The sequence below is a fragment of the Lactuca sativa genome, chromosome 6, assembly GCF_002870075.4.
Source record: "Lactuca sativa cultivar Salinas chromosome 6, Lsat_Salinas_v11, whole genome shotgun sequence".
Lineage (NCBI taxonomy): Eukaryota > Viridiplantae > Streptophyta > Magnoliopsida > Asterales > Asteraceae > Lactuca > Lactuca sativa.
In genome coordinates, this window is record NC_056628.2 from 52,737,493 (window position 1) to 52,809,581 (window position 72,089).

Genomic DNA, 72,089 nt, shown 5'->3' on the forward strand with positions numbered 1-72,089 from the left:
TTGAACACATACGATGATCCTATTTAGCATATAAAGACATATATATATATATATATATATATATATATATATATATATATATATATGTATCTAATTAGTGATTATAAAAACCAATTAACCAAGTATAAACACCCTAAAACATGGAAAACACCTTGCTCTAAGTGTTAGGGGTCATAGGGTTGCATCAAAGGAGTGTAAGGCCTTGCTTTAGAGTTTACGGCCCAAGGAACAAACCCCATGGAGTTTACGGCCTAGGGTTTACGGCCCTAGTGGGTTTACGGCCGTAAACCCATGGTAACTCCCACCATTTTGTAGCTTAAGGTCATAAGCTCAAGTAGGAAGGGTTCTAGTCCAATATCCAAGCTCTAGGAGGTAATGGTGGCACATATGCACCACCTTATGGTGTTTACGGCCCAAGGAGATTGCCTTGACCGTAAACCCATGTGTTCTTGATCATTCTTGGTGTTTTTCAAGGGTTTAACAACTAATCTAAGCATATAACTAGTTAAGAGGAGTGTACTTACTTATAGGAAGCTTGTAAGAGTGTTTAAGGTCCAAGAACACTAGTGTGTGTTCTTGGTGTTTTGAAGAACACTTGAAGATCTATGAAAAAGAGAAGATTTCATGGATGAAATCATGTATAACTACTAGATGAAGTGATATAACAATAAATCAAGAGAAGAAACACTTACATTTTTGGAAGATTGGAAGAAAGATGTTATGATACTTGAGAGAGAAATGTGGGTGTTCTTGAGCTTGGAAGTGAGAAGTGGGAAAATGGGGAGTAAAATCATGCCTTAAGCATGAGTTCACGGCCAAGAGGATTTTACGGCCCAAACTCCCAAAGTTTGGCCGTAAACACCTTGTTATGGTGTTAAATGTTTAATTGTTACACATTAATCCTAGAAGATACTTCCTTTCATTAGTTCTCTTGATGAAATAAGATTTAAAACACCCATACGGACTTTAAACCGAGCTAAAAGTTAGCAGAAATGAGTTTGAATTTTATTTGAAGTGCTTGACTGAAGGGTTTGTACAAATAGAAATTCCGGGTTGTCACAAAATGGGAGGATATTACCATGGATTTCATTACAAAGTTGCCTCGAACTACACCCAGAGTGGATTCGATCTAGGTCAACATGGATTGATTGACCAAGTGTGTGAATTTTATTCCAATTCAAGAGAGTATCTCTATGGAGAAGCTAGCCGATATATAAATCAAGGAGGTCGTGGCACGACATGGGGTGCTGGTTTCAATGGTTTTAGACACGGATGTCCGGTTTACTTCCAGGTTTTTGAAGAGGTTCCATGACGAATGGAGTACTTGTCTGCATTTCAACATAACTTTCCACCGCAAACTGACGGTCAGAGCGAGCGGACTATTCAGTCCTCGGAGTGTATTCTTCAGGCGTGTTTTTTGAATTTCGGTGGGAGTTGTTATACGTATCCCAACAGTTATCACGCCAAGAATGATCTACCTCCTTTTGAAATGCTCTATGGGAGGAAATACAGGATACTAATCTGCTAGGGTGAGGTTGGTCAGTGATTCATGGGGAGTACCGAAGTGGTATTCAAGACTACCAAGTTGATTCAACAGGTTCTGAGTAGACTCCAGATAGCTAAGAGTCGGCAGAAGAGCTATGCTGACAAGCACCGCTCAGATCTAGATTTCCAGGATGGGGATATGGTTCTCCTGAAGGTATCACCTTGGAAAGGTGTCGTCCGTTTCAAGAAGAGGGGCAAGTTGGGCCCCAGGTACAGCTGTCCTTTCGAGGTTTTGGCCTGGTTAGGTCGGGTTGCTTATCGTTTGGATCTTCCTGAGGGCTTAGTCAGATCTATAGCACGTTTCATGTCTCTCGGTTGTGGAAATTTTTAGTGGATGATTATGTGATGGTTCCATTGGAGGACATTTAGGTGGATGACCGCCTAAATTATATTGAGAGATTGGTGGTGTTTCTTGACCGAAAGACGAAAACCTTGAGGAACAAGGTTGTTAAGTTGGTAAAAGTTCAGTGACAATATCGCGAGGGTTTAGAATGGACGTGGGAGCTGGATGACGAGATGAGGGAGCACTACCTAGAGTTGTTTAGGGCAGCGGACTTCAAGTACGATGTCTGAGTCAAGCAGTGGAGAACTGTCACACTGGAATATTTGGTATGTTTCCTTTATTCCTTAATGCAAAAATCATTACATTCTAGTACCTAGTTAGTACGCGGGGTGTACTCTGAGTACGCTTAACGTACTAGCTCGTATCCAGATTGCAGGATTCATCCACATACACTGGGCGTACATGGTGCAGGAGAAAACCCTAATTTTTAGGCTCGTATTAGATTTCTCAAGTTCTTTTGTTTTTTAGAATCTTTGGGAATAGACTTATCACAATTTTTCTTAGTTTTTCCTTCGACATTTAGCTTAACAGTTTTTACAATCCAAACTCCATTTGTATTCTTTTTTTTCTTTGGAAAATGATTTTGACCCTTTTGACTTTCAAAAGCTTTGGACCTTTGATTCAAACCATTTTCAATAACATTTTGGTAAGAATAAAATACTTCATCAGTCACTTTTGAATTATCTTCTTTTAACAACTCATTTATTTTTGGATCGACATTGTCCCCATTACCAGTCGTCACGAACACTTGGTTGGGAAGTCCTTTAACGCAAGTAGGATAAAGAACCGAACTTTGTTCTGATAAATGTTTTCCTTTTTCTTTTAAAATCTTTGTGAATTCCTTAGTGTCCTCAAATACTTGATCTTCACCAACTCGTGACATTTCCTTTTCACAAGAATCATCGTCACTATCACTTTCATTGTTTGTTATGTCCTTGATAGTAACATACACCTTTTAAGAATCACAAGTCTTGGTTTTCGATGATGAATCATTTTTTAGCTTCTTAGTTGATTCAACATTTTCTTTTCGTTTAGCTAACGAAGTTACATTAATGACATATATTTTTAAGCAATCAACACATTCCTCTTCCTCAATTTAACTGATATTGTCAGAATCATCTTCGATATCAGCACAATTTTGTTGAGTACTTTGTGTCGAACTCTCAGTCCTTTTTAAAATTTTGCTTTGTTCATTTACGGTCAAAGCCTCATTCACAATATTAAAAAGTTCATCAACATCCAAACAATGATTAAAATTTCAGCACCAAATGCATACGAATCATTTGGCATAGTATCATAATCAACTACTTTACTTTCACAATTAAATGTAGTCTCGTCCACTAGTTTTCTTTTGAAAGTAATAAACGGGAGTATGTTCCTATGTTGTTCTTTACATATATCTGAAGAATGTTAAAGGTTTGTCAATTTTCCATATAGATACTTAGCTATATTACAGTCAATGTTTCTCTGTTTTACGAACATGCAATTGTCCATACGAATCGAATCCCTATCAGTCATAATGTTCGTAATTTTAAACTCTAAGCCTTCTATTTCACTATTCTTCTCCTCCAACTTATTGTCAACTTCATAAAGTAAGGACTTAGATTTCTCCGCCTCGCTACTCCTAGAGATCAATATATCATTCAGGTAAGAGCAAGTTTCATTAAAATGAGATAAAATAGCATGATAATAATTTAAAGGAACGTTAAGAGAAACAAGGAGATCACGTATCTTTGTAGTCAATGGAGACTTTGGTGTAGTCGTAACGAAACACTTTCCAGTTAGCTCCTCATCCTCTTCTTCACTCTCTTCTCCTTTCTCTTTCTCCATATATTCCCAATGAATATCTTCCTCATCATCACCAGCCAAACTTTTCCTTTCAGATTCACCCTCTTCATATTTTACAAACAAGACTCCATGTGTTGGATGATGCATATCGTCATCATCGGACCCATAGGACCATATTTGATATGTCCCTTTATTATCATCAACACCCTTCACCATCAATGAAAGATTCTTGGACTTTGTATGAAATTCTTCTAGTTTCATCGAGTAGTAAGCCTCATACTTTACTTTCTCTTTCTTCTCCTCCTTCTTCCTTAACATGTAGTCCTGCACATGATGATTGTATCCATTGCAGTAATTACAGTTGTAACCAGAATCACCTTTCAACTTCTTCTCAATCTTATTCTCTTCTTCCTTCTTCTCCACTTTCTCAACACCTTTTTATCCAACACTTTTGTTTGTTATTGGCTTATTCTCTGAACTATTGTTGAAATTCCCAATAATTGGCTTCTTGTAGAACTTCTTCACTATATTATTGGAATAATAGCATACATCTTTATCATTAGAGCTGAGTAGAAAACCTTGTTGGGGTTGCAAAGTTATTCATTCATGACTTTGTAAATGTTTGACTTTTGTAAAACCCACTTGCATGTGGAGTATTTGCCTTTAGACCCATTTATTAGAGAGTGAGAGAGAGACATGTAAACACCTCTATAAATAGTGGGTTCATACCACTTGTAGAGGTGTGCTTGAGAGATGTAAAAGTGAGTGTGTAAGTGTGTGTTAATTATGTAGTCTAGATCTAGATCCTTTTTGTGTAACACCATATACATTCAATATATCTCTTAAACACCCAAATCACCATGTTCAATTGTGCAAGCTTTAATTCCGCATGCTAAACCATGTTCTTTGTCACTACAATTGGTATCAGAGCTTGGTTTTCACGATCAACGTGACTTTTGAAGAACGATTCTCGGTTTGGCAATTTTTGTCACAATTTTGAGCAATTTTGGTGAGTCTCTCTCTATGATCTCTCGTAATATTTGGATTCGTGCTTAACGTTCTTGATTCATGATCGTTTGACTCGTTGGATCAAATTTTTCTTGAAAAAACCCCATTGATTGATCCAATAATTGTTTTTAGATCAAGTCCAAAAATAAATCTTGTTACTATTCATATTATTCGATTTCTAAGCCCAAACGTCAAAAATGTTTTGATTAATTCTTTGAGCCCAAAACAAATTTGATGTTACTGTTCATCGATGGTGTCTAAAATGCTATTGGACTTTATTCGAATGTTTGAGCCCAAGTCACGAATTTGTAACTGTTCATGAAGATCTTTTGAGTCCAAATTATGATAGTATTATTCACGGTTGATTTGTAAGCCCAATATTTGAGATATTACTGTTCATGATCAATTTGTGAGCCCAGATTCATTTACAACATATGATTTATTCAACTCATTCCTGATATAGTAGACGCTTCAGATGGTTGTACGATCGTATGATCGTAACTCGTATTTTGTTTTCAAGTTCTTGAGTCTCGTTTTCTTCTCATCATTCTTAACAACCGACGAGTTTTGATTGTTGAAATAAAACTTGTGAATCGATTTTGTTCTCCCCATCTTCAATCACTAAATCGATAAGGATCAAGTTATTGTCTAAGAAATTGAACTGTGAATCTTTAATTTTGGTGAAATTGGTGATCAAGAACAATTGAAGATGGTGAAGAACAGTTGAAAAACACCTTTTGATCTGAAATCGGAACTCAAAATCATCTATTTTGTGTTTTTAGATCGTTGACTCTAAAAGTCAAACATGACTTCTATGGGTTGATTTGATGAAATTGAGGCTGAAATGTGTTAATACAAGTTGTATTTGGGATGAAAATGTCGAAATCAAGTTCAATTTAGAGATTGATTTCGCATTTGAATAAGTTGTATTTGTGATAAATGAATAGTGTGACAAACGAATGAAACGAGAAAGAACAGACAAGAACGAACAGATGATTGTCAATAGTCGATTGTTTCTGAGAAGTCGATCAATGTTTGAAATTTTGATTTTGAATGGATTCGCATTTGGTGAAACTTGCGAATTTGAGGATAGACTGGTTGTTGTTTGAACGAATGAAGACGAACAGGAGCGAACTGGAAAAGATTGATTTTGGAATTGAGTATAGTTCGCATTTTGGATGACTGGAATCGATGATCTGTAAAAGAAAATTGATTTTGATTCGCAATTGGAGGGACGAGTCGTGAAGAAAAACGCGAAGTAAAGGACTGTAAAATTGATGTTTGCAAGAGTTTTAAAAACATGATTTTGGAACTGTGAAATGCGAAGAGAATTTCATGTTAATTTTGGTTCGCATTTTGGAAGTAAGACAAGATGATAATTCGCACTTTGTTTTGAAACGATGAATTCGCATCAAGAAATGTTTGCATATGTGTGACTCAGTTGATTTCTCATTTGCAATTCTTAGCCAAGTTCGCATTTGTCTAATGCGAAGGGATGCGAAGAAACAATTGTAGAAAATGCGAAGTAAAGAATGCGAAGTCTGTGATTTGGGAAAGCTCTTACAGTAAAATGCGAATTGGGGAAGAAACACACGTATTTCGCATTTGGTCCCTACTCTTTTCAAGAAATAACAAAAGCTGACCAACTTCGCAAATTTGAACAATATGCAGAAATTATCAAAACAAATGTCTGTAGTTTCGCATTTTTGACAGTTTGTACCCAACTTCGCAAATGGGGTCATAAAATGCTGAAATTGCAGAATTTTCAAATATGGTCCCTGCAGTTTGTGCAAATTGACGCTTTCTACCCAACTTTGGAAAAGGGGGAGAGTTTTGCATATTTTGCTGTTTTTGGCGCAACGGGTCACTGCAGAATTTTGAAATTGACGATTTCTACCCATTTTTGAGAAATTTTGTCAAAGGCAATCCGTGAACGAAGCTAAAAATTCATTATTTTTTGGATTTTTCGGATTGAAGCATAATGTTTATGCCACATGTTAAGGGGGAGTTTTGGCATGAAAAATTCCGAATAGAGCACGTTCTTTTTCCATGGAGTTTTATAATCAAATTTCGATTATAAAAAGGGGGAGAAGTTTTATATGGAAATTCGAACTTGAATTTTTCATATTACGCGGATTTGAAGACCGAAGTGATCTTGAATTTTTAAAGCTCACGAGATGATGCAATTGGAAGTTCGGAAGTGATATATTCGAAATGGGTTTGGAATTATTGAAGATTTTTGGGGTGTGTTTTTATGCGCAACTTTGGGGTGATTATTTGAAGTTAATCATTCGTTGCTGCTTGGTTTGTATGGTCTCACATCCTAGAGCCCAAATTGAAGAGTCATGGAAGAATTGAAGATTGAAGTTCGTTTCGACATGTGTCACCTTTGAGGCTCGAACTGCGTAGTGCTTATTTTGGAAGATTTGAAGTGGGTCATTCATTCCTAACTTTGAGGGGGAGAATGTTGGGGTTGCAAAGTTATTCATTCATGACTTTGTAAATGTTTGACTTTTGTAAAACCCACTTGCATGTGGAGTATTTGCCTTTAGACCCATTTATTAGAGAGTGAGAGAGAGACATGTAAACACCTCTATAAATAGTGGGTTCATACCACTTGTAGAGGTGTGCTTGAGAGATGTAAAAGTGAGTGTGTAAGTGTGTGTTAATTATGTAGTCTAGATCTAGATCCTTTTTGTGTAACACCATATACATTCAATATATCTCTTAAACACCCAAATCACCATGTTCAATTGTGCAAGCTTTAATTCCGCATGCTAAACCATGTTCTTTGTCACTACAAACCTTTTTCACCTTCTTTTGCTTGTTCATCAGACTCCTCTTTTGCAATTTTCTTGGAGACTATAGCCATTGGACATCCAAAATTTATTTTGTTATCTTTAGCTATCCCTTCACTTCTCGACTCATGCGATTTCAGAATTTTATAGAGATTCGACAAAGAGTAGGTGTCGAAATTATCTTAGGTCTTGATCATGAGATAAATATTTGTCCATTCCTTTCTCATCCCCAAAACGAAGGTAAGATTTCCAAGGTTGTACGAACAACTCCATATCCATTGGATTTGAAGATAAGCTCATTCAACCTATCGTAATATGCTTCAATAGTCTCATTCTCCATTTTGTTAAAATCGGTGAATTCCGACAAGCATTGCGTCACAAAGCTCTTTTTGGTTCTTTCATTCCCTTGATACTTTTCCTTTAAAGTACCCTAAATCTCTTTCGATATCTTGCAAACTCGTACATACTTATAAACAACATGTGGAAGAGCTTGTCGCGGTTCACCCTCTTCAGCAGCACGAGCTTTACCAACCGCTTGAACCAAATCAACACGATAAGGTCCAGTTTCGATAGATCTCCAAAGATATTCATCGATTTCATTAAGATACTATTCCATATGATCTGCCCATTGATCATTGTACTCAGGAATAAAGATTGGAACCTTGGTAGCAGCTCCAAGCAAGTTCGCAAAATTCATCATGGTTTGACGTTAAGATTTTCCATCAAATTGACTTAAATCAAGGTTTGAAAAAGAAGATAAAATTGAGAAAATTGAAATTAGGAGCTGAGCGATTGACAAAACAAACACAAAATCGATCATCACAGTGATTAATCATAGAATTATGCATCTACTTTGTAGAAATATTGAATCGGAACAATCGAATCAATCAAGTAAAAACACAAATGAAATTCTTTAATCAATATGTTGATTTCTGCTCTATTACCAAATTGAAAACATCTTTTGACTTATGTTTTAATCAATCGATTGTAAATCAGAGTAACGAACACGAAGATCTAAATATGATCTTGTTTTAGTTCACATATATTCTAGAAAAAGTTTAAGTGCAGGTCTACTCAAGAAGTTACAACTCTCTACAGTACTTACCCTATTTATAGGGTACTAATAAAAAAAATACTAGGACTGAACATTACATTATGAATCAACAACGTGCCTAGTAAATACATTACATAACGAGGACTTGTGAACACTCGTTATTATAGACTATTCGATATTGAGATACCTACCTATTCGACATATCACAACAAAACATAACTCAACAGTATTTATTTCTATATTTTTATAATATAATTTATATAAAATATAATTTTGAAATAAAAAAAGGCATTAGTGGTGGCCTGGACAACATATCATTATTGATAAATCTTTGAACACCGGAACGTTCAAGATGATTAATTTGTGGTGGTGTACCTAATTACTCCGTAGCGACAACATAAAATTGTGATAGCATAGTTTATTAAAACGATGTCTAATAGTGGCGCCCTTTGAGTATCAGTCAAGCCTGTCCTAAATGTGGGAAACCCATACGACCGCCCAGGGCCCATGTCTTTATGTGCCCTAAATTTTATGTGTTATATAAGTATATAAAAAAAATTAATTTAGTTTTATGTTTCTTAAGGTATCAAACCAAAACAACTCAATCTCAAATCATCCAAATAATCTAATTCCAAGGATTCTAAGAAGGTATCTAGGAATTAAACACAATATCCCATAAATTAGGGTCATGAATTGACACTTGCACATACATCAAGCGCAAATCGATACCTCATTAGTTGTATTAATCAATTATTCCAGATCATGCCATGCCGCGTCGTGTAAATAGACATCACGAGATGCATTCATCATCACGACATCGCTCTCTCTACCCCGTGATTCTCTTGCCTTCCACTTCAATTGATTTTTTATTCGACACGCCATACCCAAATTTTTGAATTGATTTTTGATTTTTGGTACTGTACAAACTTCTTAATAAAGCTTCTGACGTCTGATTTCTGCTCTTTCTGCCTAAAACATATATGTTCTTTCAGCCTAAAACATTTTGGATTTTGGATTCAATCAAGTAATATGTTTTTATAATTTTGTTATAATCAATAGTTTTATATTCTATATTTTTTATGTTTGTTTATGACATGTTTTTTATTATTGATTATATTTTGCACCTTGTTAATAAAGATTGTTGTTGAAAATTTGGATTAGAGTGAAATATTTTTTCTAGTTGTTTTTTGTAAATGGTTGTGGCTATATTTGTATTTAAGATAATACTATTAATTCAGTTCTTCCAAAAAAAATATATGAAAGATTTTTTTTTGTTGTTGTAAATGGTGTATCTATTTCAAAATTTTATTATCTTCATCATTTTTTTGGGGGGGAGGGGGTCCTTTTTTTTCTTGCTCTAGGCATAAAATATGTTTGCACTGGCCTTGGTATTAGCCACAAAACAATAGCGGCTACACATAGCAACGACCGAACGCCCTAAATGACATTAGAAGAGGAATTGTTTTTCTTTTTGTGGTACACTTGTTGGCGTTAATGCTAATATTCTAGTATTCGTTAAGACAAAATATATAAATTTAAGAGGAAGATATGTAGTGGCGGACGCAAGATTTCGTAGTAAGTGTTGTCGGTGGCATATTTATTTTACGTAGTGGTACAATAGTAAAAATTCAAAAAATATTACACTGCCTGAAAAAATAGGGCTTAGTACTATGGGCACCACAGGTATTATCGAATAATACACTCATCCAATCATTCATCGTAAATTTCATTAAAACCGAACTAGCATTCAAACAAAACAGCGGTAAATTCATATCTACAAGGTTAAAATCAACACATTGTCATCGACAGTTTATATGTCATGATTACTACTGAAACCCGATAACATTAAAATTTTGTTTATGTATCAGAAATTTAAAAAAAAAAAAAAAAAAAAAAAAAAAAAAAAAAAAAAAAAAAAAGAAAGAAAGAAGAGAAAGGGAATATCGCAGTGTTATTATTATCCATTAATCAATTCGTGTGTGGATGAGAGGAGATGCACCAATAGTGGTGTTATTGACATGAGATAATTTGCCACTTTAAATGTGTATATGCAAATACAAGTGGTGGCAGTTTAAATGAGTGAGTGATCTCCATATTGGTCCCCTTGTCTCCCTTTTTCACTCTCAATAATGACCATTTTTAATGGCAAAAATCATCAAATTTTCATAACCTTTTTTTGAAATAGTTACAAAAACACAGAAAAAGTACTAACAATCTATCAATAGGATCTTTACTTATAAGATATCAAAAGTTTGATAAAAATTGATAAATGACCGCTTAACCCAGTTATGTTCATTGCAAAAATTTATTGGTCTTGATTCATTACCTAATCTGCCAATTTTACAATTTTCAATGATCGTTGTTTCAAAAACTACACGTTGCTTTTTATTTATTTTAAAGTTCGAAACATTCAATTAAGTATAATTACAATTATGATTACCATATTTATTAAAAAAGGTTTATAATGATGGCAATAATTCATGCACGTAATTGATAATTTTTATGAGATATTATAGGGAGGAGAAAGACTCAGTGAAGTTCTGCCGAGTTCCCATTCCGCCTCACTCTTGCCATTTGCCAAGCCTTTCTTCTTCCCATTCCGCCCAAACTTGTAGATTGGGGTCCATACTTTCAGAAGGTACAATCACAATTCATGATTTAAAGGTCTTGTGGGGGTTACTTCTATTAAAACAAAACCTACATATCACTAACTTCACTCTCTCCTGTCACCACCTATAGAACCTCAAGAAAAAGACTGGACTTGGTAAAGAGAGATACCTTAACTAGTTTGTAAATGATCAGTAATTTAATATATAAACATGAATATAATGATACAAATTATGAATTGATTAATAAGAAATGAGAGTGATATGACGGATGTTGAGCAAACACATATAAGAAAGCAGCAATTACCGCGAAAGTGAATATATATATATATATATATATATATATATATATATATATATATATATATATATATATATATATATATATATATATATATATATAGAGAGAGAGAGAGAGAGAGAGAGAGAGAGAGAGAAATAGGATCAAATAAGAACACCTAAAATGTTGAGACCGTGAGAATAGATCTAGACCACCTAATTTTTAAGATGTGTGGCTATAATTAATTGTTATTTTTCTAATTATTAATACATTTAAAATATAAATTTCAAATTAAAGAAAATTATAAAGGGTATTCAGGTAAATAAATATTACCCTAATTTTGTAAACTCCTATAATTACTCCCTGCCTCTCTATTCCGTTGACCTAATTTCATACAACATACATTCGACATCTTCATCACACAGTCGAATGACACAACCGATCCCAGCTACTTCCGTTTTCCTTTTGCCTTGCTCGACAGATGAACCATCCACATCGAAGATGATGCTTCCTGATTTCACCCCAAATGTCGATTTTTTGTTGTTTGCTCTTTCCCCCCATTTGTGCGCTGCCGATAACGACGATTAAGTCACAAGGGTCGTCGGATAATCGACGCCCTTCCTTCCCCTCTTCCCTCTGTCTCTTCAACCTCTTCGAAGCAATGAAACATAATCAGGTGAGTGGATTATCGCCTACAGTCCTTTCATTCCAAGTGAGAGTTTCACAAATTGATTTTTTTTTTCATGTCATTATTTGGGTTTTTTTTTTTACTTTTGTGATCTATTATGGAAATCTGTATCAATTCAATGGGAATATCTTAATTTCGCTCAGCACATGTTCAATGAAATGCCCAAAGGTATCGATCCCATGTTCAATATCTGAGAGTAACAGTAACAGTAAAAGTGTCGATCTTTATTCCACTTCAGGGACAATGGATTGGCAGAAAGATTTGGTTAAATCTATTCATGAGTTGCTTTCATTTTACGAATTAAGGTTCAGTCATGTTATAAAATTGGAAGATAATCTATTCAAAAGCAAGAAAACAGCTCAGATTTTTTTTTCTTCAACAAGATCGAAAAGAAAGGCTCTGTATGATCCAAGATATTATAGCAGTGGACATAACTGCTAATAAGCAATAGGAGGGGCAATTATGGTAATCCTAGGTTTTCTCTTTCTTTTTCTAATTTCATGTTCCAGTTTTTTGAATGTTCTTGTTTAGGTAATCATCATCATCATATATGAATTCAATGTCAAGAAACCTAAGCTTTGATTCATCTGAATCTGCAAACCGTTCCTATGTTGACACGGATCAACTGATCCCACAAACTCAGATCAATAAATTACAAAAGATTTTATGTGCAGACTGGCTTAGCCTAGAAGAGTTTCATGGACATAATGGTTTGGCGTTCAATGGTGGGGCTAGCAACGGCTCAAATTACCAAGATACCCCTATGAATGAACTGCTATCAAATGAAGCTTCCACAGACAACAATGAAGAAACCCAAACACCCCCTGTTGTTGTAAAAGAGTGGGAGAAAACAGAGGGGGCTGCTGCCCTTGGCTCGCCGGAAACCACCAACAAACACCTCTGGTGGGGGTGTTTTTGTTGCAGCTCGAAGACAAGCGAAGAAAAAGGGAGTGTGAGAGGAAATGGAAGAATGAAAATTTGTATTTATCTATGAATAGTAGTGTATTCATTTGTGAATAGCAGTGCATTCATGTGTGAATAACAGTGAATGAACACCAGTGCATTCATGTGTGAACAGTAGTGTATTCATTTGTGAATAACAGTGAATGAATGTATTTATTTATGATTATAGGTATTCATTTATTCAATTCCGAATAACAGGGTACTTATTTCTTAATAGTACTGTATTCATTTGTGAATAACAGTGTAAGCATGTGTTAATGAACATATTTATTTATTATTAGAGGTATTCTTTTTATGAAGAAATGATAATTTTTACACTATTTTTGTTTTCAATTGATTAAAAAAAGAAATTGGATTACTTGTAAATTGATGTGTATTTATTTGTGATCGGAGTAGTATCAGGTTTTTTGAAAAAAAAAAATCATTTATGAATACAAATGTACTAATTTGGTGTTCGATTTCTATTAATTTTTCTGGAAAAAAAAACCGTGAAATAGGAGAAAAAAATTGATTATTGTAAGAATTGTTTTTCAGTTTTAAAATAAATTTTGATAAAAATGTTTTTTATATTCCATTAATAAGAAAAATAAAAAAATTGAATATTTATTCCTTTTTTGGTAACTGATCCTAAATTTAAGGGAATTTGATTAAATTTTAGTTTATTTTAATTTAATTAAAATATACAATTACTAGTATGCCCTTATACATTCATTGGTCCAGAATTGTTCTCGCATTCTCAACCTTTTAGGTGTTCTCATTTGATCCTCTCCCTACGAGAGATTTTAAGCACACCCTATGATAAACCTATAAGAAGCCTAATAGTCAAAGTCAAGATGATAAGGTGACCTTGCATAAATTCAAACGCTTTCAATTGCATGAAATCACAATTGTTTTGTTTGTTTACGAAATAGCCCCTGAAATATATTATACTTGTGATTTAAACCTTTAAATTTTATAATATATATTATTAAACCTTATAGTTATTTATTTTGTTATAAGCTTAATAATATGGTTTTTTCAAAAATTTCTATTTAATTTATATTATATTAAAATAAAATATATTGAAATATATCATAATTGTGATTTAAACCTTTAAATTTTATAATATATATTATTAAACCTTATAGTTAATTATTTTGTTATAAGCTTTAATAATATGGTTTTTTTCAAAGATTTCTATTTAATTTATATTATATTAAAATAAATATATTGTAATATTTTAAATAAATTTATTTAATATGTCATTTAACATTTTTTTATTTAAATTTAAAGTTATTATTAAAATATAAGGATAACATACTGAACATATATTCAAAGTTCATAATAATGAATTTAAACATGATTTTTGCTCTTTTTACAAAGCAAACAAACAAAGCAGTGGTTTTTTCGTTCAGTCGAGACGATGATTATTTATATTTGTTCGTTTTGTATCCCATTAAACAAATACAAAATATAATATACGTATAGTTGGCGATGTATCTTGTTTACTTAAGAAATGGACGATTACGTTAAACATGTTAACGATGAGAAAACCAGTGTTTCGGCATATATATATATATATATATATATATATATATATATATATATATATATATATATATATATATATATATATATATATATGAGTAAATTACACAAATCGTCCGTCATGCAAGTACCAAAACACACTTTTACTCCATATTTTAAAATCTTAACTCGGATCATCCCTCTTTTGTTTAAAACTTGCACTCCCTACCAAACATAAAATTACTAAAATGCCCTTTTCGGAACCCATCCCTTCTCCAAGACTCCAACCATCTCCTTCCCATCCTCCTGTCTTCTTCGACCAGCCGACTGGATGGCCGTCATATCCTACTCTCCGACCAGTCAACCACGCCGCCTCCATCTCCTCTTCTCTATATCTTCTTCTTTGACTGATAAACCAGCCTCCATCTCATCTTCTATGCTATCTCATATTCTCCGATCATCTTCTACGCCATCCCATCTTCTCCTATCATCTTCTATGCCGTCTCATCTTCTCTGATAAATGTGTTTTCCATCAAAAGGGTTTAAAAATGAGAAAAAGGGAGTCAGGTATGAGCGAAGGGTAGGGCGGGCCTCTTTTATTTTTCTATGTTATAAATAATAAATAAATAAATAAATAATATATATATAAGGGTAAAACAGTCCTTCTATGTCTAAAATACGATTTCAAGGATGAAACATGTATGTTTTAAACAAACGAGAGACTGTCCGAGTTAATTTTTGAAAATATAGACCAAACGTGCTTTTTGGTACTTATATGATGGAGGATTCATATATATATATATATATATATATATATATATATATATATATATATATATATATATATATATATATATATATATATATATATATATATATATATATATATATATATATATATATATATATCAAAAGGTTGTAAATAAAACACTTTAAAATTAAAAGGATTCAAAGAGAAAATAAAAGTAAAATAAAGGAACAAAGATGTAAATTTATTATAACGAGTGTGCATGTCATAGTTTTTTACCAGCTCACTTTAACCTCTTTGACAACAATAAATAATTGTTTATTAATAGTTGTTTTAACAATAATTAATAGTTTATTAATAGTGGTTTTGACTTGTAAGGTGGTTTTGACCTATAACATGGTGCCATTAACAATAGCCAGAGGTGCGATTAACAACACCCATATATATATATATATATATATATATATATATATATATATATATATATATATATATATATATATATATATATATATATATATATATATATATATATATATATATACGGCGAATGTTCGCGCGTTGCGCAGAAGCATTTATATATCTGAAACTTTTACAAATATATGTTTTTTAAAATATAACAATAATATTGGTATTAAATTTGATATAATAATTCCTATACTAAGTTGATATAATATATTGATTATTTTAAATTAAATGATAATATATATATATATATATATATATATATATATATATATATATATATATATATATATAGATCTATTAAAACTGTATAATCTCAATCTTTTGAACGATTACGGTTTAATGTTATTTATAGTTGTAATTTTTAATTAATTTGTTAAATTTATTTGCTTAACGTTTTAATTTCTATCATTGTAATTATTAAAAACCTCAAACATTTTTTTTTATTTTAAATGTAACAATATAATCATTTATATAGAGTTATTTTTAACTATTGTTATTGTAAGTTATTTTAAGCTATTTATTTGAAAACTTTTAACGATTATAAAAAAAAATTAGAAAAAATTTTATTTAAATTAATAATACAATTTAGTTTTTTCATTTAGCACTAAAATTTATCACTTTTAACTATTCACAAAATATTTTTGGGATTTTTTAAGTGGAACTGAAATTTATATTGAAGTTCACCCTGTAATGTTATATTTAAATTAACAATTTAAATATTTTGTCCAAACTTTTCAAAAGTTATAGCTTTAAACTGATAATGGTTTACATACAACAACACATTAAATCTAATAAAATTAGATAATATGTTACAGTTAAAGACATACCTTTATAAGTAGAAGTAAAATATTATTTTAATATTGAAATTTAGATTATTTATGATTACACTTTAGGTTTGATACTTATTAAACCTTATTAACCACCTTATAATTTTTATTAGAAAGACACTACAATTTATCACTTTTAAATATTTATAAAATATTCTTTGGGTTGTTTAAGTTGAACTAAAATTTTTATTTAAGTTGATCCTGTAACGTTATATTTAAATTAAAATTTTAAGTATTTTATACAAATTGTTCAAAAGTTGTAGCTTTAAAATGATAATGGTTAACATACAACGACATATTAGACCTAATAAATTAAGTATAATAGGTTAAAAGTTAAAAACATAACTTTATAAGTAGAAGAAAATATATATTCTTTTAATAATAAATTTTAGTTTATATATGATTACACTTTAGGTTTGATATTTATTTAACCTTATTAACCAACATATAATCATTATTAGAAAAAAATTAAAAAGTCAAGGGAGTTTCAAATGAATGTGGTGAAAGAAAAAATACATGAGAGATTCAAATGAATGTAGTGAAAGGAAAAATGTTTTATTTATAAGTATAGTAGGCGTAACCCGCGCGTTGCGCATGATTAGTATAACATGATAAGATTGACGATTTGAATTTCAAAAGACTTATATGGAAAACATTGAGGGTGAACATATTAACTGAAAAACCACACTAAAACCAAATCAACCAATATAATTGAACCATTATAATCGAACCATTACTAAAAGATGGTGTAATTTCTAATATTTATTAACCGAATACATATATATTATAATGTATATAATATGTAATTATATTGGAAACTGAGAATTTGAAGAGTAATCATGTCATGGTTATTAAGTACTTAATTTTGAATTAGATTTACTTATATAATTTGGTATTAGTTAATCATCATTAATTTACCACTTTTATTTTTAGCAACCTATTTTCTAATTGTTCACTTTTATAGCAATTATTTTTTGTTGCTCACATTTTATAGTAATGTATTTTTTATAGCAATTTTTTTTCTCATATTTTATAGTAATGTATTTTTTATTTGCATTTCATTTTGAACCGTTGTTGTTAACCGATATTAATCGATAACTGAACACCATTAATGGACTGAAATGTTAACCAATACATATTGGTTATCAAAATTCATTAACCAATTGCAATGATTATGGTTTGGTTATGGCCTATAACAGTACCAAATTGACCCATACACCTTTAAAAAATATAGAATATACATAAATTTTAATTAATTATTTTTTGAAACAACATATATAATATATGATCACAACATGTATACAATATAATTTACATTAACGATTTAACCACAACATACAACAATTGTAATAAAAGAATACTACAATATATATATATATATATATATATATATATATATACATATATATATATATATATATATATATATATATATATATATATATATAACAAACATATAAGGTAAAAGCTCTACCATAATAAAATAATTCCAAAAATAGTCAAAATACTTCTAACCAACACAAAAACATTTTCTAACCAACACAAAAGGTTTTATGATTGTTTTCATTGTCAATTGTATGTTATTTATATGTGTGTCTATACAAAAGATTCACCTTTTTATTGTAATGTTTTCATTAAATGCATATTACACATAATATATATGTTATAAAACTTTTGAGTGTTTAAGTCATTATTAAGAAAACTTTTGAGTGGTATTAATTAAAAGATGAGGTTTCAAATGAATATTGCTCTAAGATGTTATAAAATATTATAATTACTTTAAATATACTCTAATGTGTGTGTGTGTGTGTGTGTATATATATATATATATATATATATATATATATATATATAGATAGATATATTAAATCCAAATCATTATAATAGCATCTACTTATGGTCAATCAATTTAGATAGGTGTATTTTAGGATCATATCATCTAAATGGAATCCATTTATATGTTGTGTGTGAATTTAGTTAGTTAAATGTAGTTTTTTATTTGATATATTTTTAGCTATTGATGTTGTTGATTAGAAAACAATTTATTTAAACATTTTTTTTATTTCATTTATGATTAATTTCAAACATTAATCGTTTTTCCAGTGTATCATAATCTATATATATATATATATATATATATATATATATATATATATATATATATATATATTCTAATTTTACGCTGTTTAAGCTATTATTGTTGTCATGTTGTTTTATGAGAATAGTTATAACAATTTTAATTTACTAATCATATAAAAACAATATTTGTTAATAAAATGAGAACTATAAACATATATTGGTGTTTAATTGATAATGAAATTAAGCATTTGGTTGAAAATACTTCAAATACTACAACTGGATGGAATTTTAAGTTATTTATAAATAAAGTTACCAATAATGCTAATTATTTTAAATCTTACTTGTGTTCAATCGTGTCGTACAATAAAGGGCAAAAATAGAAAGGAAAATCGCATTCCAATATTAAGAAAAAGGAAAACATCTAAGAATTTGTTTTATATAAGTGGAACAAAGATAAAACATTAAGAGAGTGTTTATAACAATTTTATTTAATAATCATAGAAAAACAATATTTGTTAATAAAATGAGAATTATAAACATCTATTGGTATTTAATTGTTAACGAAATTAAATATTTGGTTGAAAATACTTCACATACTACAACTGGATGAAATTTTAACTTATTTATAAATAAAACTATTAATAATGCTAATTATTTTAAATCTTACTTGTGTTCGTTTGTGCCATACACCAAAGGGAAAAAATAGTAAGGACAATCACATTCCAATATTAAAAAAAAAGGTAAACATCTTAGAATTTCTTCTATATGAGTGGAGCAAAGATAAAACTTGACTAGCAAGATTTTTTTCAACACAAAGATAAAGGTACCTAAATAAAACAAATATAATTTTTTTTTACTCTATCATAACATAAGCCATAAGGTTAAATGTTCATCTATGTTTAACGTGGATATGATGCATACAACAAAAAAAACGCATACAATTAAAGTATCGATCATTCTCATATTTTTCTTGCCCGTAAACACCATAAACACAAACTAAAATACAACTACGAATATAAAGTATAATTACAACCACCCATAAAAGGAAACTATAATATAATATAAACATAAAGTTACCACAAAACAACCCACAGTGCACAATAATCTTCATATAACATAAGAAAAGATATTAACATAGAAAAAGAATATTACGAACCAAATCCTAATATTAGACATCCACTACAATTAAATATATACAATATGAAACCACCATTTTTTTTAAATCCATAGCACAACAAATCATATTTTGCCTTTACTACATAAAACACGATGTAATCAACATTCTTCTTGCATGAGTGATTGGAGAAGTGTAGTGCAATGTTGTTAAAACTGAAATGTTCCAAGTTGGTGACATTATAAACTAAGAAGATGAATAAAGAATTTCACTCAAAGTGAGATGCTTAGGAAACCAAGAACTAAAGAGAGAAACAAAGATTCATAAATCACATGTAACAACTTATATAATATGCTTGATGTATAAGTAATTAATAATCATTATTAAAATACATTTGAAAAGTCATCGGAGAATATGAAAAAACATGGAAGTTTCAAATCAATAATCATTATTGATTAATTACTAGTTTATAACCCGTGGGAACCACAGTTACAAACTTAATTAAACTTTAATATTAAAAACTCAAAATTATTAATCACTTATTTTAAATAAATTATTCATTAAGAGATTTTTTAGTTATATAAAATTATAATCATTGCTTTAAATAAATATGTATAATTATATCACTTTATAGTTTGTGTTAATTTTATTTAATTTTCATTCTAATGTTATTAATTTAATGTAATTAGAGTGGAAAATTTAAAATTTGAAATTTGAAATCGAGATTCAATAGGTTAGCAGGTGGCATGCATTAATTAGGAGACATACTAGAGTGACACATGGCAAAAGAAAAATAAAAGATGCATTAATTATGAGGCCTAATATGGTGACACATGTCAAAAGGAGAATAAAACTATTCTTTTATTAGAATAGGGATATTTTGAAGTTGAAGAGGTGTGGGAGTTTCAAATGCATGAGGTGCTAGGAAAAAGAGGAGTGGGAGTTTCAAATGCATGAGATGCTAGGAAAAATGCATCTTTTATAAGTATAGTATGATATATATATATATATATATATATATATATATATATATATATATATATATATATAAATATATATATATATATATATATATATATATATATACATATATATATATATATGTATATATATATATGTGTATATATATATATATATATATATATATATATATATATATATATATATATATATATATATATATATATATGTTCAAATGTGGATTGACATCTATTATGTGGACGTCTGGATAATGTTATTTTGTGAGAATGACAAAGAAAATATGTTGTTTGATAATATGAATACGTTCAATCTTATATAATTATTGTAATTATTAAGCATTTTCATTAATTAAATCGTCTATAAAGTTATTATACATTTTTTTAATTATTCTCATTCTGTCAGAATGTTATCAGGATGTTTATTAAGTCGTATTCTCTAAGAATTTAAATATGTTGTTTGATATATATATATATATATATATATATATATATATATATATATATATATATATATATATATATATATATATATATATATATATATATATATATATAGGGTTCATGTGCATTCAAATAATTTGCAAAAACACTAAAATAAGGAAAACCTTTGACATTATGCCACCTCAGCTTTATATTTTAGATAAGAGTTAATCCAAACTTTGAACTAAATGATTGTAATCGATGATACATAAAAAATTGTTTCATATTAGTATAACATGTTTTTGTTATTTTTATCATGAAAACTTGAATTTAAAAGTGGTTAAAGACATGAAAAAAAACGGTTGTTAAAACCACATTTAAATCTATATTACCATAACACCCTCCAATTTAAACTTATTATCTTTAACTTATTGCTAATAAATTTAATTTCTAAAGCATATATATATATATATATATATATATATATATATATATATATATATATATTTATATATATACTAGCCGTTTACCCGTGCCAAACGATGGATGCAAATATTTTTTTTCAAAAAGTAGTTTCTAGAGACGATTAGTTCTTTTGTACAAATAGTTTACTACATTGGAATTAAGACTTTGGGTGATTTTGTATAGGATTTACTACATCGGATCAACCATCCATGCTTCCATTCATGAAAAATATCAACTTTAAAGGAATAGTGTTAAAAGATATTCTATTATTTTTATTCTTCACAAGATGCAAGTTAGGGATGTGTTTGGTCTACATATTTACGAAAAAGGAGTGATGAAAACCCAAGTAATAAAATTTATTAAATAAAATGTAGAACTTCGATGCAAGTTAGTATTGAGAGTGCAAGGAGTGGAAGATGGTTTTCAATTATACAAAATTGATAGTTTTTTTTTTCTTTTGTCGTTTAATTATATAAGGTTGGCTGACTACAATGCATCTTATTATATCGAAAAATTATTTAATAAGGTTTCGCTTATATAACTTAATGACATTTTATAGAAAATATATGTTTTTAGTTTTCATATGTATACAACTTTTCAAACACGTATATTTACTTAATAGGAGTTAACCAAATTCATTATCGATATAACTTTGAACCCATATATCAATTTTTGTCACAATGTATCAAATACTAATAAATTTTTATTAACAGTTAAGTCAATGCAACTAACTTAAAAGGAAAAATAACCCATTTGTACGTTTGAATTCTAATTTCAAATAACATTTATGAAACATTTATACTTTGAAAATAAATCATATAAAGATTTATACATGATTGATTATTTTACAGATCATATTAATTTAAAATAAAATAATTGTATGATACAGATTAAAAATATAAGCATATAACTCTCCCTCTCATTCCATGCATTTCTTCATCTACATCTTCTTGGTCTCTTCATAAATCCACCTACACCATCTTCCTTCAGAAAATAAAATTTGAAAACATATAAAGCAAATCAAAAGTCAGCACATTTTATTCAAAGATAAATAACATATTACAAAGATCTCCTTTTTTTAAAGAACATGAACATAGATTAATAGACTGGATTGAATATATATATATATATATATATATATATATATATATATATATATATATATATATATATATATATATATATATATATATATATATACAACCAAAAAACAGAGCGGCCTATTATTAAGGATTCATCGACTCCCGTGGAACCCTCAACCGAATCAATGATTCAGAAGGTGTAAGCCCCAACTATATATATAGCAAAAATGAAACCAATGATACACATTGTCTGAAAATCAGAAAAAAAAAAAAAAAAAAAAACCGAAAGAATGGAAAATCCTTACCGTTTTTCCCAGATCCCATCTTTGTTCTTTTTCTTTGATTCCTTCTCCTTCTAATTCTCATATACATGTCTTCTCTAGTTCTAATATAGCACATCTCTAAGTTGTCCTTGTATCCTTGAAATTCTTAGCCCTAACTCTTCTACTGTCTCGCGACTAATCGAAGGGTAGTATGATTGTTTAAAGTGCTTTGAAAATGTTTTCAAAGATTCCACTTGACAAGCCTATTATTGATCAAATGAATATATTAAAAAATCAAAACTTTCATAAGAATATCAATCATTTTGCTTAAATCAAAAGAATGTGTTGTTAAAACAACCCCTCCAATAATCCTAGAGATTGACAAAACAACCCCTCAAGAGTAGATTTGTCATATTGCTTAAAAATAGAATACAACTATTTAGGTAACAAATGAGCAGCAGTTGAGACATTCAAAAACTTCAACTAACATAGAGACAAAATGTAGAATGTGTGATGTAAACAATATATATTGTTAAGGGTAGATTCGACATTCTGCAGCAAAGAATAAGAAATAACTTATTTAACCCATCAACTTGTAAAGCACTCGGTTACAATTTTCCATCCCATTATCAATGTATATTTCTGTAATATCAATGGAGATTAGACCAAGTAATTCCATGTGTATGACCATTGAACCTTCTCAAATCCTAAAATTGTCATGAAACAAAATTCTTCTTATAAAAGTTAAACATCCCTTGTTTCTTTTTTGTCATATATACGTCAGATTATGTGACAACTTTAAAAAGTAGAAATATTTAAATAACACTATAAAAGTCAAACATCCCTCATAGTTATTATTGTTTCATAGGAGCTAGTATTAGAGTCTTAAAACCATTATTAGGAGGCTACATACATCAAAAAGGAGAAACAAAACAACTAAAAATCAACTCATAATCATCCTCAAACTATAACTAAAATAAAAAAAATCAGATACACATTACTTACTGAACACCACTTGTTAACTAACTATTAACATTTAACATTACCTTATCTGTAATAGCATCCTTTACTTCATAGTAATTTAAGACTGTTTCAATGTCCATTTTACCCTCCATTTAATAGCATATTGAAGATCCGGATCAAGGTTTTTGATAAGTTACTGTGAAAAAAGATATAATTTAAATTTTTACTCATCAGCCCAAATGATTAATAACTGTAAATATTAAAAAACCATAAATGAGTTGTAAATTATAGTGAAAGCAGATGAATCAAGTTTGAAAGAAGTTGGAAGGTCGGATCTGAAGACACCAGTTTCCAAACACTCCACGTGGCCACCAATATATGTCTCACACTCTAAAAGGCACCCATTATGAAAGTTTTCTGATTCAGATTGGTGCTTGTTTGGACATACCTTGAGCTGAGAGAAATCTGGGAAAACATCTATAGAGTTCCTTGCAGCAATGTTATGAGTTGTAGAAGTCATCTGAACAGCAGTAGGATTGTTGGGTGGAGGTGGGATAGGAGACCTAATTTTCCCGGAAGCAACTGGTGGAGGAGCAAGGCCTAGAGGCTTAGACTTAACCTTCTCGGGTGGAGGAGCAAGGCTGAGTGGCTTAATCTTTTCAGATAATCATGCAGATGAAAGCATCCCAGCTCCACTTGCAGGTTTGTTTTTTACAGTGATTCGAATTGTTTCACCCTCCTAATATACGTAATGTTTCAGGTTAATACTTGTCTAATGAGCTCAAATCAAATTCATTTCAGTACTTCTAGGCATTAGATAACTTCAGCTACTAATCTGAAAATTTTGACTATATAATCTTATATGCATAGCCGGAAAACTGTAAGTGATGATACATACCTTCAATCTGTGATTTACATCAGGATGGATATTGATACGACTCTCGTCGTTGGCTTCATCGACATCCTTCTCAATCTCTGTCTTCACATACTTCTCATGATCCGACAACGCCACATTGAAATCAAATTCCTCATTCCTCTTTGTAAACCCTAACCCAATAAACGCGTGTTTCCCCGTGCCATCCTTGATTTTCAAAGCCAGGGAGATCTTCGAGAATAAGAACTAAAAGCTCTAAACCCGGATCAAGTTTACTTGTTGTTCCCCCAAATCATTGATCATGGCGGCGGGATAGGGTTAGGGTTACTTGTGTGTGACGGAAAAGGTGGACTTCCAGGGTGTCGATTGCATCTTTGGTAGAGACAGGTGGTGGTGCGCTGCTTGTATGTGATGTTGTCGAAGATAAGGAAACACACACTTGACGTCATGAGGGTGAAGAGATAAACAGAGACAGATGAGAATTGGTTTGATGGCGGCTGTTGTGTGTTTAGGAGATTAGGGTAAGGTAATACCGTGTAATACGTATACGATGTGGTTATATGCTTAATATTATTTTACATGAGGTAATACCTATTGTACCTCTTAATTTTCAAAAAAGAGGCAATATGTTTAATAATATAGTATATATATATATATATATATATATATATATATATATATATATATATATATATATATATATATATATATATATATATATATATATATAGAGAGAGAGAGAGAGAGAGAGAGAGAGGTAAAAGATCAAATGAGAACCACAAAAAGTTAAGAACCCTAAGAAAACGCTACACTCTATTTTGAAGTCTGAATATGATATTCTCTAGAACTCTGACGTTTCAGATCTTATGAAGCATGAGAAAAACTCTCTGATCTGGTTCGCCGGAATATCAGATTTGACGGAGCTTGAAGCTATTTCGCCTACAAATGTCTGACCACGTCCATATCTACTTCTTTCTTCAAACAACCACTAAAGATCGCCTCTATCTTCATTCACACATCAGATCTGGTCAGATCTGATGTAGATCTAAGAATTTCGTGTTATTTTACAAAGGTTTTTCTTTTCTATTTCATAATTTCTTCGTTGGATCTACATCAGATCTGTTCTCCAACTGTTGGTGTCATCCTCGGAGTATCAGAAATCAGAAATCACAATCACCATCTCAACCTACAGTTGCTAATCTTTAACTCGTTTTGTTTCAAAACTCTTGAACCTGTTTTTTTTTGTTTTTTTTGTCTTATGTGCTCCATCACCGATGAAATGTTTGTCGGATTTGTACCAGATTTTTTATGTGTTGCCTCTTTATCCTCATCTTCGTCTCTGGTCAAAACACCACCAAATTGATATCAGATCTGATTTTTTTTTTTATTTTCAGGTTAGATCTAGTGTGTATGGGGTTCACATTGATGGTGTTCACAAAATGAATTTTTGAAAAAAGGATACACACAAGGTGTTTGATGAAATGCTTCAATTAAATTTGGTAAGTTATTGAGCTATGAATTTAGTTGTGAATGCATATTTTTTGTTTATTAGACTATAAATTTATTGTATTAAGCTTTGAATTGTGTGTATTAAGCTATGATATTTGTGCTTAAAATTGTGAGTTGAATGCATTAAGTTGTAAATTTTCCGTTTAAATTATAAATTGACTATATTAAGCTATGAAATTTGTATATTATACTATGATTCAATTGTATTAAGCTGTGAATTTTTTTATTAAACTGTGAATTGACTGTATTAAAAGTTTTAAGTTTATAATATGGCTGTGAATGAATACTTTTTTTGTATTAAACTGTGAATTTTCTGTATTAAGTTGTATATTTTTGTGTTTTAAACAGTGGGTTGACTGCATTAAGTTGTCAATTTCTTGTAGCTGTTATCTTGTGTTTTAAACTGTACATTAGACTATGAATTTTCTGTTTAAACTGTTAATTGATTATATTAAGTTGTGAATTTTTTTATATTAAACTGTGAATTGATTGTATTAATATGTGATTTGATTGGTATTAAGATGATTTTTTTTCTAAATTTTTTGTTTTCTTCTGAAATATAAAATTGAAGAAACATTATACACATATATGATGTTATCAAAATTTTAATAAAGTATGTAAAACTTAAATTGAGAATATTTGTGTAAATAAACTTTAAAAGAAGCAGTACCATATATATATATATATATATATATATATATATATATATCTGAAGGTACGGATGTAAGATTTAAGTTGAGAATATGGTTGTGAATGTATAATTTCTATGCAATAAATTCTAAATTTATTATATTAAACTATGAATTTTATGTACTAAACTGTTATTAAGATGTGGTTTTTTTATTTAATTTTATGTTTAAAATATGAATTATATATGTATGAATGTTTGTATTAGTTTTTATATGAATATATTTATTTTTGTGTTGTGTAAATCTTTAAGAATGTATTAGTTTTTATAATTATTTTGCATTATACTCTAATAAATTATTTTGATTGGTTTATTAAATTGTGAATATAATATTTAAGCTATAATCAATGATTTTATATGCAGATCTGATTTGAAAGGAATGATGATGAAAACGGTGACACAAGTGGTTATTGGTAGGGTGTAGTAGTTGGTGGTTTTGGAGGTAGTGGTGGTAGAATTCGAGTTTAACTTCTTTAAATATGTGAATTAGTATATAATGAATTGTATTATATTATGTTGTTAATTTTATGTATTAAACTAAAAATGGACTTTATTAAGTTGTACATTTTATAAAGATTTTGTGTTAAAATATCAATAAATGTATACATGAAAATATTAAATTGGGTATTAATGAATTAATATGTTTATTAAACTGTGAATATGGTATTCTAAACTATGAATATATCTTATACACGATATATTCTTTTAAAGAAAACTATAATTTACAAAAAAAAATGAATTTATCATGTTATAAATCTATTTTTTTATTAAAATTTTATATATTTCGCTGCAAAAATAAAATATTATGTATTAAAAAGTATTACTAAAGAAATGAGAACTACAATATTTGTTCGATTAAATTGTGAATACGACCATAAAATGTCAATGAATTTAGTGTTAGTCAAGGTTGTAGAACTCGTTACTCGGTACCTGTTCGGCCAACTATCGAGTAGCGAGTACTCAGGAGTACTCGAGAGTACTCGGGGAGTACTCGGATTCGGTAATTCATGTAGAAATATTTTTAGGGAACTTACATATGTCAAAATCACAAGTTAAAATCTTATTTTGATTGAACTATATAACAAATTAGATACATGTGTATACACAAAAGCTGAAAAATACATAATGGTCTCACTTCATGAATAATTACTAAAAATTTATGATATATATATATATATATATATATATATATATATATATATATATATATATTCGTGCACGAGTATTGAAAATATGGCTATTCCCTTCATTAAATTTTTCCAAATAAACACCTTGATATTATTCATTTGACCTAGTCCTAGCAACGTTCCCGGGAATTGATCGATCGCCTTTGACTGAAATTCGATAGTTGTTACAAGGCATGTACCAGAAAGTGGATTTTGTTAGGGTTTCATAGATAAATTTCCCAGGTTACTCGCTTTATAAAAAATCAACAGTGTTCCTGGAAAAAATCGACATGTTACGCTTGATGGCGGTCATTAGTTGTTAAGTACAAATCCTGGAAGTCTATACCACTTAGTTCCAAACTTTAGAGATTTCGCAAAGAGTTTGGCAATAGATTTCAGGTAGAAAAATAATTTCTACAAATAAATAAGTCCATATAGGTGAAATTGATGTGGCAAAATTGACTAGATCACGAGTTGATCATGATAACTCTAATATGAAGTGTAGGAATGATCTTCATGTGCGCTAGGAGTAGGCTATCGAGGAAGAAATCTTTGTTAGTGTGGCAAAGTTGTGACACCCTGTTTTCACTCTACATTAGAGCTTGATATAATCCTTGGTTTATAAAATTCGAAATAGAAATATATTAAGTTTTAGCCAAAATAATCATTATAAACATGTAGCAGACATTAAAACGATTTTCGTAGATATAAAGAAATCATAAGTCTGACTTTGTATAAAAAAAGTTATGATTCTTCGATGTTGCATGTTCAACACTATATGACAAAGCATGTCAAAATAATTGAATCAGAGATAGGCTGATTATTAGCCTAAGTTATCTAAAAAAAATTCATAGTAGTCATAAAAGTAAAGCATGCATATAAAGAATGTCCAAACCTGGATTCGCAAGAGGAAGTTATGGTTTTTTGATGTTTCGATGCGACACGGTACAACAATGTGCGACACATAAATTGAAATTTAGATTGGTTGATTATTAGCAAAAACAATGTAAACAAGAGTTGAAGATCTTGTAAATACGAGCACGTCAATATAGATAATGTCGATAATAGAGTTCGTATGATGAATTTATCATTTTCGCAAGGATTTAAACAGTATAAGCTCTATAAAATATTAATTTAAAATGGATTGAAAATTAGCTATTGATGGCTATAGGAAAGTTGTAGTGCTCGCTGAGAGGATTCCGAGGATATAAAGAATGTTGAAAACAAAGCTCGTATGCGAAAGTTATGGTCGTTCCAAGATTAGCGAAAAATGTTGTTGGGAGTGACGTGGCGATATCGAAGTGCATAATGTGGCAAAGATAGAGTGGGACTCTCTACCTAACATGTCAACATGGAAGAACGTGGTTGTGACACATGGCACCATGAAAATTGGACACATGACATTGCTCTAGAAGGGGTGTGGTGGCCCAATGATAATTGAACACGCGACAACGCAGGACTAGAGAAACGTCAACCAGGCACGACATGCCTAAGGACTTGGGGTGTAGCATGCCCTTCTGCGCATTCTATATATAGTGGCCAAACTCATCTATCTCATTTAGTCACACCCTTTTCCTTCCAATTTTCTATGGAGAACTTCTCTCTGAAGTTCCGATTTTTCCGAGTCTTTGAATTTCTTTAGCGGGGCTCTAAGGTATCTAGGAACATGAGAAAAAGGAGCTTTCGGGTTGAGAATTTGTCCACAACTTTCGGTTTTCTCTAGAAATTCCTGAAAGTTAAGCTGCACTTACTATGCTTTAAATGTAACTTATGCTTATATTCATATTCGTTATTATGAATATATAAATAAGATCTATCAGTGATTCCAATCATTATACCGATTGATCTACTAACGGGAATAGTGTCTAGGATGGATATAGTGAGGTGTTTAAATTAGTGGGTTTTACAAACAATACAATTTTTATACCAAATGGTCCTTACCTCCGACATATGAATATATGAAGACTTTTGGTCTCTTTTCAATGTCATAGGTTTCTAAACAAGGAGTTCATATCCATGGTATCTATCTTTTCAATGCTGTTTAAGGATATTAGCGTGATGTTCCCAGCTTTTCCTAAGAGAGTCCAGGAACTTCAGAACCAACTGAGAAGAATGCTTGACAACACCCAGCCTATGCATATCATTAACCAAGCCGTTAAATCTGTTAATCGTTTGGGTTTGTGATTCACCTTGTTGAGCGAAGAAGTGCTCATATATCCGGTTGAGATTGTTAATGGTTGTGGTGTGTACTTCCACGATGCCTTCATAAGCCACTTTCAATGTATGCATCATATCTTGAGCTGACTTACATTTATGTACAAAATAATACTGATGGGATTTAAACAAACAGTCCTATGTGTACATGCAACCCTAGCATTGGATCTATGTTTTCACTATTAGATACATAACATTATGAACACATAATAAAACCCTAAAGATGATTGCTATTTTCGAAATTAACCAAGAAGGTTAGATTACATACCTCTTGTTGTTATATTGTAATAACAACTTGAATCTTCAAACCCTAAGTCTTGAAAGCAAGCACCACAAGTGTAATGCCTCTAATGGCTCATAAACACCACAAGCAATTGGAGAAGATATAGAGAGAGAAGAGAGGAGGTAGAAATCGTCCTTAGATGCTCTAGGGATCTAGTGGTCAAAATCCTAAGGCCTTAGGGGTCTTTATATAGGGTTGGGATTAGGGTTTCAGTCCTTATCCTTATCCAGTTACTTGCCCACCAAGCAACCACAAGATAAGGCTTGAAAACCCTTATCTCTTGGACCTTGGATGATTTTAAGGATATCCTTATCCTTGAATTCGTCCATCCTTTAACAAGGATAACCATTGCCCTATTTTGCAACTATCACATAATTACAATTCAGCCCCTCTAGTTTAATTAATTACATTTGATCACAAAATTAATGCTTAATTAATTATTGACCAATATTAATTAAAGAAATATGATTTCTACTTTAATATATTATTCTTATGACATATTAATAAATCATAATAACCTATTTCTCTATTATTTCTCCAGTCGAGTTACTTTAGTGAAGGCAACCCAAAAGGATCATGCACAATCGGGTCAAGTATTTACCAATTATGGTTACTGGCTTAGACACTAATCCAACAGTCTCCCACTTGGATAAGTCTAGTAACTACATATTGTAAGTACACCTCGATTAGCAATCGTAGCTCTCAAAGACGTTGTCAAACTCCGAACTTATCAGTAACCTGTCCTTCAGATAAGGGATCGTATATTCCTCCATTCTAGATATCGTATAGACATCAGACATGGATTGAAATCATTCTCTCAGTCTATGTGTTGTTTCTCGATTTCTGATTTACGACGACCGACTAATTGATCAAATCAAATTAGCCCTAGCTCGGCCGAGCATTTACATTTGTCATCACTAAATCATCGAGGGGCCCACAGATATCACTTTTATCCCACTTTGGGTAAAAGGAACGGATAAACTTCGACTCAATGTTTTCTTGCACTCACTCACCAAATCACACACAACAATAAGTTTTATAACACCGAGTTACCGGTGTGTTTACATATTCTCAATGTGAAACTGATTCGCAAGATACAACTCACACATCTCGGTTTCAAGAATACAAGATATTATCGTCTCACCAATCGCTCGTGATAAAATCCATGAAGCGATCCAAGTGAACGTGGGTTTAATCCATTGCTCAAAATCATATTCACAAGCACTCATGAACGTTGCAGCAAACCTTTGCTATGTCTAATACAATTTAGACAATCTACAAACCAATTCATGACAGTCTTCATTCATACCTACTTCCAACGTATAACCGACTGTGGTCTGTTTGAATAATTCAATTATTCTTAATAAACTCAATTATTCTGCAAGTCAAAACATGCAAAGTGAAACACAAAGGTAATACTAATCCGATATGGTCCCAACCCTTGAGTATAAATAAAACACCTTTATCTAATCACCATATTGATTACTCATTATCCATTGTTTAACGTTTCAGATAATCAACTTTATAACTTGAATTATAACCACAATTGTCCCATGCTCCAAGCATGCACACTTTGGTTTTCAATGGTCTATTACTTTGTGAAATAGATTAAGTGAACACATTTTTTTCAATCATTCTCATTTCACAAATCCCAATTCTCATCATAAGCACAAGAATATCAAATTCTTGTCACTTATAGAATATGCCAAATTCTAATATTTTATGCAACGATCCTCTTGTGAAGTTACAACACAAAAATCACAAAGACTCGGCCATCGAAATCACAAGGTACTCTATCAAAATAGTTACAGAACAATTCTATAAATGTGATGTCTCTCACTCAAAGTACATTCTTTGAACATCCTTTTGCATAAAATTTTCTAATTTAGACATAAATTCTTTATTTCTAACTCCTATTTATGGAAACATTTCCATATTTACTATATGAAAAGTCATTCTTAATAGAATCTTATCTATTCATAATGATGTCGATATGGTCCATTCAATGCCATACTTCCAACTACTCACAAGTGACCAATCCTCAGCGAGCTTTGGATCGTCCTTTGATAGTTGTTTCATTATCTTAGTCAAAAAACCGATTCATGTCCTTTTTCCCTCTTAATGCTCTAGACATTTGGAAAAATTTAGAATGGTGAAATATTATAGCATTTGCAATCGATCCTATACCCGAAGCGCATGGGACACGATGCATAATGTCTTACATGAAGATACGATACTCTATCAATCTCCTGCCATAACATTTTATGTGTCACGTTCTTACAATTCGAACTATGAAGAGGGATACCGTAATCATAATCAAAATTTAATAACACACTATGTATCCTTTGACTAAATTTACTAAAATTTCTCAATCTAAGCTTTAGATTATGAAACGAAGTACAATATTCTCTCCCTTAATTATAGCAAAACAACATTTCAACTCTTACGACATTGCAAAGTACAACACTTGTTTTCTATAATTAATATTGCTAACTTGCAATACTTACCATAATAATCATGCTCCCACTTACATGATGATTATTTCTTTACCAGCATAACACTTATGCTCCCACTAGCTTTGACATGTATTCAGAAATCAGCTGAACTTTAAGAAAACAATTTCTCAAGTTCATATTTCTAATACTAGATGCTTCGATAAGACTCTATCTAAGCTTCTTAAACTGATACACCTTTCCTAGGACAGCTCATATGTATATGTCTAAACGATTCTAAGACTCAAATCAATAATTCTAAGATGTTCAGACCTATTTGCCATTTCCCACAATTCGAACTATGAAGAGGTATGCCGTAATCAAAGTTGAATTTGAGAAAACCAAATCACATGATACCATCTTCAAAATCTCTCTTAGTGAAAGCGTTTCCTTACAATCATTCTTATGAATGAAAGAAACCTTATGACACTTAGATTTTTGTGGTGTATTCATTCTCATCCATGTGAATTTGTCATAACCATAATCATAAGATAATGTCAGTGACAAATCCAAACTCTTATGGATAGAACTTGCTTTTCTTAATTTCTTGCCATCAAGGGTCCCACCATTGCTTCCAAGTTATTTAGCAGCTCACCCCTTCATTTCAATGTACTTTCCATTGAACAAGGTGCCTTGCCCCTATACAATCCATTGAGAACTCGTAGAACTCACTTGCATAATTAATTCAATTTGGAATGGCACAGAAACAAAATAGTGTCAACACGATAGGTCGTAAACCTCAAGTCGTGTGCTAGTGTTGTATTATAAGTTCTATTCTTGATTTGTTCTTGAAACCTTTCAAGACCATTAAGACTCCCACTGACTCCTTGACATATAAGATTCCCTTGTTAAGAAACATTTCTTGACAAACAAATATTCAAGAGTTAGTGTAGCCTTTATCAAGACAAAACTTTTCACATAATTGGTCCTAGTTGGTCTTTGTCTTATCCAAGACATCACAACTTACCAATTTCAAATGTGCGAGAACAAGAATTTTTTTTCCAAGTTCCATATTTGATGAAAGTTATAAACCTTCTTAAGACTTGTCACCTAATTCACAATCTTGGAGTATAACTCTAAGACTTGACATTGGAATGAAGTATGATTGACTTCTTGATTTAACCATTTTCACAATTCTCATTTCCTCTTTTTAGACATACAAATTATACTAAGAATCACTTAGAGGATCAATTTGAGATATGGTTCTTAATCATTAAGTCATATCATAAGAACACAATAAAAGGTACTCTCCCTTCTTCTTAGAACAGAGAAACTTTTATCTTTCTGCCTACTTGATTCTTCTTATTCGTTCTGCTATTGATTGAAACTCTTTTAATCAATTATACTTAATCTTATAAGTGTAACCATATTTACTAAACCTTTAGTAAATCATAATGAATATTTTTTCACTCTTGTGGTGGACCTGATCAACACACAACTTTGTGTACTTGATCTCATAGTCCTTTACTTGACACTTTGTCAAAGACTAATCTAAATTTCCCAAATGTGGTAGTTTTCATTCATCATGCAATACTTGTTGCACGATTCCAAGTTCCTATACACTTGAACCTTGGGCGATGAGAAACTCTCCCTATTTGGTAAACTTTTGACACTTCCACAAGTAACCTAATTAAGAATCAAATCCATATTGCTAATACTAGAAGTACACAAACATCAATTTTTCATATATGCCACTGCAAGGATAAAATAAGATAAAATCCAAAATTTATTTTATTCATTAAAGCAGCGGAGAACATGTCCTTACAACGCAAAATTCAAATGTAAAGCTATGTATTCAAATACTCCTAACAAATCTATCATAACTTCCTAAGCTCAAAATCTGATCTTCGAATCCATGCGATCGTAATCCATTTCTTCGTGATCAGACCCATCTTGCTGTTCCATCAACTTTCCTTTCTTTTCTTTGATCCTGCAAAACATGCAAATGTAATCTTATCACATTATGTATAAAGAATAGGAATTTAATGGAGTTAGATAGTGGATTTTGTACCTGAAGCAGAGCCACACTTCTTGACTCTTCCATCTCTTAGACTCTTCGGTTCCTTTAGGCAGCTTCGTATCAATTTCCCTTTCCCTTGGCAGCAGAAACATGTGGCCTCTCCTAAAGCGTCCACGGAAGCATGGTTGGTTGAATTTCCCAACAAATATGCTCCATTGCTTTGCCAAATCATTTCTGATTCAGCAGCAATGAGCATGTAAGTTAGGTCAATGAGGTTTTCGTCATGATCCATCATATAATACTTTCTTTTGAACTCATTATATGATTCAGGAAGTGACTGTAGAACCCAGTTCACAGCCAACTTATCCGGGAATGACGCACCCAACATTATAACCCTATCGATGTGTGATTTCATTCCTAGAACATGAGCACACACGGGTTTACCATCTTCATGTTTCATTTCCAATAGGACTTTAGTGACATTGAACCTTTCAATTCTTCGATCTTGTGGGTTAGGGAGAATAATTGGAGGAGATGGAGGAAGTGAAGCATGATTTCTTGTTCCTTGATCGAATCGTGGAATATCATCTTCATGTGGAAAGCTTGTTCCACGAGATTTGGGAAGACCATAGCTGTCGTACTTTGACATCTACAAAACGGGAGAAAACAAATTCAAGTTAGTTGATTGATTGAGTCCTTAATAAATCACCCAAATGAGATATTAAGGCTAGGACCCAACACTATACACCACAACCTAGAAAAGGGATGCTGTAATCTAGTTGCAGAATATTTGAAGGTAAGTGAATGACGATTCACTAATTTTCCACCATGCAAAACGAAAAAAAATTTAAGTTTTAAATTTATGAAAACTCCTAGATTCTTTGAGATTCATTGAACATTTCAATGGCATGTTTAAATCTCGATATGCCCCTCTAGTTTGTGACTGGGATGCCGAGGATCACAAAGCGGGTGTGAATAACCATGCAAACTTACATGGTGCCCCCACATGTTACAGTCATCTATTCGATGTGCCGGTAAACCACACATGCTCCACCGAACTATGACAAACATTGAGTCACCCTTTGCTACCTTCGCTTAGAACCATTTAGTGTGCCGGTAAACCACACACGCTCCACTAACGTCTTCGCAAGGGTACAAAGTGTAATTTCTTGGAATTGCATCAATTCACTTTTGCCTAAGTAACTAAGATTGGGAATTTGTAAAACATTTAGTTACTTTTGTACTTCATTATACTTATAATGGAAGGTTTTTTTTTCTATCCGACCCGTTCGGCTAACGACCCTCCACTAGTCAAGAGTGCGGTGGGTAAGAGTGGATACCCATTCAATCGCCATTTTATAGGCAATTTCCTTAAACACCCCTTATAGACCAGCTTCGTAAATGAGCCCTACTAACGGTAAGACTGACTTTTACTTATACATATATAATGTTAGAATTTTAATGTTATATATAGTATAGGGTGTGTTTTACACTTTAAAAATACTAGGTGGTCAAATATAACAATTATACTTTTAATTGTAAACCAAAACTTTTATGGATTTATTAAACTTCTTTTAATTATACACCTTAATTAATTAATAAAACCATAAGGGTGTGATTTGAACTTTTCAAAACAATACTAGGGTTTTAGAATTTAACATTCCTAAATTGAACTTTTAATCAACTTTTAAATTCCAAAACTTGAGGGCAAGTTTTGAAACATTTCAAAACATTAGGGTTTAGAATTTAAATATGCATCAAAATTAAACTTTTAATCAAAATTTAAATTCCAAAACTTGAGAGCAAGTTTTGAAACTTTTCAAAACAATTTAGTTTCAATTTCTCTTAAAAATTTTCGAATTTATGACTTGTAAATTAAAATTTTAAATATTAAAACTCTTGATTTAATAATTATCTTGAATTAGACTATTAATTTAATTATTAAATCATAAGGGATTATCTAACTCATGAGGATAATTAGCATTTATACATTTAAGATATCCTAATCCCTTAATTATCTCTCTAGATTTCGAAAATAAGGATAGGATAATGCAAAATCTATAATTACCATATATAACAATTAGAGGATAATTACAAGATATGGGATAATCCAAATCCCTAAAATTTAGGATCTTATCTTGGGGAGGAGGCAAATTTCGAAAATCAAGGGATTAAAACAAACCCTAGATTTCGAAATTTAAGGTTTAAGGAAAGGATTTGAAGATCTTATTCAAACTCTTGCAAATTAGGGTTTGCAAACCCTAATCTCAAAAAACCCTAGCCTCCTAGGGTTTATTGGCAATAACCCTAATATGTCAAGTTCATACAATTGAATAAGCTAATTGAAAACAAGTTAACCAATAGCTCTGATACCACTGATGGGATTTAAACAAACAGTCCTATGTGTACATGCAACCCTAGCATTGGATCTATGTTTTCACTATTAGATACACAACATTATGAACACATAATAAAACCCTAAAGATGATTGCTATTTTAGAAATTAACCAAGAAGGTTAGATTACATACCTCTTGTTGTTATATTGTAATAACAACTTGAATCTTCAAACCCTAAGTCTTGAAAGCAAGCACCAACAAGTGTAATGCCTCTAATGGCTCACAAACACCACAAGCAATTGGAGAAGATATAGAGAGAGAAGAGAGGAGGTAGAAATCATCCTTAGATGCTCTAGGGATCTAGTGGTCAAAATCCTAAGGCCTTAGGGGTCTTTATATAGGGTTGAGATTAGGGTTTCAGTCCTTATCCTTATCCAGTTACTTGCCCACCAAGCAACCACAAAGGCTTGAAAACCCTTATCTCTTGGACCTTGGACGATTTTAAGGATACCCTTATCCTTGAATTCGTCCATCCTTTAACAAGGATAACCATTTCCCTATTTTGCAACTATCACATAATTACAATTCAGCCCCTCTAGTTTAATTAATTACATTTGATCACAAAATTAATGCTTAATTAATTATTGACCAATATTAATTAAAGAAATATGATTTCTACTTTAATATATTATACTTATAACCTCTTTTTCTATTATTTCTCCAGTCGAGTTGCTTTAGTGAAGGCAACCCAAAAGGACCATGCACAATCGGGTCAAGTATTTACCAATTATGGTTACTGGCTTAGACACTAACCCAACAAATACATATGATAGGGAAGAGAGTTTCATATCACTGCTCTAGCTTTCACCACAAGACTAATTAGTTTCTTGTTATCATTGTCATAACTAGTCTTTGGTTTTTATTTCAAAGGACCGACGAGGGCATTGTTGACCATAGGTTGATGCATAGAAATATGATGACCTTTTTCAACAATTTTACGCATCACATAGTCCACGGTTTTAATAATAACCATGGCCTTAGTTTTCCACATAGCGAAGTTGTGCTCATCAAAAGGAGGAATCTTGTTGAGACCAAAGGATTTGGGATTCTTGGAAGTCGACATGATTACTTGAATGTATCAAAAACCCACTCTGATACCAACTGAAAGTTTTTGTCAATTGGATACACTTCAAGTATAATAAACAAGAATAAAATTACTAAGCAAATAAACTATTGTGTTGAAGTAGTCGTAAGTTTTATTTTATTTTGTTTTACTTTTAGTTTAGAATCTTCACTATTTTACTGTTTTTGTGTAGGGACTATCATGAATGGAGGAATACATATATATTAACCAAGATTTGTGGTGGGGGAGTGGAAACCCGGGTCAAGATCAATACAATAATGATCCATACAATCAGTCATATAATGATTATCCATACAATTATCCATATGATGATGATTGTTGGTGGACTGACAAATCGACTCAAAACCAACACCATGAACCATATTATTTCCTGGACGACCAAGAATCAGAAAAATCTTCATTTAGCAAGAAGTTGGATCAAATGTTGGACATGTTGAATGAAACCTTCAACAAGGAGGAAGACAACTCCAAATCAATTTCGGAAATTGAAGATCAACTAGAACGAATAACGGAGCAGCTAAAGCAACAACCACCGGGCAAACCTTCAGACACTACCCAAGTAAATGAGGCAAGTTTTCTATGCAATGACAACGTTGTGCATAATCCTACACCCAAACTTGAGGTTGTAGTGGAGGATGATGTACCTTTAAATGATAATGATACCCAAAGTATGTTCAAAATCAAAGAAGTTAAAATTGAATTGGATAAGTATAATGAAGATTTTCATGAGTTGGAAGAGTCCAAAGTTGGGGAGGGGTTTGTGGAGGCTAATACCATCCCCTACCCAATAATTTTGAAAAAACCTGAAATATAACTTCTTGTTGCAATAGATTCTAAAAAAATTTCCAAATACAAACACACAAATGTAGTTATTGATCTTCCCTTTTTGGCAACCATCTATGCTCAGATTTGTCACACCCCAAAACCGGAACGGCGGAAACGTTCTGGGGTGGATGACGTCATGTCAAGTATCACAACATATGCAGTATAGTAATCAAAGTACAACAACCTTTGCATTAATAGTAATAGTTTTACATAGTTTACATTTCATAAAAACATCGAAGTAATACAAGTAATAATGAAGGTGCAGCTTGGTGCAAAACTGTCTTCACCAAAAGCGCCTGAGATGTACCTGCCTATTGCTGACCTGAGAATACAAGTTATTTTGAAAGCGAGTATCAGCATTTTTATAAATGTTGGTGAGTTAATAAGTATTTAGTGTTATTTGTGTAAGTTCAAAATAACTTTATAAAATTAGTAGTTTAGAATCAACAGTGTATTAGAGTCCTTTCCAGAAAATCCTATATTTTCTTAAATAAAAGTAGTCTTCTACCAAGACCCGACAGAGTTATGTTGTAAAAAGGTAATTTTCCCTTAAACACTATCATTACCAAAATAACGTGTTTGATTTTAAAGAAAGTAGGATAATATCAGGGAAAATAACATATGCCTCAGCAGTGAAGACTACTGACTAAGACAAAAGATATCATAGACTCCAGGAGAGTATCGAATGAACGACACGCCTGGCTCAGTCTAACAAGAGGAGATACAGACCCCAGACGGTATCGAATGAATTATACGTCTAGCAAGGTCTAAAACAGAGAGACACGGACCCCAGACAGTATCAATTGAATGATACGTCTAGCAAGGTCTAAAACAAAGAGATACAGACCCCAGACAGTATCAATTGAATGATACGTCTAGTAAGGTCTAAAAACAGAGAGACACAGACCCCAGACAATATCAATTGAATGATACGTCTAGTAAGGTCTAAAAACAGTGGATACAGACCCCAGACAGTATCAAATGAATGATGCGTCTAGCAATGTCTAAAAACAGTGGATACAGTGTTAATTCCCGTTACCTTAAGGCCATGAGTTATAAGGTAACCCCGAGATACTCGTAACCATACCGATAGACACTAGAGAACTCGACGCCCTACAAGCATCAAAAATAATGTGACATTTGTCACCCCTTGGCTTGGTAGGCCATGGACTGTAGCTAGCAGTCAGGGTGTGGGGGTGTCAATCCCATATAGATCTATACACACAATGCCCGCTCTCCCTACAGGATACTCTGGTTACCAACTAGACAACGGAGAAGGTCGTGTCCTGAAGATGCATCTCGTATAGTGAGTTCTGATGTAAAATATTGGACTAATGATAGAGACTCACAACTGAACCAACCGATGTAAACCTATATGTTTATACCTGTATACATAATATATAATTAATGATCAAACGACCTTCGGACGGATATCCGATCCCACCAGACCACATCTCAACGAAGAAAAGGAAATAGGGCGAACTAGCCTTCCTAAGTCCTTTAATCATTATTTATATAACTATACAAGTACATGCATACATTTAAATAAGTAAGAGCATTTATCAAAGTGGAAGTGTTAACAAAGTAGAAGCGTTAATAAGTAGGAGCATTGACAAAGCAGGAGTGTCAACAAGTGGAAGCGTTAATAAGTAGAAGCGTATCACAAAGTGTAAGCGTATCACGAAGTAAAAGCGTTAACAAGTAGAAGCGTATCACTAAGTAGAAGCGTTAACAAGTAGAAGCGTATCACTAAGTAGAAGCGTATCACTAAGTAGAAGCGTATCACTAAGTAGAAGCGTTAACAAGTAGAAGCGTATCACTAAGTAGGAGCATTAACTAAGTAGAAGTGAAGTAGTAGTATCTTAACCAAGTAGGAGTATAAAAACATGGAAGAAAATTTTAGAAAACCTTTATACTTTAAGAAAATCACGACTTGGTATTCTTTTGTAAAATAAGTTTGAAAACCTTTAGAAATCCTTTGAAAACCTTTCATAAAACGATATAAGTAAAGAAAACCTTTGATTATAACTTTGATAAAACGATATAAGTAAAGAAAACCTTTGTTTAAAATGCTGATGTAACTGAATTTGAAATAAAACATACAGCGCGAGAGACAATTTGAGAAGAGCTTTGAACAAGTAAAAACGTCTTAGAAAACAATTTACAATATCATACTAGGTAAAACAGTTGACAGTGTAAGAAATCCTTATGCATGCGGGTTATCAATCACATGTGATTGATATGATAACTGGCACGTTTAACTTGTATTCCCCCCATAAAAGCATGTAAAAACATTTAAAAGGTTCATTAAGGGGTATGAACTCACCTGTTGTAAGTGGATCGGGTGAAGGTGCCGGTATAGGATTGCTAAGTGTCAAGTGAGGACTTGACCACACACGCGAATCCTATTTAACATGTAATGATACATTTAAGTATCTAATTAGTCATTTAATAACTAATCAAGCAAGTAAGTGTTGGATTAGTGTCTAAGTCCATAACTATTTTGGTATATACTTGACCCGATGGTGCATGGTCCTTATGGGTTGCCTTCACCAAAGCAACTTGATAGGATGAATTATGGAGAGAAAGGATTAAATATGATTTATTAATATATTATGGGAATAATATATTAAAGGAGAAATCATATTGTTTAATTAATATTAGTTAATAATTAATTGGTAATTAGTTTTGTGACTAAAAGAGATTAATTAAACTTAAGGGAATGGAATTGTAATTATAAGATAATTGCAATTTGGGCAATGGATTGCCTTATATTAAGGAGTGGACGAATTCTATGGGGGAAGCTCATAAGAAATCGTCCAAGGCCTTAAGGAAAGGGGTCCATGGGTTGCTTAGGGCTTAAGCATCCAAATTAGGGTTTCCTTGTTAGATAACCCTAATAGCCTCACTATATATAGACCCCTTAAGGACCAAAAACGTGAAGAAGCAACCTTCTAGGGTTTCACACGTTTTTGGGCAGCCTCCATCCTCTCTCCTGTTCATCCTCTTGCTTATGGTGTTTGTGAACCATTAGAGGAGTGACATTTGTGAATCTAGGCTGTCTAAAGTCAATACAAGGAGATTTGGGATTGTTATTACTACATAACAATCAAGGTAACATCTTAAACCTATTCTTATGTTAATATGATTACTTGTATGCTAGAATTAGGGTTTATAGTCTTGGATAACTTGCATGTATAATAGAGAAATCTAGATCCAAGCATTAGGGTTTGTATGAGCACATAGTATGTTCTTAGGACCAAAACCCATCAGTAAGGATGTCTTACGACATAAAAACACTTTGCTACAAGTGCTAGAAGTATCAAGGGTTGCATAAAAGGTGTGCATGGACTCACATTGGAGTTTACTCTTCAAATGAAGGCCCTTATGTGTGTTTACAGTTTCAAGACCTTTTCCCCCATGAGTTTACGGTCGTAAACTCATGGTAGTGGTGTCATGGGATGTTTAAAGGTCTTAACTCACTCATAGAATCATGCTAGAGTTGAATCAAGGGCTAAGGAAGTGATTGGGGCTCAAACTGGACACAATTGGGAGTTTACGGTCCATTGTTTACTCCTTGAGGAGTTTACGGCCGTAAACACATGAGTTTATGGTCGTAAACTCATGTTAGACCATTCCTTTGGTTGTTTGGTGGTTCTAACTCATGCATGTAAGGTTCTAGTGGCTTTTAGAAGCATTGGAAGGTGTTTAGGGCACTTAAACACCTTGGAAAGGTGTTTACGGTCTAAGAAGATGCTCTTTGGGGAGTTTACTACCTTAAACACATGAGTTTATGGCAGTAAACTCATGTTAGTCCATGAATCATGTTTTTTTGGTGGTTGTAGGTTAAGCATACGAAGTTCTAGGTCCAATTCCAAGCCATACAAAGTGTTAAGGTCACTTTAACACCCTTTGGGGGTGTTTATGGTCTAAGAATGGGTGTTTATGGTCTAAGAACCTTCTTGGACCATCAACTCAAGTGTGACATGATTTTGTATGCTTTGGTGCATATCTTGAAGGAAAATAAGGTTCTATGCACTCAAGGAAGTTAATGGAAGCCCTTAGAGGTGTTTGAGGGATAGATTAACACCTTAAAAGGTGTTTATGGTCCATGAACATGGGTTTACAGTCTAAGAACATCCTTATACCGTAAACTCATGTTTACTCCCCATTTGGTCCGATTTTGGTGTTCTAAGTCCTTTCAGGTAAGCCTCTAAGCCATTGTTAAGCATGAGAAGTGGTTTGGAAGGGTTTTTTAGCATTAAAACCCACATTCAAGGGGTTTACGGTTTTGGGATGCTCCCAAGACCATAAAATCATGTTCTTGGGGTTTTTGAATGTTTAAACCACGAATTTGAAGGATAGATGAGATGAATATCAAGCTAGGGAGGTTAACTTACCGATTTGAAGCTCGAAGGGGTGATTTTTGACCAAAACCCGTTTGTAGAGAGAGAAAGTAGAGAGAGAGAGAATCTAAGGTGGGGAAAAAGGGTGGGAGTGAAACCCACTCAATCCTTATATAGGGTGGGGCTTATGGCTTGGCTGGGGTTCTCCTGACACCAACCGTGAACGGGGTTTTTCACCACTATCTTAATCACGGCAAATTTTAAAATTATACCGCCTAAATTTTGGTTCGCTAGATGAATATTATTTAAAATATTCCAACGGGTTTAATTCCGATCAAAAAGATTTTCGGGATAAATTTGGCTAATTTTTGACGTTACTAATTTCGTCGTTAATTTTTGACGTTAACTTCGACGTTAAAACTAACGGAAGTTTTTGGGTTGTCACAAGATTAGTTGTCGAGAAGGTGCAATTGATATGATATTTGGAAAACATAAATTAAGACTCCTGTTATTTGGACCTACTAATGATCCTCCAATTAGTGATGAACTATTTGTGGCCAATACTATTGATGATTATGTTTATGAGCATACCGCAAATATGCTCTATGACACCACCCACGATTTGGAGAAACCTTTACCTTGTTACAAGTTAATAGAGTTGAATGAGATGATGTGTCAACAAGTGAAAAAAATTATTGACCACGAAACATGATGTCGTGCTTACACATAAATCAAAGATGAAGGTGTTTCATGATACCAAACATCGAGTCAAAAAGTCCGGTGGTAAAAATTATGCTTGGCTGTTCAAATCAAGGTTTAAGCGTCATCGTGAAAAGATTAAAGGCAAAATGGTTTATTTACACATGGCCAAAAAAAGGCTTGCCACATGGTCCGATTCCTCAAAGTAAGGTGAGTGACATCATGGTTGGCTTTCAAGGAAGTCAACTAACTTATGATCCTCCATATTCATTGGTCGAGGTAACCTGTCTCGCTAATGATATTAAACTTGGCAATTTTGGAACTTTGTGGGTAAGTTCGCTGCAAACCCTCACGAGACTTCACTCGTCCACTAGGGGTAACCTACGGGTTTAAAAGGCTTGTTGCACGTGCCAAGTGCAATCGTGGACCCCGACGAAATTGAGGGCTAGTTAGTGTAGTTTATTTTTATTTGATTCGATTTGTTTGCTTGTAGTTGGTTTCTTTTATTATTTTAGGAATTTATCTTTTGATGCATCGAGGACGATGCAATACCTAAAGTTGGGGAGGGGTGTACACAAGAAAAAGATGGAGGATTGAAGAAAAAGTGATTTTTTTTTAAAAAAAAAAAGATCATAATTATTCAATGTTTATTCGGGCATAACGAAACATTATGCAAATACCTCCAACTAGTGAAGTTTTTTTGGAAATCAAAACCCCCTCTACCATCAGTACCATCAGGTGTGTCGTCCTCCATATTTTTAATTTCTTTTACATTAACTTTGATAATTTTTTTTGGATAATCAACTTAGGATGAATGTAGTGCTATCTTAAACTCTATATGTTTAATTATCTTATCGGGTTGGTTCTATGAAATATGTGATGAGTTAGTAGCATCTTTATATCTTGAATGTAACTCATCAAGATGGAAAATGATAGGAGTTTTATACATCGAGTCATAATATCTATTTAATATTGATTTTGTGGGTTGCTTAGCCAGTTTGGAAATATTTATATTTATTTAGAAATTTGTTATGTGAAATACCCAAGTGTTTGAAAAATGAAGGTTTTTGGCTCGATCCTACGATCTTTCAATTGAGGACCCAACCGAACAATATGTGTCATCACGCTCTGAGTACTTGGTCTTACTTACTCCTGCGCCTTTGGGGTTGGGAGGGGACTATTATTGTTTTCACACAACCAAAAAGCATCAAAAGATATTGAGGAAATTCAAAGTATATATAATCAAGCTAAAGTCAAATACAAAGATGATCAAATCCGATGAAGCATCAAAGAACTTGAAGAATGCACAATCAAGATAAATGTGAAGAAAAGTTCAAGTTGAAGATATTGTGTGAAACAATATGTGACCCCTCGATAGCGGGAGTGTATGGGTTGGTCCATTAAGTGTTACCGACCGTGCTAACTATGTTAGTGAACCTTGAAAAGGGGACTTTGGCAATGAGTTCAACTGATTACTCATGATGTTGATTATTGGAAAGAGTTCAAAATGTGGAGGGTTTCAAACAACAAATTAAAATAAGCATAACAAGTGTTTTGAGTTTAAAAGTCTGGATAAGAAACTAATAATCCCCAAAATCAATATATAGTGCTTATTGAATATGTTTTGAGAAGGTGTACGGAATTCGTGATTCCATTGAGTTTTTATTAGGATAAAAGAGTAAGACTACACTGATTATTTCAAGCCAACCTCAGGATGAGTTTGGAATAAAGTTGGGGAGGTTTGATAAGTCTATTTTATGAATATACTAAATTGTACTAAATATATTGAATTGATGCATAATTGTCCAAGAATGGCACTACTTTTATGAGTTGTTGAACTTTATATGCAGGTAAATACTTAGTGCTAAAGTGGGCGGAACCCGCAAGAAAAATGAGCAAAATGAAGTTAACAAGCGTGGGAGACGAATTGCTAAAGGAATGAAGAAAAATGGTGCTGAGAAATTTGACCACTCTTCAATGTTTTGATCATATATCAAGATCTAGAGCTCCGATTGAAATGAATGAAGAAGTTCTGGAAACTAGACAAAATTTCCTACAACTTTCATGTTTTACGTTTATACTGATTCTACCGTTTTCATCACCAAAAAGGAGCGACAAAGATGAGGGACGTCCTTGAACGCATCTAAGACGCCCCCTAGGACGCCTACCCGTTTTAGGAAATTTTCAAGTGCAAATCAAGGACGGCAAAAGGCATGTAAAACGCCTTGAAAGACGCCCAGATGTCCTACCTGACGTCTAAGACGCCTACTAGGACGCCGATGCGGAAACAGCTCCGAAAATTAGTTTTTCAGCACCTATTTAAAGGAGATTTAACCCTAATCGACTTGGGACTTCTCCCCTGCGATTTTCCACAGTTTTGGAGGGTTCCAAACACATTCAAACCTTCCCCAAACGCATTTTTGATCATCAATTTCCGAATCTGAGGCTACAAATCACCAAGTTAATCATCATTCAACAATTGAAGTCGTTCAACCGGTGGATCTTCATCCAACTCTAGATTTGGTTACTTCTTCTCCAAGGTTTCATCGTTCCATGATTGATTGATCATTAGATTTTATTAGTTTTATGATTTCAAGTTGGTTTATGAATTTTATTATGAATTACATTGTTTTTATTCAAGTTTTGTGTTTTGTGAATTCTATGGAAGGCTAAACCACCTAGGTTACTTCCGGGAATGTTTAGGATGATTTGATGAACGTATTTTGATTATTACTTCTATTCTAATCAACCTTGGTTATTATATGTTCTTAAATTTATAATTTCTATCAATGATAATTGAAGTTGGGTTTTATTCATGTGTTTAATTTTACAATTAAGATAGTTTATTGTCAATTCACTAATCGTGCCTAATTCATATATCTTAGGAACGAAGACGATCGGTTGAATCAACATATACTATTCCAAACTTGTGATTTTAAATGCTAAACATTGTAATTGGTAATAAAAAGACAATATTGCCAAGCCACTCATTGTTCCTAATCCATTTAGATATAGGGAGTAAGACAATTAGTAGGAATAATGTATTGTGTGCCCAAAGTTATTTATTGCATGTTAATTGACCTTAGTTATGTTTTCATAATTAATTTGGAATTTAAGGGAAGATAAACACGTAAGTCTTAATCATCTGACACTGAGCCTGAAGTAACCTTGTTTTTCTCATTGGTAATTGTTTGCAATATAAAGTTTCTACTTTTTTTTATTAAAATCTTTGTTTAAATATTTTTCGTGACAATTGCAAGTATTAGTTCATTTTCATTGACTACTATAGCACAAAGTTTGACCACAAACTCCTCGTGGATTCGACCCTTACTTACCCTAGCTATCTAGTGGTTTTGAAGTTATTTTTGATTGAGACAACGACCTCGATCAAATATGATGACCTTTTTCAACAATGTTACGCATCACATAGTCCACAGTTTTAATAATAACCATGGCCTTAGTTTTCCACATAGCGAAGTTGTGCACATCAAAAGGAGGAATCTTGTTGAGACCAAAGGATTTGGGATTATTGAAAGTCGACATGATTACTTGAATGCATCAAAAACCCACTCTGATACCAATTGAAAGTTTGTGTCAATTGGATACACTTCAATTATAATAAACAGGAATAAAATTACTAAGCAAATAAAGAAAAGAAAAAGAAATAAGGAACACAGAGGATTCACCAAATTGTCTTTCACTAAGAAATGATTTGTTTTCACCAAGAAAGCGTGTTGTCACAAAGACGGTCACCAAGACGTTTTGCATTAGATTTTCACACTAATGTTAAATATATACTCACTTATACAAATATATCCCTTGATTCAAGGGATTGTATTTAATATATACTAAGAACCGATATTCATCACCACCATATCGGATCTTCTATCTATTCTATACATATCTGTGTCATTACTTATTATAAAAAGATTACAAAAAATAACTATCTACATGCTGATGCTGATAAGGCTTGTGGTGCTGGTGTTGATAGTAATGTAGACATTGGTGCTGCGAGTTTAGCATATAGAGTGTTTGACTCATCATATCATAAGATGTGACCTTACAATATATATATATATATATATATATATATATATATATATATATATATATATATAATTTTAATTAAGAAAATAAAAAAAATCTTAAGAATGGAAGAATCATTTATATTTACCGGGAAAACTCTTCGTAGTACCTGCGCGACAAAGTGTGAGTAATATTAATATATGAATACAAATGTATATGTATTCATAGGTGAATCCATCCTTTCCCATGTGCCGACTTTCGCCAACCATCAACCACCACCGCCGCCTCCGCTACCACCACTACTAACCACTGCCACCTCGTGACCAACCATTGTTGTTAATACACTTATATATATATATATATATATATATATATATATATATATATATATATATATATATATATATATATATAATAGAGGTGAGGGACTGGTAACACTCTTAACATTTTGCTACATCATTTTTTTACCGCCATACCATTTTTTTACCTACCACCTCGCTAGCACATTTTTCTTAGCATTACATAGGGAGTGGTAACACCCTATCACTCCATTTATTTCTTATTTTTTTCAAATTTAAATGAAATGTATTTTTTCAATACACTATATAAATAGAATTACTATATATTTAACAAATATTTCAAAAGAATTCGAAACATTACTTACGTTCCATTATTTCTCATTTTGATTTAAAATAAATAAAAAGGCATCCATATATACCTACCTAACATTTGTGTTTTAACAGTGAAAGAAAAAGTCAAAGAAATAATTGGGAGTGGGAATTCGGGAGTGTAGAGTTGAAATCACCCATAGGTTGTCGATATGTTGTCGATGAGTTCATCAAAGAAACAACCTTCTCCTACTTTCTCTCTCGTTTCGTTATGTTGTCGATGAGTTCATCTTAGAGAGCACCCTAGCGCATTAGGGGGCGATATGTAACAAACGCTAACGACTCCTTTATAGCGAGCAACTCCATGTGGCCTAAAACGTTAAATATATGATAACTATGATTGAATAAGAAGTTGAATGGAGTGTGAGTGATAATATGCAAAGGAGTTGAATGAGAGAGTTGTATGATTATTAAGTGGTTCAATCGATTTAATCTTTTCTTTTTAAATTAAATTTGAAACCAAATATATATTTAATATTATTTTCTTATTACTTTTATATTTGATTCTTTATTTTTTCAATTAAACCACAAATAAAATTAATCATACTTTTAGAAATTATACAATCTACTATATCACATTTTAGGTGTCATTTTCTCAAATAAATAAATCAAATGGAATATTTAAAAATAAGAACCCATTATAAAAGAAATATATCAATCGTAAATCTAACAAATACTAACTTTATATATATATATATATATATATATATATATATATATATATATATATATATATATATATATATATATATATATATATATATATATATTTTATGGAAATTGTTTCTTATGAATAGTGAACTTCCACAATTTTTGTCTATTTTAGTTCCTGGATTTTATGTTATTTTTTTGGCAAAATTGGTCCTTGTACTTTGGCAACTTTGGTCCTCATTTTTTTAGCCATTTTGACACTTTTTGTCCTTGTAATTGTTATTTTTATATTTTTTAGGAACCTTTTAATATTTAAAGTTTGGCCACAAAACTTTAACAATTTGACAACTTTGATCCCTTTTCTATTTAGAAACCTTTTAATATTTAAAGTTTTGCCACAAAACTTTAAAGGTTTGACAACTTTGGTCCTCATTTTTTAGCCATTTTGACACTTTTGGTCATTGTAATCGATATTTTTACATTTTTTAGGAATCATTTAATACTTAATGTTTGGCCACCACACTTTAACGGTTTCACAACTTTGATCCCTTTTCTATTTAGGAACCTTTTAATATTTAAAGTTTGGTCACAAACCTTTAGAGGTTTGACAACTTTGGTCCTCATTTTTTAGCCATTTTGACACTTTTGGTCCTTGTAATCGATATTTTTACATTTTTTAGGAACCTTTTAATATTTTATGTTTGGCCACAAAACTTTAACGGTTTGACAACTTTGATCCCTTTTCTATTTAGGAACCTTTTAATATTTAAAGTTTAATCACAAGTTAAAATCTTATTTTGATTGAATTATCTAACAAATTAGATACATGTATATACACAAAAACTGAAAAATACATAATGGTCACACTTCATGAATAATTACTGAAAATTTATAATATATATATATATATATATATATATATATATATATATATATATATATATATATATATATATATATATATATTCGTGCACGAGTATTGAAAATATGGCTATTCCCTTCATTAAAATTTTCCAAATAAACACCATGATATTATTCATTTGACCTAGTCCTAGCAACGTTCCCGGGAATTGATCGATCGCCTTTGACCAAAATTTGATAGTTCTTACAAGGCATGTACCAAAAAGTGGATTTTGTTAGGGTGTCATAGATACATTTCCCAAGTTACTCGCATTATAACAAATCAACAGTGTTCCTACTCAATGGAACAAATCGACATGTTACGCCTGATGACGGTCATTAGTTGTTAAGTACAAATCCTGGAAGTCTATACCAACTAGTTCCAAAATTTAGAGATTTCGCAAAGAGTTTGACAATAGATTTCAAGTAGAAAAATAATTTCTACAAATAAATAAGTCCATATAGGTGAAATTGATGTTGCAAAATTGACTAGATCATGAGTTGATCGTGATAACTCTATAAGAAGAAGTGTAGGAATGACCTTCAGGTGCGCTAGGAGTAGGCTATCAAGGAAGAAATATTTGTTAGTGTGGCAAAGTTGTGACACCCTGTTTTCACTCTACATTAGAGCTTGATATAATCGTTTGTTTATAAAATTCGAAGTAGAAATATATTAAGTTTTATCCAAAATAATCATTATAAACATGTAGCAGACGTTAAAACAATTTTCGTAGATATAAAGAAATCGTAAGTCTGACTTTGTATGAAAAAGTTATGATTCTTCGATGTTTCGCGTTCAGCACTATATGGCAAAGCATGTCAAAATAATTGAATAAGAGATAGGCTGATTATTAGCCTAAGTTATCTAAAATAAATTCATAGTAGTCAAAAAAGTAAAGCATGTGATGTGTGTAAAACTCAACTAGTTTTAAACCTACTTTTTAATAAATATAAACACACAAAGGCAGTGGACCTATCAATTGTAGTAAAGCTAAATAAGTAGGGTATCGAACACAGGGAACGGTAAATTAAAACTAAAAACTAATTTTATCTAAATTAATTAATAAGTAGGGGTTTTCTCTAGTTTTACAAGACTAGAAACTTACTAACTATCGAAAAACTAGGAAAGCAAAGAACTAACTAGATTCAATAATGGGAAGGAACTTCTGTTTAGTTCAACTCAATTGATCCTATGGTTGATTTCATGGTAATAGTGCAATGGATTAATTCTTTTATTGGCTACCGACTCTAATGATTAGCTTCGCGTTCACTACACTAACCCTTAGTGAAATAACTAATTCAAACAGTGATCAGTTGTCTAACTTAATTAAATTCAATAGATTAATTATTCGGGTTAATTTAGACTTGCAATAATTAACTAATTTGGTCCTTTAGTTAATTTCTTGTTGATGGTCATCAAACAAGCTCACACATGAATTTACTTAACTTTCTTATTAATTCTAGTTTCATGTTCATTAATCCTAGACATATGATAAAGTGGTCATGTAAACATATGAGGTTGATAATCAAAAGATGTTCATACTATTTAATTACCTTCCTATTAACAGAAAATTAATTACCATTCATACACAAGGTTCTTTAGCAAGCTAAAATAACAAAAATCACCAACATTAAATTAATCCTACCAATAATCAAACAATAGTATCAATTTTGTATCCCCAAACAGAATTTTAAGAGTTACAGCTCATAATTAAGGTAAATAACAGCAAACAAACAAATTCTAATTGTCTAACCATAAAGAAAAACAAAAGATTAAGTAGAATGATGAAATTTGCCTTAAATCTCTTTCGTAATAGAATTCTAGGTTGTATTTTCCTTCTATAGGGTTTTTCTGGCTCTTCAATCGCAGCTAACCTCTCCAGAATGGTTCCAGCATTCCCCCTCATCGTTCTGAGAAGTTATCTTTATATATGCAAAACGACTCGTCGAGTCAGGTGCCGACTCGCCGAGTCCATCTCTCAATCCCCGTATGCGATAAGTCTCTGAGTCTCCGAGTCTTTATCTTCTCGAATATTCTCTTGGAATCGCCGAGTAGTCGACCCTACTCGCCGAGTAGGTGTTGTTTTTAGTGTTTTTCTTCTTTGTTCAATTCCCGAGCTCTCAACCGCTTCTCCTGCTTCCTTTTGCTTCCGAGCTTCATTTTTGGACTAAAAATATAATTCAAACACTTTTAAGTACCTTTTGTCCATGAAATGCAATAAATTAGCTAATAAATGAATAAAAATCTATACTTAATATGAACTAAATATGCACATATCAAAATACCCCACACTTGACTTTTGCTTGCCCCCAAGCAAAATTGAATTTTAACACATTAGAATCACATATGACAACTCCAATCCAACCCAGCCATTATGCCAAGACCGCAACGCATGCATTTGTGTCTAAAACTTTCCTAAATACCCCCATACTCTAAATACTCACAATCCTCATAAACATTCGCCCACTCACCCCGAACTATGCTCATTTTATGCATCCCTCCGAATCCATCCCCAGAAAACCTCTTAACCTCAAGGTATTTTTGGTTGAGCAACCCGAGCATACATAATCTAGATAATTACAATTTATGATACCATATTTGGAGCTCTTTGGAATTCTTCATTTCTTGGGCATTTGATCTTTGATCTCTTTGAATTCACCACTTTGTTGTTTGATTTTTGGTATCTTCAACTTTTTGCACTTCTTTGGAATTTTTGATCTTCTAATTTCATATTTGACTTTGATGCTCCAAAAATTCTTCAAACTTTTCTTGTAATTTCTCTCTCTTTTCTATTTTTTTTTAACATGTACCTCACTTTTTTTTCACTCAAATCCCTACATGCTTAAGCAGGGGCGCTCAACTTCAACCTTTATTGGCTAACGATAATAATTTTCCTAGATACATTTCTGGTACACGATGCTAAACATATTGCATCCCTCGGGCTGAGCAAGGTCGTGTTTTTGTCCCATGATTTCACTAGAATAAGGAAGCCACAAATGCACTAGAACGTATATAGACTCAACTAAACATTTGGGTTTTCATGCAATTATCAACATAATTCTAACATGGAATCCTAATTTGCTTTTACCAAATTTCCTAAATTAATTCCTAAGTAAAATTTTGATATGCAAAATTTTTTCAAATTAGTCCTAAATTAAGATTCTAAATTTACTAATATGTGACCAACCCCCTACCCCACACTTATTTTATGTAATGCCCTCATTTCATATCATGAAAAAAATAAAAATGCAAACTATAGAGAGAATTGGAACAAACTCCCATGGGGTAGCAGTCGATAGGTTGATAACTCTTCTTTTCAGCTCCATCTTCATTTGACTTTAGACATGGGAACAGCTCATCCATGTCTTAGGCATCAAATCTCATTTGGGCAGCTCCGAATAAGCAGGAAAAATAGTGTAAACTCTTCAAGAATCGATAGAAAAGAATATATGGTCAAGTAGTATACTCAGTAGCATCAAATCAGCAGTCCTCTTGGTATAAAAATGCGTGACTCGTCGAGTCATATACGCGACTCGTCGAGTATAGTCGCGGAAAGCTTCGTAAGTGTGAAAATACATGGCGACTCGTCGATTCAGTTAAGTGCACTCGGCGAGTAGACCGCTGGGTGAAAAAAATCGCATTCTGCATTTGTTCCAGCTTCTGATAAATCTTCAAAACTTCTCACAAATTCTAGACTCATTCGCTCATGTCCCCAAGGACCGGACTCGACACCTTAACTCTAGACTCCGCCCTTTCTTGACTCTTTTCCACTCTTTATTTTTCTCTCCTTTTCACAATCTAGACCCTTTTATGCAAGCATTCCCAAATCCCAAAATCTGAAAATCATTAAGGCAATCATACATCAAGCATAAAATAAAAGTGTTAACAAATCCCAAATCACACCAAATAAAAACAAAAACAAAATAAAAATAAAAATTGTTCAACAAAGCATAAATAAACTAATCCTCTTCCTCATCATCATGATCATGCGCAGCTCCACTTCCACTAGCGCCACTCCTCCTTGCATTAATCACCTCATCCCAAGATGGAATGTATGGAAAGTTACCACCATCGATATGCGGAATATGGAAGTGGTCAAAAAGTCGGATATGTGATTCATTGCTAAAGTTGATACCCCGCGCCATTTGATCTTGCAACCGCCTCATCTCAACATTGTACCAATCCATTGGTACTTCATCATTGTCTACCGGAATCACCGGCGGTTCCTCCTCCACGTCTCACTCTCGCCTCGACCGAACCCTCCTTCCCGGCACCTCGGGACCAACCACCGGATCATCATGCGGGATAGCATAATGACCACCACCATAGTTCTCAATAATCCTAGCCCTCCGAAAACGAATGGGATTAAATGGAGGGGTAGGAATCACTGTCATCAAATTCCACGCACCACGGGTCATCAACCCAAACGAGTTGGCTAGCCAGGTGACGAACATGCCACCATTAATTTTTGAGGTCTTGCGATCCTTGACTGCACCCTCCGCCAAATAGGAAGCCAAACACCACAGAATGTTGCAAAAAGTGTCTGGTGTGATAATGCTCCATAGGTAAAAGACATCAAGGTTAGAAACCTTGTCATCGTCCTTTCGTTGATTGATGGTGGTGGAGATAAGGTGATGAATGAGACGGTGCATGACCGAATACTTCCTTCTTGGGCCGACTTCGGAATGTAAAACTTGTTGGCCATCGTGTTCCACCAACCCGTACTCGTAACACCATCGGGGAACACCTTGTGAGAGAGTTCCATAAAGGCGCGGAAAATAGCAGTCGAGACCAATGGCCGGTCATAAATACCCAACCGACAAGCAAGATCAATAACAGAGCACTGATGGAACTCGCCCCCAAGGCAAAAACTGAAGCTTGTCGGGTGATAGCAACATCTCCTCCACGAAAAGATACCGTGGAGAAAAATTCCAGGCAAAGTTCCTGGTACACCGACTCTTGAATTCTAAAGACCCGGCTCCACCCATCGCAAACCATCATCTCCCCCTCGTAAGTAAACTCCTTTAAAAGATAAGGAGCCAACTCCTCTTCATACCGCACACTTTGCAACCAATCCCAATCAATCCTGTTGGGTACGTAAATCTATTTCTTTCTGACTTCAGCTAACTTCTTCTTCCATCTCGTCATGGTTGAAGCTGATTCAATTTGAGGAAAATTCAACCAAGGAAAATCTCCTTGGTGTCCACTAGAACTTTGACCTCTGTGAAACATTGTCCCTACAAAACAAAGAACACAAAACATAGAAAATCATCAAAATAGATCACGCCTGGGTCCCCGACTGGACTCGTCGAGTCCATGAATGACTTGGTGAGTCGCATGAACTGTGCCAGTCAGTCGACGAGTCTGTCAAAATCTACTATAACTCTCTACTTAACATGTCGACATGGCAAAACGTGGGCGTGACACATGGCGCCATGAAAATTGGACACATGAAAATGCTCTAGAAGGCATGTGGTGGCCCAATGATAATTGAACACGCGACAACGCAGGACTAGAGAAACGTCAACCAAGCATGATATGCCTAAGGACTTGGGGTGTAGCATGCCTTTCTATGCATTCTATATATAGTGGCCAAACTCATCTATCTCATTTGGTCACACCCTTTTCCTTCTAATTTTCTATGGAGAACTTCTCTCTGAAGTTCCGATTTTTCTGTGTCTTTGAATTTCTTTAGCGAGGCTCTAAGGTATCTAGGAACATGAGAAAAAAGAGCTTTCGGGTTGAGAATTTGTCCACGACTTTCGGTTTTCACTAGAAATTCTTGAAAGTTAAGCTGCACTTACTATGCTTTAAGTGTAACTTATGTTTATATTCATATTCGTTATTATGAATATATAAATAAGATCTATCAGTGATTCCAATCATAATATCGATTGATCTACTAACGGGAATAGTGTCTAGGATGGATTTAGTGAGGTGTTTAAATTAGTGGGTTTTACAAACAATACAATTTTTATACCAAATGGTCCTTACCTCCGACATATGAATATATGAAGAGTTTTGGTCGCTTTTCAATGTCATAGGTTTCTAAACAAGGAGTTCATATCCATGGTATCTATCTTTTCAATGCTTTTTAAGGATATCAGCGTGATGTTCCCAGCTTTTCCTAAGAGAGTCCAGGAACTTCAGAACCAACTGAGAAGAATGCTTGACAACACCCAGCCTACGCATATCATTAACCAAGCCGTTAAATTTGTTAATCGTTTGGGTTTGTGATTCACCTTGTTCAGCGAAGAAGTACTCGTATATCCGGTTAAGATTGTTAATGGTTGTGGTCTGCACTTTCACGATGCCTTCATAAGCCACTTTCAATGTATGCATCGTCTCTTGAGCTGACTTACATTTATGTAAAAAATAATACATATGATAGGGAAGAAAGTTTCCTATCGCTGCTCTAGCTTTCACAACAAGACTAATTAGTTTCTTGTTATCATTGTCATAAATTGGTTTTTATTTGAAAGGACCGACGAGGGCACTGTTGACCATAGGTTGATGCATAGGAATATGATGACCTTTTCAACAATTTTACGCATCACATAGTCCACGGTTTTAATAATAACCATGGCCTTAGTTTTCCACATAGCGAAGTTGTGCTCATTAAAAGGAGGAATCTTGTTGAGACCAAAGGATTTGGGATTCTTGGAAGTTGACATGATTACTTGAATGTATCAAAAACCCGCTTTGATACCAATTGAAAGTTTGTGTCAATTGGATATACTTCAAGTATAATAAACAAGAATAAAATTACTAATCAAATAAAGAAAAGAAAAAGAAATAAGGAACACAGAGGAATCATCAAATTGTCTTTCTCCAAAAAAGGATTTGTTTTCACCAAGAAAGCGTGTTGTCACAAAGACGGTCACCAACACGTTTTGCATTAGATTTTCACACTAATGTTTAATATATACTAGCTTATACAAGTATATCCCTTGATTCAAGGGGATGTATATAATATATACTAAGAACCGATCTTCATCACCACCATATCGGATCTTCTATCTATCCTATAGATATCTATATCATTACTTATTATAAAAGATTACAAAAAATAACTATCTACATGTTGATGCTGATAAGGCTTGTGGTGTTGGTGTTGATAGTAATGTAGACATTGGTGCTTCCAGTTTAGCATATAGAGCGTTTGACTCATCATATCATAAGATGTGACCTTACTATATATATATATATATATATATATATATATATATATATATAATTTTAATTAAGAAAATAAAAAAGCTTGTGAATGAAGGAATCATTCTCAGCCAATCATTTATCTTTACTAGGAAAACTCTTCGTAGTACCCACACGACGAAGTATGAGTAATATTAATATATGAATACAAATGTATGCGTATTCATAGATAAATCCACCCTTTCCCATCTGCCAACTTCTGCCAACCATCAACCACCACCGCCGCCTCTGCTACCACCACTACTAACCACTGCCACCTCGCCACCAACCACTGTTGTTATATTCATATATGAATAATCACTCCCTGTATACTTATTCATATATTAATATATGTGTTCACACTTTAATACACTTATATATATATATATATATATATATATATATATATATATATATATATATATATATATATAATAGAGGTGAGGGACTGGTAACACTCCTAACAACTTGCTACATCATTTTTTTTACCGCCATACCATTTTTTTACCTGCCACCTCGCTAGCACATTTTTCTTAGCATTTCTTAGGGAGTGGTAAGACCCTATCACTCCTTCATTTTTTTCATATTTAAATTAAATGTATTTTTTCAATACACTATATAAATAGAATTACTATATATTTAACAAATATTTCAAAAGAATTCGAAACATTACTTACATTTGATTATTTCTCATTTTGATTCAAAATAAATAAAAAGGCATCCATATATACCTACCTAACATTTGTGTTTTAATAGTGAAAGAAAAAGTCAAACAAATAATTGGGAGTGGGAATTCGGGAGTGAAGAGTCGAAATCACCCATATGTTTACCATTTAAGTTCACATTTCTTCTTTTTTCGATTTAGGATTCTTTGATTTTTCACCGTTCACAACCTTCTCCTACTTTCTCTCTCGTTTCGTTCTGCTATCGATGAGTTCATCTTAGCGAGCATCCTATCGCATTAGGGGGCAATATGTAACGAACGCCAACGACTCCTTTATAGCGAGCAACACCATGTGGCCTAAATGTTAAATATATGATAACTAGGATTGAATTAGAAGTTGAATGAAGTGTGAGTGATAATATGGAAGAGAGTTGAATGAGAGAGTTGTATGATTATTGAGTTGTTCAATCGATTTAATCTTTTCTTTTTAAATTAAATTTCAAACCAAATATATATTTAATATTATTTTCTTGTTGCTTTTATATTTGATTCTTTATTTTTTTCAATTAAACCACAAAAAAAGTCAATCATACTTTTAGGAATTATATAAGCTACTATCACATTTTAGGTGTCATTTTCTCAAATAAATAAATCAAATGGGATATTTAAAACTAAGAACCCACTATAAAAGAAGTATATCATCATAAATCTAACAAATACTAATTATCATATATATATATATATATATATATATATATATATATATATATATATATATATATATATATATATTATGGAAATTGTTTCTTATGAATAGTGAACTTCCATAATTTTTGTTTATTTTAGTCCCTGGACTTTATGTTGTTTTCTTGGAAAAAGTGGTCCCTATACTTTGGCAACTTTGGTCCTTATTTTTTAGCCATTTAGACACTTTTGGTCCTTGTAATCGTTATTTTTACATTTTTAGGAACCTTTTAATATTTAAAGTTTGGCCACAAAACTTTAAGGGTTTGACAACTTTGATCCATTTTCTATTTAGGAACCTTTTAATATTTAAAGTTTGGCCACAAAACTTTAACGGTTTGATAACTTTGGTCCTCATTTTTTAGCCATTTTGACACTTTTGGTCCTTGTGATCGATATTTTTACATTTTTTAGGAACGTTTCATATTTAATCTTTGTTCACAAAACTTTAATGGTTTGACAACTTTGATCCATTTTCTATTTATAAACCTTTTAATGTTTAAAGTTTGGCCACAAAACTTTAACGGTTTGACAACTTTGGTCCTCATTTTTTAGCCATTTTGACACTTTTGGTCCTTATAATCGATATTTTTACATTTTTTAGGAACCTTTTAATTTTTAAAGTTTGGCCACAAAACTTTAACGGTTTGACAACTTTGATCCCTTTTCTATTTAGGAACCTTTTAATATTTAAAGTTTGGCCACAAAACTTTAACGGTTCGAAAACTTTGATCCATTTTCTAAAAACTTGCTAATTCCTACCGCTTTAATTCTTTAGCCATTTTCACACTTCGGGTCGTTGCTGTCAAAACTTTTACATTTTTTCATAAAAACATGAACAAAACGGTCCGGGGCAAAGCCCGGGCTTGTCATCCTTGCACTTTCTACGTCTGTCATATTTATCGATTCAGAAACAACATTGAATGCTTCTGGCCCCCACATAGCGGAGGTAACCTTTCTAGTTTTAATAAAATATAATTTGTATGTGTCATTTTTTTTTATTAATGTATTCTTAGGTTTCGTGTTTTTAATACATGTATTTTTAGGTATAAAATGTTTTAGGTTTCGTAATTTTGAATTAATGTATTTTTAAGTATTTTACTTTTTTTAAAACTATTATATCTTTTATTATTAAATTTATAATTATTTTTATGAATGCAATGATGATGATATGGAAATCCATTAAACTTTGTAGTGTTTAATGGAATATGGATGTTAAAAAATATAGTTGAACAAAAAGTAAAATGCTGATGTGACAGTGATTTGATAATCCATTGAACGACTTAGAGTTCAATGGACTGGGATAACCCAAGTTTTTTTAGAGAACTTAAGGATTTGCGAGAACTCGAGAACTCCTAATCCACTTATCATTTTTCAAAACCCAAACCATCATTGGACTCCTAGAGCTCCATCTATGAGAGAACCATGGTCCAAAAAAATATTTGACGAACTTTTTTATTGTTTTTCGTAGATTTGCATTCATGCACTTTTATATTTTATATGTTCTTTCACTTTTTTAAGTTGCGATTCTTTTAAATACTGGTATTAAAATCTCATTTTTGCCTTGTTTTTTTTGATAAAAACATTAAATGTGTGTATATATGCACATATATGAAGATTCAAATGTGCATACATGCACATTTCAAAAAAAAAAAAAAAAAAACAAAATCGTCAAAATCTTTTTTAGCATATATATCTTATAGATGCATCTCTAGGAGTCCAATAGTGCTTTTGGTTTTAAAAATGATTAACGGTTAAGTTAGTAAAATATAAACAACAATTATTCGACTTTTAAAGATACATAAGAGATCAGTAATTACAAACAAGTGGATTATGAAAAAATAATGTGTCGAATATCAAGTTCACGATTTGAGAAGGAGTTCAATTTACTAATTCTGATAAAATGGAGTGCATTCTTGTAGAATCGTTCTTTCAATATGTAGTTTTTGTTTTGTGTTATGATAGAATGAAGGTTGTTAATCGAAGGATTATATTTTTTTTGTTACTAGGTAATCAATAGAATTGGTATCTAGGGTTACTTTTCCTTCTTAGTGTAGCAATTATAATAGTGTTTTTTTTTTTTTTTGGAATTGGAGGTTGAAGAAGATCCATATATAACAAGTAAGAATCGATTCTCTTGAATCCATTTATATTCTCAATGATATCACTTTAATCTAAAAGGGTTCTACTGGTTTTCCAAAAGGTTTTCAATTATATGTTTGAATTTTGAATGGGTTTTGTAAGTTTTTTGCGATTTGGCCAATTATTAGCTTGATTTCAAGTGTGTTTTAAGAACTTCTATAAAAAAATGGTCGAATTTTGTTTTAATTTCAAGTGAGATTTGTGTGATTTACATGAATTTATCAATTATATGTTGAACCTGGAGTGGGTTTCGAAGCTATTATTGATTTCGACTAATTGATTGCTTTCTTCAAATGGGTGTTTGTCACACCCCCGACCCATAGCGGAAACGTCGTGTTATGCGACGTAGGTATATTGGATCGAGGCACACAGATATATTCACAAACGATACTTTTATTTATTATAATTTATTTGGGATTGCATTGTTTAATATATAATGCACACATTCTAAACATAATTAAAAATGAGAAACAAATAGAAATAGGCCTGCCTGCCATCCACACCAGAATAAATAGAGTTTTCCGAATAAACCCTGCTAGTGGAGGAAGACCTCCTAGGGATAAGAGACATAGGGCTAAAGAGAGAGCCAAGAAAGGATCTTTCGTGTATAATCATGCATAATCTCAAATGTTCTTAGTTCCGGTACGTAACCAAGGTACTAAAAAGACAATGGCAAGAGGTAAAATGAAGGAAGTTTCTCCAAAGCGAGATGAACTCAAGGAAAGCATCCGTAGGAGCCAATAGAAGGGGAAATAAACATAAGTAAGCTTCCTTGGCGACATCTTCCTATGCACAACTATCATTCACACTTATCTCCCTGAGAATGCATGTATTTTGAAAAATGTCAAAATAATATTGGTGAGTTCATGGGTTTTATAGTTTTCTACTTTATTTGATTTTATTTTAAGAATCATTTTTCTGTTTACAAAAACCTTTCTATCCATGTTAAGATATCTTACCGAATTTAACTTATTATCTTTATAGGATATTTCACCTATCCTATCTTATTATATTTATAGGATATTCTACCATTCCTGTCTTACTATATATGTAGGATATTTTACTGATCATGTCCTATTATGTTTATATTTTATGATATTCTCTTAATCTTAACGTATCTTATTTACGACTTGAAGGCATCCCTCGTGATAGTCGGATCTCTAAGGTGGTTTTAATGTATTACCATAAGCCCCATAATCGACGCTATAGAATAATAATTTCCTCGCACGACACTTCATCGGATGTCGAATAGTGTTTGAATAATAAAGAAAGTTATCATGTCGGCATTGTACCTAGCAATCACAGTTGGGGTGTCAAACCCTGTATAGATCTATAAATATCTTTCTAGATCTCTCAAGATTAATGATTATAGGTTTGAGGTAACCAAATTTAATTAGGCCAAGGGTGAATAATAACAACTCACTAACACATTACCCTGAGGTATTTTATCTTTTATCTATATTTCTTTGTGATTTCCTATAACTATCACAATATAAATCTTTTTCTTTATATTTGATAATTAAAACTTATAGATCTCATAATTATCTTGTGTGTGTGTATATATATATATATATATATATATATATATATATATATATGGCGTATATATATATATATATATATATATATATATATATATATATATATATATATATACACCCTAATTGTGCTAAATTTAAAACACGATATTTGGGCAGAGTTACGATTTGATATATTGTATATCCCTATAGTTGACCAACATTAGTGTTAGGTACTATGTTATCCAAGGGAATTGGCCATCATTACATCATGTTAATATCTCTTCCTAGAGTGTTAGACATCATATCTCCTAGACATAATATCATAGCTTACAACTAGGTATAGTATCTACGGCTACATTATCCTATGGTTTCATGATTTTTATAATGATTAATATTTATAGATATAAATATATTTTTACAAAGTACTTTGATAAGCATGTACCCCCCCTATAAAACCTTTAAAAAGATAAAATGGGGCTGTGAACTCACCCTTGACGCTTGAAACCGTTGATGTAGGGTTGAATCAGGCTCGGGACTCCGAGGAGCGCTTCATAAATACAACAACATCGAGGATTGAGAAAGTGATTCAGAGAGAGTTTTCCAGAATGGGATCTACACCGCCTTCTATTTATAGGCATTGAATTTGGGTGTGCACGACGTAAGGATCTTGCGTATCGTGTGTGATCATCATGGCTCCATCCGGAGACAACATGTGACAACCCGATATTACAAATCTATGTAATGACCTAAAAAGTCAAGTATTGTAACCACTTCTGATATAATGAAATTAACTTCGAAAATAAAATGTTCAAAAGTCTCTAATTGGTTACCTACTATATTAGATATCATTAAACCGTGATCGTACATAAAAAGAACGTCCAAATCTGACTTCGTATAAGGAATTTATGATTTTTCCAAGTTCGGCATAGCGACAGATAGCTAAAAACTCGAAATAGAGATCGAGCGACTTTTGGCCGGAATGGCCTAAATGAGAATCGAAGGTCTCGACAATGGTTTTTCAATGGTAAAATGTCTGGCAAAAACAGCCGTCAGATAATGAAGTTATGGATTTCTAACGAAGTTTTCTTACCCCTACATTTTAAAAATAAATAATAAAAATAATTTCAAAATTTTCCGACGGAATCTAAACGAAAGTTGTAGAGCGTAGTCTCACCTACGCGTGGATATAAAGAACGTCGAAAACGGAGTTCGTATGAAGAAGATATGAATTTTTGAATTTTACTAAATAATAAAAATAAAAATTTAAATTAAATTTTGGTATTATCCGAAGGAGGAGTCACCAGGCCAATCCGAGTTACGCCCAGCATACTCTTGTAAGCCCAGCGTACTCGAGGACTAGGCCTCGAATCGTCCACGTCGCCCCTTATGTGAGGCTATGCCCCGTCCCATCCGAGCTCCAAGGCAATCGAGGACGCGGTCACACATGATGCACGCGTACGCCCAGCGTACTGAGGCGGTTCCCAACCCCTATAAAAGGGATGCGAGGGTTCCAAAGAAAAGGCTCATTTCCTCTCATCTTTCTTGCGTTTTGCCTTGTTTTCCATGCACATGATATACCGAAGCCCCGGTTTCCATACTCAAGCCCTGAGGGTCGTTTGTGCTCCCGAGATTTCCGAGAATCCCGAGAAAATCGTTTGACCTCTCTGTCCATGATTTCGACTGGCTCTTCGATGAAGTTCGGTTCATGATTAATCTGAATTTCAGTTTTTAAGATTAGACACATGTAAGACATCTTAAACGTTATTAAGCTCTTGGGGTAACCTAATTTGATAGGCAACTAGACCTATCCTATCATGGATTTTGAATGGTCCTATGTACCCCAGATTTAGGCAACTAGACCTATCCTATCACGAACTTTTGTCCAACAAATAGGAGATCGACATTTTCAGTCTTATAGAACCTTAAACGATGCTACTTTAATGCTCATGTGATATCTATTATTGTATGAGAACTCAAGCAGAGAAAGGTGAGTACCCCATGAATTTTTGAAATCTATCACACATGCTATGGGAATGTCTTCCAGCGTTTGGATGGTCCTTTCACTTTTGCCATCAGTTTAAGGATAGTAGGCTATACTCATCTCAAGGAGAATACCAAGGGACTTTTATAATTTTTTCCAGAAGCGGGAGGTAAATATGCTATCTTTGCTAGAGATAATAGATAAAGGTACCCTATGCAATCTGCCGATCTATCTAAGTTACATCTTGTTCAGCTTCTCCATCTTATCCATCCTTTTTATTGGTATAAAGTTAGTAGACATGGTTAATCTATATACAACTACCCATATAGTGTCGTAACTACTAGTAGTGTTGGCCAATTTGGTTACAAAGCCCAATGCGATCTGCTCCAACTTCCACTCGGGTATCTCTGGTTTTTGCAACAATCCTAAGGGTCGTTGATATTCTTCCTTGGCCTTGGAATATGTTAGGCATTTACCTACTTATGTTTCAATATCAACCTTCATGTTTGGCCACCAATAAAGATCTTTTAGATATAGATACATCTTCTTTGCTCTAAGATGGATGGAATATCTAGTACTATGGGACTCATTTAAAACTAGTTCCTTATCCTCTCCAAATTTCGGAACCCATATTCGGTTCATGAAATATCTCGTTCCATCATCCTTAATCTCTAATTGTCTTTCTATTCTGCTAAGGCGTTTTTCTTTAACATTTCTTCCCTTAAATTCCCAAGATGAGCACTAATCTTCGATATTAGGTTAGATTGAATAGTCAACGTAAGTGCTTTGACTCTAAGAGGTTTAAATCATTCTTTATGGATCAAGGCGTCAGCTACGACGTTAGCCTTGCCTGGATGATAACAAATCTCATAATCATAGTCAATTAGCAACTTTAACCATCTCCGTTGTCTAATGTTGAGCTATTTCTGATCAAAGATGTGTTGTAGACTCTTTTCATCCATGTAGACTATAAACTTTGTTCCTAACCTATACCTCATAACTCTAAGTCATGGGTAGTGTAGTTTTTCTCATGCACCTTGAGTTGTCGTGACGCGTATTCTATGACGTTCTCCCTTTTCCTCAATACACATTCTAACCTTTGATGCGAAGCATAACAATAAACTATGAAATTTTTAAGTACCTTCTGGAAGGGACAGTAACGGTGTGCTACACAACATTTCCTTCAACTTATGGAAAGTCCTTTCCTGGTGGTCTCCCTAAACGAATTTTACTCCCTTTTGGGTCAATGTTGTGAGGGGTTTAGCTATACGAGAGAATTTTACTATGAATCTTCGATAATAGCAAGCTAGTGCTACAAGTTGACGAACATCTATAGGGCTCTTGGGCGCTTCCCAATTCTTTACCGCTTCAATCTTGGAAAAGTTGTATGAATACCTCTACTGCTTACCACACGCCCAAGAAAGTATACCTCTCTTATCCAAAATTCGTACTTCGAGAATTTTGCGTACAACTTTTCTTTCCTTAAAATCTCTAGGATCGCTTGGAGATGTTGCTCATGATCTTCCTTGGTTCATCAGTATACCAAAATATAGTTAATGAATACAATCATGAATTTGTCCAAGTAGGGCTTGCACACTCGATTCATGAGGTCCATAAAAAATAGTTGGGGTATTGGTCAATCCGAAGGGCATGCCTAAAAACTCATAATGGCCCTCTCACATTCTGAAAGCAGTCTTTGGAATGTGCTCTTCCTTTACTTAGAGTTGATGATACCCAAATCTCTAGTCAATCTTAGAGAAATAATTGGATCCTTGTAGTTGATCGAAGAGATAGTCTAGTAGGGGAAGTGGGTATCTATTCTTATGGTCAACTTATTTAACACTCTATAGTCGATGCACATCCAGAAAGATCGATCATACTTCTTCACAAATGGAACGAGAGATTAATTTAACACTCTAATAAAACCCTTGTCAAGAAGTTCTTGTATTTGGCCGGAGAGTTCCTGTATCTCCGATGGTGCCAACCTATAAGCAAAATTTGCTACGGGGCATCTCCTAGAATTAGATCAATATGAAACTCTACTTTTCGAGCTGGCAGTAAACCTAGTGGATCTTCAGGGAATACATCAGGTTAATCACTCACATGAGGTACTTCCTCGATCCTTTTCTTCTTATTATCTTTCCTATCGACAATATGAGCTAAGCAGGCGTAATACTTTTTCTGTAAGTATTTCTTGGCCTTCATGCAATAGATAATCCTAACATTTTTACTGGGTTTACCACCGTAATGATTAAGGGTTCTCTGTTTGGTAGGGGTAGACGTAGTGCTTTCTTAAAGAATATGAATTCAAAGTGGTTAGGGATAACCAATCCATACCTATGATGGCGTTGAAACTCCCAATGACCATTGGTATAAGGTCGATGAGAAATGCATGATTATCTAATGTTACTATACAATTCCTAAGTATTTCTTGGGTACTACCGACTTGGCCGTTAACCATTTCTACTTTATAGGCTTCCTTAAGTTTACTAGATTGGTGGTTTAATAACTTCCAAAACTTGGGAGTATTATAGCTTCTATCGGCAGCCGTATCAAAACGTACCCGTAACTACCATTGGATCTTGGATGGCTTCTCTGGTTCCAATCACTAACGCTCTACTACTAGAATTATTCCCTTTTCCCTTCAGTTTTGGTCAATCCTTCCTTATGTGTCCAACTTCCTTACACTAATAGGAGGCTTGACCTTCTGTTATTGCGGTTCCTCGATTTGGCGAAGTTTGGCATATGTTTTCAAGATGACCTTTCTTGCTGTAGTTGGTGAAAATCCAATATGCTCCAATGTGACGGTACCCACACTCATTTCATCTTGGACTACTTCCGGTGGTAGTCTCTTTCGAGGTTGTCATAACTACAAATGCTTGTACCGCTTCCCGCTTGTTTTCTATTGGTTTCCTAGCCTTCCCTTTGGATTACTTTCCAAACATCCTCTTTCTACTCTCCACCTTCAGAATGTCAGTGTTCTAGACCATCGCACCATGATGAATCTCTTGATTTGTTAGACTGAATGCTAGTCTCTTAGCGATGTTGATGGTGGTTGGCTTTGAGGCAGTGACTAAACCTTGGAAAGGTTGTGGCAAACCCTAATAAATTGTTTTAAACTTTCATAGAAAAAAACTCAAAATTTTTAATCATTTGTTTTAAGTAAATTATTAATTAAGTGATATTTTCAGTTATATAAAATTTTAATTGTAGATTTAAAATAAATACGTGACCTTATAATTTGTATTGATTTTATTTTAATTTTTATTCTAATGTTATTTAGTTTAAAGCAATTAGAGTGAGAAATTTGAATTTTGAAATTTGAAATGGATAATCAACAGATTGACATGTGGGATAACATTAATTATGAGGCCTAATAAGGTGACTCATGATAAAAGAAGAATCAACATATTCTTTTACTAATATATATATATATATATATATATATATATATATATATATATATATACAGTCTGGATTCGGTAGTAGCCCAAAAATTGGTAGGAACTGCGATTATGTTTCTCCACCAATCATTTCGTCAGTGGAAACGTCAAACCCATTTACTTGGTCGTGAGAACTTTCGCACGCGACGCACGTGCATAGAACGTAATACGAACTTGAAGGAATAATCATGTGTGACGAACGTCCATGGAACGTCATTTAAATGTTTTTTACTTTTCTTTTTCATGTATTTTAGTTTGATTTATTATTTTCTTTATTTTTCGTTAAAAAATCTATTTTTTTCGTAAATAGATATATGATTGGTTTAATGTTTATATATATATATATATATATATATATATATATATATATATATATATATATATATATATATCTTTTTTTATTTGTTTTGTTGTTTTTATTTTTTTTTCGTTTTTATAAATATCTTATTATTTTTTCTATTTTTCTTTTGTCTTTTTAATACCTTTACTACATAGATGGAGATAGTAGGCTTTTTTTTTTAAAACTAAATATCGGGTTGAATTTTTTAATGTTTAACAATTATAAAATTTTAAATAAGAAGAATATTAAGGATCATAATACTTTCCATTCATACTTTTTTTTAATCATATTATTTTTAGATCATCAAATTTTGAATCATCACAATATTATGCCTCATACATTTTTTTATCATATTAATTTGGATCATTTTAATTTGGATAATAATATATTGAATTAAATTTAGTTTTTGTTCAATACAATATTTGGATCATTATAATTTTTTAATCATTTAAATTTGAATTATAATAAATAAAATAATTAAGGATCATTAAATGTTTGAATCAAAATATTTTTAGATAATAAAAGTTAAAGATCATAAACATATTGATTTATAATATTTTTGAATAATAAATATTTTGAATAATATCTATTTGGAACATATTATGTTCAACATTTATTTTAAAAACTTTTAATCATTAAAAATCAAGTTTAGTACTAAAACTCCTTATTTTTTAAAAATTATTTTACAAAATCATTAGAATAGTGAGTAGAAATATTCTTAATTTTTTTTATAAATTGTGGAGAATATTTTTTTCTGGGTTTTTTCATAAATATAAAAGATATTCTTTTTTTTTTTTTTTTTTTTTTTTTTTAATTTTCATGATTGTGGTCAATTTGTAGAGAATTAAATTTGAAGAACTTTGATTTTTCATATTTTCTTTTTAAATAAAAATAATTATGGCCGAAAACTAAGTTGGTGGGAAAAAAAATCCAAAAACCAATAATGGCTAGACACTTCTCATGCTAGGGGTGGTGGCACGTGTCAGTTTGTGGAGAGGCCACATAACCGAGTTTTTTGTTTTTTTTATCTTTTAATCTTTTTTGGTTTTGTTACTTGTACCCTCTAAACAATTAACCTTCTCCATAAATTATCAAAATCTCGCGAAATTTTAACAATTAATAAATTCAAATCTTCGCTATTTAATTTATAAATCTTAAAGCCAAAAATAGTCGTCACTGTTCCTACCATTTTTTTAGCTCATACTTGATCCTATATATATATATATATATATATATATATATATATATATATATATATATATATATATATATATATATATATATATATTAGGCATAATAATAATTAACAAATTAATTATTATTTGCTTAATATAAAGGGATTTGATCCGAATAAAAAGAAATTTATTAAAATTAAAAATAATAAATAAACGTAAGATTGTATAATTACCCTTTGGAAACGATTAACCTACATTAATTTCTACATCCACACAATAGATACCTAAGAACACACACGTATATATATATATATATATATATATATATATATATATATATATATATATATATATATATATATAAAGCTTAATAATAATTAGCAAATTGATACATATTTTCCTAATATAAATAGATTTGATTGGGATATGAACTATTTAAATTAAAAAAATTCTTTAAAGTGTAAGATTAGGTAATTATTATTTTGAAACAATTGACCTTCATAATTTTTATATCCACAGAATATATAGTTAGACCACGTGTGTGTGTGTATATATATATATATATATACACACACACTAGCCGTTTACCAACGCAAAGCGGCGAGCGACAAATAGTTTGTTTCGACAATTAATTTCTTTTCGATGGAGAATGATTATTTTCAATTCAATCATTAGTTTGTTTTAGGAAACATGTCATATTAAAAATAAAGAAAATTCATAAAATGACCAAATTATAGGGTGTTGAGTATTTATTTGGATGAAAAAAGATCTAGTCAAAACCTTGGAAGAGAAGATTTATAGGAGTTTGTTTAAATTTTAATATTATTTTATTAGTGATTAGATATACAATTAGCTTAATGATTTGAACGTCTTAAAAAAAATATTATTATTTTATTCAATCTATTTTTAGAAATAGTGGGATTTGTTTTATAAAATAGTATATATATATATATATATATATATATATATATATATATATATATATATATATATATATATATATATATATATATATATATATATATATATATAAACACGTCTAGGATGAGGTTTAAAAGAGAACTATAATTAACAAGATACTAAGGAACGTCTGATATCATAAAAATAAACAGCTAAGGGAATGGATGTACACTTATGCATTAGACTTACATACACTAGATTATACCACAAAACTTATCTCTTTACCATAAAAAAACCATATCTTTTTTCGTTTAAATATTTGTAGGCCATGTTTTTCAACGAAAAAACCGAATATCATGTTGTTCACGATTTTGTGTCCTCTTTCTATAGAGATCAATGTTGATATATAAAAAATAATTTTTTTTCCAAACAAAACTCACTTTGTTTTTTTGTTTTTTGTTTTCAATATTTGAGTTTATTTTTATATAAAAAAAATTATTATACCATAGATCTCAATTTTTTTTCTTTTGTTGATACACATTTAACTTCGACTAAAAGAAAAAAAATTCGATTAGTTCAGATTCATAGTGTGAATCCAAACTGTAAATATTTTAATTTTAGCTTTCACAATATGAATTTGATTTACTATTTCAACTCTTTGATCGTTCACATATTAAGTGAAATTTACATATGAATCGAAATATATTTTTAAGTAGTTTTATAATTTTTTAACGTTTTGGTTACTCGTCAATTATTTTTGTAAAATCAACAAATGAATTTATTTACAATATGAATCTGAATTATATATACAATATAGTTTTTAGAATTCACAATGTGAATTTGAATTAATATCATTCACATTCACAATATGAATCTAACTTACTATTTTGTTTTTTTTATAACAACAAGTTGAATCTATGTTTAAAGAGTATAAAAATATATGAATTTTGATATATTTATTTTTTTTTTCGATAAAAATCGACCTTAACTTTTCATGAAACAAAGAAATTGAAGTAGGGTTTTTCGAAAAAAAGAGTTCATGTTTTATATACCAATATGAATTTCGATGGTAAGAAGAGGAAAAAAATGAGCACCGGTATATTCAGTTTTATTTTTCGATAAAAACACGACCTAAAAAAATTAAACTAAAAAAAAGAAATGAGTTTTGTTATTATCCGGTGCATGTGTGTCCATTGTAAAAATGTAGAATCCATC

General features: G+C 32.0%; 1 pseudogene; it reads right to left on the reverse strand.

Moving 5' to 3' along the window:
* Nucleotides 1–24,211: 24,211 nt before the first annotated feature.
* On the reverse strand, nucleotides 24,212–35,258 carry LOC111905409 (uncharacterized protein At1g03900-like; annotated as a pseudogene).
* Between the last annotated feature and the right edge of the window lie 36,831 nt (nucleotides 35,259–72,089).